This window comes from Ochotona curzoniae, unplaced genomic scaffold (genome assembly GCF_017591425.1).
Source record: "Ochotona curzoniae isolate NIBS_2020 unplaced genomic scaffold, NIBS_Ocur_1.0 contig_2321, whole genome shotgun sequence".
In the NCBI taxonomy this organism is placed as follows: domain Eukaryota; kingdom Metazoa; phylum Chordata; class Mammalia; order Lagomorpha; family Ochotonidae; genus Ochotona; species Ochotona curzoniae.
In genome coordinates this window covers 23,310,520-23,375,437 of record NW_024465421.1, presented here as the reverse complement: position 1 = coordinate 23,375,437, position 64,918 = coordinate 23,310,520, and the positions used below count along the sequence as shown (strand labels likewise).

The 64,918-nt window shown below is 58.7% G+C and overlaps 6 protein-coding genes across 18 annotated transcripts; 2 read left to right on the top strand and 4 right to left on the bottom strand.

Moving 5' to 3' along the window:
• Positions 1 to 7,567: 7,567 nt before the first annotated feature.
• On the bottom strand, positions 7,568 to 11,041 carry LOC121151894 (serine protease 41-like). Its single transcript, XM_040973747.1, has 7 exons — positions 10,972 to 11,041; positions 10,848 to 10,877; positions 10,728 to 10,754; positions 10,375 to 10,540; positions 9,528 to 9,808; positions 8,069 to 8,226; positions 7,568 to 7,807 (listed from the first exon to the last, which is right to left on the bottom strand). The coding sequence occupies exons 1-7, from the start codon at positions 11,039 to 11,041 to the stop codon at positions 7,568 to 7,570; spliced, it is 972 nt and encodes a 323-aa protein (XP_040829681.1).
• A 1,396-nt stretch (positions 11,042 to 12,437) lies between these two features.
• LOC121151893 (testisin-like) lies at positions 12,438 to 15,676 on the bottom strand. The gene is made up of 6 exons (XM_040973746.1): positions 15,601 to 15,676; positions 15,478 to 15,504; positions 15,144 to 15,309; positions 14,352 to 14,635; positions 12,926 to 13,080; positions 12,438 to 12,662 (listed from the first exon to the last, which is right to left on the bottom strand). The coding sequence occupies exons 1-6, from the start codon at positions 15,674 to 15,676 to the stop codon at positions 12,438 to 12,440; spliced, it is 933 nt and encodes a 310-aa protein (XP_040829680.1).
• Positions 15,677 to 21,826: 6,150 nt separating this feature from the next.
• On the top strand, positions 21,827 to 39,519 carry LOC121151740 (serine/arginine repetitive matrix protein 2-like). Of its 13 annotated transcripts, none has more exons than XM_040973502.1 (15): positions 21,827 to 21,913; positions 25,383 to 25,653; positions 26,426 to 26,533; positions 26,616 to 26,777; positions 26,942 to 27,019; positions 27,341 to 27,403; positions 27,487 to 27,519; positions 27,639 to 27,689; positions 27,847 to 27,939; positions 28,560 to 28,752; positions 30,004 to 36,527; positions 37,276 to 37,560; positions 38,633 to 38,746; positions 38,842 to 38,949; positions 39,046 to 39,519. In XM_040973502.1, exons 2-15 carry the CDS (start codon positions 25,412 to 25,414, stop codon positions 39,053 to 39,055), a joined length of 8,064 nt encoding a protein of 2,687 aa, XP_040829436.1. In that variant the 5' UTR covers positions 21,827 to 21,913; positions 25,383 to 25,411; the 3' UTR covers positions 39,056 to 39,519. The 13 variants fall into 13 exon arrangements, 11 of the variants coding, with proteins under 11 accessions (XP_040829436.1, XP_040829435.1, XP_040829432.1 ...); XM_040973501.1 differs by having other exon boundaries at positions 38,839 to 38,949; XR_005883205.1 differs by lacking the exons at positions 38,842 to 38,949; positions 39,046 to 39,519 and adding an exon at positions 37,666 to 38,508 and having other exon boundaries at positions 38,633 to 38,724.
• Positions 39,520 to 39,822: 303 nt separating this feature from the next.
• On the bottom strand, positions 39,823 to 42,100 carry LOC121151763 (elongin-B). Its single transcript, XM_040973555.1, has 4 exons — positions 41,864 to 42,100; positions 41,611 to 41,745; positions 41,256 to 41,361; positions 39,823 to 39,988 (listed from the first exon to the last, which is right to left on the bottom strand). The coding sequence occupies exons 1-4, from the start codon at positions 42,083 to 42,085 to the stop codon at positions 39,876 to 39,878; spliced, it is 576 nt and encodes a 191-aa protein (XP_040829489.1). The 5' UTR covers positions 42,086 to 42,100; the 3' UTR covers positions 39,823 to 39,875.
• A 2,391-nt stretch (positions 42,101 to 44,491) lies between these two features.
• Positions 44,492 to 46,212, bottom strand: LOC121151892 (serine protease 33-like). The gene is made up of 6 exons (XM_040973745.1): positions 46,167 to 46,212; positions 45,802 to 45,846; positions 45,565 to 45,727; positions 45,209 to 45,480; positions 44,826 to 44,995; positions 44,492 to 44,650 (listed from the first exon to the last, which is right to left on the bottom strand). The coding sequence occupies exons 1-6, from the start codon at positions 46,210 to 46,212 to the stop codon at positions 44,492 to 44,494; spliced, it is 855 nt and encodes a 284-aa protein (XP_040829679.1).
• A 3,340-nt stretch (positions 46,213 to 49,552) lies between these two features.
• Positions 49,553 to 56,756, top strand: LOC121151765 (FLYWCH family member 2-like). The gene is made up of 3 exons (XM_040973557.1): positions 49,553 to 49,676; positions 54,446 to 54,858; positions 56,484 to 56,756. The coding sequence occupies exons 2-3, from the start codon at positions 54,537 to 54,539 to the stop codon at positions 56,612 to 56,614; spliced, it is 453 nt and encodes a 150-aa protein (XP_040829491.1). The 5' UTR covers positions 49,553 to 49,676; positions 54,446 to 54,536; the 3' UTR covers positions 56,615 to 56,756.
• The last annotated feature ends 8,162 nt before the right edge of the window (positions 56,757 to 64,918 follow it).

Sequence of the window (64,918 nt, the reverse complement as noted above, 5' to 3'; positions counted from 1 at the left end):
GGCCATTGCAGTCACTTGGAGAGTGAATCATCAGACAGAAGATCTTCTCTGTCTCTCCTCCTCTCTGTATGTCTAACTTTGTAATAAAAAATAAATAAATCTTTAAAAAAAAAAAAGATGACAGACACATCTGTCGGAAGGTAGCGAGAAGCCTCATGGCAGCCCTGCTGTAGGCACTGGTGGGGTCTCTACATGAGCAGGAGTTGGGAGCGGCCTTGCGTGTGCAAGTCACGCACCCCGAAAAGCTGGCCTCACTGGGGTAGCTGGAAGCTCGAGTGCTCACCACCTCTTAACATCGGTGGGAAGAATTTGTTTTGTGTGGCACATTCCATGAAATCCCCATGCTGCTGTGCTCCCAAAAAAAGTGCCACTGACCCACAACCACACCGATCCACGTACGTGTCCCTGTAGTGGCCCCGCTCAAACCTGACGTTAGCCAGGTGCCCCTCACCTCACCCCTCAGCAAACACAGCCCTGTCCATGGTGCTGGCGGAAGGTTCTGGTGGCAGGGAGGGGCACCAGAGGTGCTTCCAGAGGCCTTGGGCCAGGCCTGGCTGGCGCAGGCTTGGGTGCCCCCTGCAGCTGTCCTCCCAGCTCTCCTCCCCTTCCTGACCCCACTTTCCTAGGGGCACAAGAGGAAGCTCCTTCCCGGAGGTGGAACCTGAGTCCTTGGCCCAGCCCAGCGGCCAACAAAGGGGACTTGTGTTCCCATCCCTGCTCAGCCTGAGGGCCCTGTCCTGGACATCTTTCTAACTCCAGGCTGGCAAAGTTCAGGGCCCATGAAGAGGAGAGTCTATTTAAGCCGGGACTCCAGGAAGCAGCATCGCCAGCCTGGCTGGGGGAGGCATACACAAAGTGCCCAATAACAGGGCACATGTGTACGCTGCCAATGCCCCCACGCACATGTGAACAGGCACATCAAATACATACACGCATGTCCCCACACATGCTGGCTAGCCGCTTCAACACACAGGAGCACCCACACACTGGGCACAGCTGCTTGGCACCAGCTGTACACCTGGGGCAGTCCTGCATGCTGGCCCCAATCCCATGGCCCAGGAAGCTCAACACAGGCCCTTTGTCCCTTGAGAACCCACCTCCCCAGAGCCTACCGCAACCCTTGCTCCCGTCCCTGCCCCAGGTGCCAGAGCCCTGGCTCTGCCAGGATGCTGAACAATGCTGCCCTTTCCTCCCAGCTTTGGGGCCTGGCATGGCTGCCAGGGTGTTGGGCTCTGGTCTCCTTGCCCTTCAGACGCGAGGCTCAGGGACTTCATACTGGCACAGGCACTAGGCCATCCTCTTGCCGGAGCCCCCAGCCTCACTCAGGCAGTGCTGGGACAGAGTCATACAGGCAGGAATTAGCTCAGTGGTCCCCATCCTGTAAGAGCTGTTTCTCTGTTTCCCCAGAAATATTCACCGCTCTCCTGGGAAAAAGTGTCTTTGGGGCGGCTGCTGTGCTGTGGGTTAAGCCAGCACCCTTCGAGCACCATTTGGGTCCTGGTCCTGCATTCCAACCCAGCTCCCTGCTGCAGCCCTGGCAATGCAGCACCAGTGCTGGGGCCCTGGCCACCCGTATGGGGCACCAGCAGGGGCCCCCTAGCTTTGGCTGGACCCAGCCCCAGTCTTTGCAGCCATGGGGGAAAGTGGAAATCTGTCTCTACAGTCAGCCTTGAAACCAAATACATAAAATAGAAAAGAAAACCAGGGCATTTAACTCCACATCTTGCCTAACCTTTTGTGTAATTAAAATTTCCTTTAGTGCAAGTGTCAAAAATAAATGGTAACCAGAAGAAAAAATTGCTTTGGTTGTTGTTAGAACAGCTCATCAGTATGAAATTCTGCTCTGTTGTTGAACAGTTGAACACATACATCAAACAGGCCAGCAACAATAACGATAATTAAACTGCAACTTCATAGGCAAAACAAGAGAGGGAAATCGTTTTGTCTTTGGCCTTTTTAACCACAGCAGTCAGGCACGCGCGGCTAAGCGCAGGCGGAGCTTTCTCAGGGCAGGCAAGCCTGAGCGCGTGCGCGTGGCCTGCAGGCGACGCCCACCGGGCCTGGAGGCCAGAGGTCACAGGTCATGGTGGCCCTTCGAATTTGAATTTTATTGTCTTTAAAATTTAATCTTGCCCTTTTTTGCCTCCTCATAACCCTCTGCTGCCTTCCTCTTCGGGGCATCTGTCCCGTCAGCCTCACCGTCTTCAGCTGCCGGCTAGCCTGCAGCTGCCTCAGGGGTGGCCGCCTGCTCCCCATTTTCCTTCCCGGGGCCCCCCGTCCTCCCTCCACCTCCCCCCATCTCATCGTGCTTCTCTTCTCGGCCCTGGATGTTGGTCGCAGGCCGGTGTCCAGGCAGACACCGTGGACTTGGGAGCAGCGAGGTTGGCGGCGGTGAGTGGGGCCCCGGGCTCCCGTGCCTGTGTCCGGTGGCTCCATGCGTTTCCGCCGCTGAGTCTCACCAGCCACTCCGGCCTGGTGGCCATGAGCCACAGGCGGCCATTGCCAGGGGCCTGGCGGCGCCCAGCAAGGCCCATTCCCTGCGCAGGAGCAGCCTCCCTGGGGTCCTGTGTGAGAGTGCCCGGCTTAAGTGCTGGCTCCAAGCCCTGTCCCACTTGTGCAAGGCAGCAGGTGGTGGCTCCAGCAGGGGAGCTCCTGCGGGCAGTCCTGCGGGCAGTCCTGGGGGCAGTCCTGGGCTGAGTTCTGGCTCCTGGCCCTGCCCAGCCCCGACTGTTGCAGGCGTTTGGGGAGTAGACCAGCAGGCGAGAGTGGGCTCTTTCTGCCTGTCTCTGTCTCCCGTGGATGAATGAATGAAGAAGTAATTTTCAAAGGCCGACATGGGAATGGGGTGTGGCTGTGGAGGCACGGGCTCTCTGAAGGTGGCGGCCTGCTATGACCCGCTCTCCTGGCCTCCGGCTCTCCTGGCCTCCCCGCTCTCCTGGCCTACGGCTCTCCTGGCCTCCCCGCTCTCCTGGCCTCCCCGCTCTCCTGGCCTCCCCGCTCTCCTGGCCTCCCCGTCCCGGCACAGGGCTGTGCCTCCCCTCCCGTCCCCCGCACAGGGCTGTGCCTCCCCTCCCCTCTCCCCTCAGGGCTGTGCCTTCCCTTCCAGACCCCAGCCCTGCTGGATGGAATGGAACTAGGAAAAGCACAGCCTGAGGCTCTACTCATGAACCTCCTTTCTTCTGTTTTTTTTTTTTTTTTTATGAATTTCAAAAAATATTTGAAAGGCAGAGAGAGAGAGAGAGAGCCAGCCCTTCCATAAATGCCCCGCAACAGCCAGGAACCCGGAACTCTATCCTGGCTTTCTGTGTGGGCACAGAGACCCGTGGACTTGGGCCATCTTCCAGTGCCCTCCAGGTGACTGGGCAGGGAGCTGGGTCAGGAGGGGGCAGCCAGGACTCAAAGCAGGCCCTCAGATGCCGGCGCCATTCTAGTTTGACTCACTGCCGCACCAGGCCACAGACTGGCATTGCTGCCCTGGCTTAGCTCAGCATGCTTGCATGTTGGCAGCTGGAAGTTTGCTCCTTACGGATCTGGGCACTCTTGTGACGCACAGGGTCTCTGCTTTGTAATCTAGCACTGTGCTTATCTATGCAGAACTGCGCCTGTGCTAGCTCGGGTCAGTGTGTGATCAGGGGTCTCCAGGCATGAATGTTGTCAGGTGCCCCCACCCCACACTGCTGTCCCCCCAAATCCCTGCGCCCTGTGAAATGGAGCATGTCCCGGTGCGTGGGGCGCACCAGCTAGCTCACGCAGTCATCAGTCGAGGAGGCTTGCAGGGTTCCCCACCAATATGTGGTATTCTCTGTTTTGGTTTTATCTTTGAATGATGTGAGGTCGAGTCGTGTCGTGTGGCTCGTGGCTCACCGTCCCGTGGCTCGCCGTCCCGTGGCTCAACGTCATGTTGTTTGCCGTCCGTGGCTCGTGGTCCTGTGGCTCGCCATCCCGTGGCTCGCGGTCCCATGGCTCGCCTTCCCGTGGCTCACTGTCCCGTGGCTCGCCGTCCCGTGGCTCGCCGTTCCGTGGCTCACTGTCCCGTGGCTCACCGTCCCGTGGCTCACTGTCGTGTTGTTCACTGTCCTGTGGCTCGCGGTCCTGTAGTTGGGCCAGTTCCTGAATTTATTGCCATGATGTTGCGCTACCTTGGAGATGTGAGCGTGTGACTGAACTGGCTCTGAATCTGGTTCCTGTTAGCACATGGCTGCCTAGGAGTTCCTTCCATTCTGCAGGTGGTCATTTTATTCTATGAAGTGTCTTTTATTAGACAAAATTTCACATTTGTAGTGAAGTCCAATTTTTTGCGGCCTGTGCTCTCTGGTGTTGGAGTCACGGAGGGTGTTGGGCTTGGCAGGAGGCTTGCAGCCACAGCAGGAGCCTGGATGCGCAGCTCGGCTCCGGGCGCTGCTTCCTGCTGAGCAGCATGCCATGTTTCGGGTGACTGGGTTCCTGTGACCCACGTGAGAGACTGTGACTTAGTTGCCAGCTCCTGCCTCTACCCAGCCCAGCCCTGGCATTCCGAGTGTTTGTGAAGGGAGTTAGCTTGCCCTTGTCTCCTCTCTCTGCCTTTCTAGTCAATCAATAAATTTTAAAGAAAAATCATTGTGGGGTCAGCATAGCTCAACTGCCTCATACTCTGCCTGCAATTACCAGCATCCCATATGGGCGCCAGTTCTTGTCCCGGCGGCCCCACTTCCCATCCAGCTCCCTGCCTGTGCCCTGGGAAAGCAGTGGAGGACGGCCCAAAGCCTTGGGACCCTGCACCCACATGGGAGACCCAGAAGAGGCTCCTGGCTCATGTCTTTGAACTGGATCAGCCCCATCCATTGTGAACCATCGGAGTGTGAATCAGCAGATGGAAGATCTTTTTCTCTGTCTCTCCTTCTCCGTATAAACCTTTCTTTTAAATGCAAACAATTTTTTAAAATCCTTATTTAAAAAAAATCACTGCTAAGCTATCATTGTGAAGTTTTTTATATATTCTAACAGTTTTAAACTTCTAGGTCTTACATTTATATCTGAACCATTTTAAATTTTATTTGAGAGGAAGTGAGTGTGAGGACAAGCATCCCATCCACTGATTCATTCTCCAAATGATCACGCTGGACAACCAAAGCAGGAAGTGGGAACTCCACCCAGGTCTCCCATGGGAGTGGAGGGACCCACCACTTGAGCCACCACCTGCTGCCTCCGGGGTGCATATTACTAGGAAGCTGGAATCCAAATGGAGCTGGGTCCTAAAGCCACACCCTTTCTGTGGGATCTGGGCATCCCACACCAGCGTCGTAAGACCAGACCAGATGCCTGTCCACTCTGATCTATTTTGAGTTAATGTTTGTGCATGGTGATTGGTATGCTCCAGTTTCATTATTTCACATGTAGATCTCCAACGTCCTCAGCACCACAGTTTGAAAACACTCTCCTTCCCACTGCAGGGCCTTGGTCTGTGGGGATATGTTTTGTTCTGTCAGACTGCCAATTCCACACTGTGTGAATGACTGTGGCATTTTAGTAAGTTTTGAAACCAGGAATTATTGGTCCTCCAGATTTTCTTTTTTCAAGATGGTTTTGGATATTCGGGTGCCCCTGAAGACCCCAAACGAAGTTTGAGTCAGTTTTTTTTCACTCTTGGTGTTTGGTAGGGAAGGCATGGAATCCAGACCCTGTGAACAGTACTGGTACTATGAGCATACCATGTCTTCTCGTGTTGTAATTTCACTCAGCAGCAAATTGTGCTTACCCTGTCCAAGCCTTTCTTGTCCTTGGTGAGTAATTCTGAGTCACCTGTTATGCTGTTATCAGTGGAGCTGTGGCAGGATTCCTCACTGTCATTCAGAGAATCCCAGGGATCTTGGCAGGCAGACTGCTGGGCGGGATACAGGTGTCAGTCCTAATTAATTGTTTTATAAAAATATATTTATTTACTTGAAAGAGTTAGAAACAGAGACAGAGCCCTTCCATATGCTGGTTTGCTCCTCAGATGGCCGTACATCCAGGGTTGGGCTAAAGCTGCAAGCCAGGAGCTTCATTGGGGTGTCACACATAGGTACAGGGACTCAAATCTTAGGGAACCACCTGCTGTTGTTCCTGGGCATAGTAGCAGGGAGCTGGATTGGAAGTGGAGCAGCCAGGACTCTGCTACCCTTATGGAATGTGGTGGCATAGGTGGCAGCTTTCCTGACTGTGCTCCATCATTGTATCTGTAATTTCTCATACATGTTGACCAGAAGCCCACAAAGCAAGCCCCCTGGGTGTTCACAGGGGGACTGGTGCCTGCCTGCCCATGTGTCCCTGACCTCTTTTATAACAGACATAGGACTTGCAGCTGGCGCCTGCCCAATCCCCAGCGCCAACCTCCAGCTGCCTGAATCTTCACTCTGCCAAGGGACCACAGTTAACTGCAAACCCTTACAGGAGGAAAAGGGGAACAAAATTAATTCCACAAGAGAGGAGTCCAAACTCAGCCCCTGTGCACTGGCGCTTGTCTGAATGCCCAGCTCTGTGTGCAGGAGGGGCTGGCCTTGTGGCATTGCAGGTTAAAGTGACCCCTGCTACAGGCATCCTCCTACGAGCCCCGGGTTGAGCTTCAGCCACTCCACTTCCAGTGCTGCATCCCGCTAGGGACCTGGAGGAGCCGCAGAAGGAGGCTTGAGCATGTGGCCCTCTGCTCCGTACACGGGAGACCCAGATGGAGCCTCAGCTTCCTGTTGTGGCCCGGCATGGCTCAGGCGTTTATGGCCATTGCAGACACCCTGGTGGCTGGGAGCTTTGTGTCTCTCCTCTCTCTGTGACTTCAATTTAAATGAGTAAATAAATAAATGTCTGTTTTTAAAAAGCAAATAAGACTGTCCAGTCCTAGTTCTGGAAGCCAGAAGTCTGGAGTTGGGGTCAGAGCTGTGCTCCCTTGACCCCAGAAATCCCCTAACAGGCTCTGCCCCTCCCGTTGCAACTGCTGCTGGCTCCTGGGGTTCCCCAACTAAAACTGTTGATGGCACCCACAGCAACTCGGCATTGCCTGAGTGACAGGTCATGCAGGGAAAGAAGACAGGGTTGGGGTTCCAGAGAGAGCTGCCCCCTCCCGAGTGTCCTGCCCTTGCTGAGCCAAGGCTAAGGCCCAGCAGGATGGAGTGACAGTCATCTGCATCGGTGACTCCTGGTTCCTGCAAACACACTTGCCCTCTCCCTTCCCTGCCCCGGTTTCCCCTTCCTCCTGGCAGCCCAGCCCTGGCCTCCCCGACCCCAGAGCCCTGGAGCCATTGCTGTACTCCCAGCACTTGTCTTGGCGCCCACACACCCTGCAGAGGCTCCTGCTGTTTGTAACCAAAGCCTGGGGCATCAGACGGGAGGCCTGGGAGTGTGGGCGGTGTTGTGGGCTGGACTGCACAGGGCTGACCGAGGGATGTGCCCATGAAACCACTGGCTTATCAGCGACAGCTGGGCCTCGACCACAGGTTTATTAACAAATGAGACACGGGGAATGGAAGGCCGGTGCACAGCCCCCAGCCCTGCATGCCACCCCACGGGACAGACTGGCATGCTGGCCCCTGCCACACCCTCATTGGCGGGCGGGAGCTCAAGCTGCCCACAGGCCTGGGGCGGCAGCAGGCAGAGCGAGCAGCAGCAGCAACACAGGGGAGAGGTCTGGCGAAGGTGCACCACGGGCTGTCAGCAATCTTATCCAGCTGAAGTAGAAACTGACGTTGGTGTAGATACCAGGTCGGGTGCGCAGCCCGCAGCCCACACCCCAGCTCACAACTCCAACCTGGTACCAGATACCATCGATGTCGCAGACCAAGGGTCCACCAGAGTCGCCCTGGGGAGCAGCAGGGGTGAGCACGGCCTGGGCAGGGCCGGAGGAGCCAGAGGGCCCAGGGAACAGAGGGTGCAGGGCTCGTAACTGTGCCCACTCCCCCAGCCCACTATGTGAACAGGCCTCAGGGTGGGCCTGCCCAGTGGGGCAGCAGCACCCCCAGCGGGCGTGAGGATGAGGCCCAGGTGTGGGAAGGAGCAGTTCATGGTGAAGGCTGAGGCACCTGTGGCGGGATTGGGCCCCGCAGGACGGTGGTTTACTCACACTGCAGGCGTCTATACCGCCTTCCTCTCGGCCGGCACAGATCATGTTCTCTCGAACTGACCGGCGTTCGGCGGGCAGCGTGAAGAGGGAGTTACACAGGGAGGCGTTCAGGACGCTGAGCTGCACTTCGCGCAGGCCGAAGGGAGTGGGCCTTTTGCCTAGGGGGAAAAGAGCAGGATGGAAACCTTAGTCCACACAGCAGGACCACAGGGCTGAGCTTGTCAACCAGCTGGCCCCACGCTGAACAACTTCAAGTCAGCACTCACAGCGGGGGCCACAGCATTTTACAGAGGTAAGCCGTAAGGGACGGAGCAGACAGACACGAGTGTTCCTCCCAGGACAGCCTCACAGATCCACAGCAACATACAGGAACAGGTAGAAGGCAGAGCGAGAATGTTCAGTAAGGTTCATTTAAGAAATGATCTATTTATTGGAAAGGCACAGAAATAGGGAGAGAGAGCAAGATCTACCATCCACCATTTAATTCCACACATGGTCACAATGGAGGTAGCTGAACTGGTCCAAAGCAAGAATTCAGGAGTTTCTTCTGGGTTTCCCACGTGGATGCAGGCACCCAAGCACTTGGGCCACCCTGTGAGGCCTTACAAGGCACATTGGCAGGGAAGGGATGGGAAGTGGAGCACTTGGGACTTGAACCGGCATCCACATAGGATACCGGACCACAGATGGTAGCTCTACCTGGTACACCAGGGCACCGACTCAAGATTTATTCATTGTTTGAAAGGTAGTGATGCAGCGAGAGAGACAAAGATCTTCCATCTCCTGCCGCAGACGCCAGAGCTGCAGCCGCGAGCTCGGATCAGCAGGTGGAGAGTAGATCTCTCATATAGATGCAGGGGAGTGCGGCAGCAGAGGCCACCACCACAGACCCCACGTTCCCCTGGGAGTGCTGCCTCACCTCAGGGTGGTCCTCAGATGGGAGACGCTCTGCCTGTGTCCTCTCCTGTGCCTTTAAGTCATGACTCCACAAATGTGTCAAAGTGTGCATACTCCTTCAGATAGAAGGGCCGAGCCCACATAGGGAGCCGTAGCGGCCACCGTGCTCACACTGGAGCCTGAGCCGCTCTGCCAGGCATCGGGAGGCGGGGTGGGAGGCGGGTGTTCTGCCCTGCCCCTTCTGCCCACACAGAACTGAGGTACAGGCCCAGGCAGACAGAGAAGACACACACACGAGTCCAGTACTTCTGTTGGCAGATGGCATGGTCATATTTGATGGGAACCCTGAGATACCACCAAACCTGCTAGGAAGTTTTCTGTGCTGCCCACCTAGGCTGCTGGCCCGCATAGTGCCTGCACTGCGGGTGGGAACAGTGGGGAGTGGCAGTGGTGAGAGCAAGCGGGAAGGAGAGGGCTCCCCAGGATGCGGTGCCAGCTGTGGCTAGTACAGGGCATCTGCGACACAGCCCGCCCCTCCCCAGCCCACTCATCCCTGGCTCACTCTCATTGACTAAGATCTTGCCCCAGCCAGTGGTCCAGCAGTCAGGCCTGTGCTGGAACATGGCGGTGGAGGACAGGACGCAGACGGGCTGCACGTAGCTGCTGTAGGTCACCAGGGAGGCCAGCTGCAGCAGGGCGATGTCGTTGGCCTTGCCCTTGAACTCAGGGTACAGAGCAATCCTCCGCACACTGTACCGGGTGAACCAGGCGCGGAGGTTGTAGAAAGGCGCCTTGTTGATCAGCTCACCCAGCTGCACGTGCCACCTGTGTACATCCCGGGCCCTGGCAGCAAAGGAGAGAGAAGGCAGGGCGCTGGGCAGGAGGGCCACCCAGGGAGGTGACACTGAGGGCTCACAGCAGCAGGCCTGTCCAGAGCCTGGGGGCAGAGGGGAGTCTGAGCGGCGATTCCTCCCCTCACCCTGGTCCTGCCCCCTCCCACAGCTGTCCTCCCACAGGGACACAGCCCAGCCCTCCAGGAGCATCTGTGCAGCCCAGCAAGGACTGAGCTGCAGCAGATACCAGGATCGGCGCTGCGCAGGAGGCAGAGGCGTGACCATTTACCGGCAGCCCCCTGAGCTTATGCCACCCACTCCTGCTCCTGGGTCCACCCCTGCTCAGAGGGAATCAGAATGGAAGCCCCTGTGTGTTTGAAAGGCAAGACAAACAGTGGCCCCAAGGTGTATGGGATTGTTCTGGAAGAACATTCTGGAAAAATATGCACAGGGCTTCCTGCAGGAGCACCTAGGGGTCCTAACGTCTGTGGGAACCACAGTCCAGGAGAAGCATTGGGGCATTGCATGGAGAGGGCAAGTTCATGGCCTGCCCTCTCCCCAGCGCTGCCAACTCACTTTGCCACGCAGTGCCCAGCTGTCAGCACCCAGCGGTTGTTAAGCAGGGTTCCCCCACAGACCGGCACACCATCCCTGAGCAGGCTGGCCATCCACGGCCAGCGCCCCCGGACCGACTCCACCCCGCCCACGATCAGCGACTTCATATTCCGATGGCCACAAGGTTCTGGATGAACGGAGCGAGATGCAGTGAGGCACAGAGGCGCACCGGGCCTCCCCTAGAGATTGGGGGTGGTGGGGGTGGGGGGGAGGAGAAACGGCTTCCAACCTGGACCCCCGCAGCGGGACCAGGTGGAGCCGGGACCCTCCCTCGGTGCCCACCGCTCGCTCCGCCCCCAGGGCCCAAGGGTTACTTGAGAGCAGCATGGTGTTCAGGGGACCTGGAACAGAGAAGAAAAGTGAGGCGTCCTGCCTGCTCCCCCTCCCCGCACCGCGGCACTGCGCGCGCGGCAAGCGCTCCCTGGGCACCTTACCTGACAGCGGCTCCTCTCCCGGCGGCACTTCTGGGTGGAGACTGCAAGGTCAGTTCCCTGGACGTGCACGCGCCCGGCCTCCCCCCTCCCCTCGGGAGCGGCCAGCAGCCACCCCTGAGCTCACCCGGCCCCTCGGGGGCCACCCGCGCCAGCAGCAGCAGCGCCAGCAGCAGCGTCCCAGCCCCCGCACCCATGGCCGCTTCCTCTGCACCCTGGCGCCCCCTCTGCTGCCTCAGACTCCGAGCATGGAGGGCGCCGCCTGCAGGACAGAGCCGGAGTGGGCACTCAGGAGACCAGGTCCTCATTGGACCTCTCCAGGGCTGCCAGGGACCCTCAGGCCTCACAGACCCTGTTGTCCCCAGCCACACTCGCAGCTGTAGCCCAGCAGCTCCTGGGCCCGAAGCAGCCCTCTCTCACCTGTACCCTGGGCTGCTGGTGGCCCCGCTCTCCCCACTCCGTGCTTGGCTCCTGGTCTAGCTCCCTGAGAGGAGCCTCAGCAAACCCTCCAGATGGGCTGTGTGGCCCAGCAGGATGTCCCCTGCTGTAGCTCTGGGAGCTTTCCAGGAGCCACAGCAGGAGGCTGGCTGTGTCCTGTCAGCCTGGAGGGCTCTTGGCCTCCTCCATAGCTGCCTGAAAGAGCTTTGGACCCTGGGACTTGGGGATGTGCCAGTGGCCTTGCCCAGCCACCCTCACTTTGTTCCTGGATTGACAGGTGAGAAGAATTCCCTGCAGGCAGTGCCCTTTTATGGAGTTGCACTGTGCCTGGGTACAGCGAGAGACTCCGACCACAGCATCTCCCAGTTTTCTGTCACCACATTTGGGCTTATGATCAGATGCCTTTGTGCCTCTTCTGGTCAGCACATCACCTGGACACGTCCCTGCCCTCCAGGGAACCTCATGGGTCAGGCAGTGGATGCAGGCCCACTGGTCCCATGTCCCATTGAGTGACCCCCAGGCACCAACAGCCTCACCTGGAGCACCCTGGCCCTGGGACACCCTCAGATCAAGTGGGTGGGGTTCGGGAAAGAGTTGACCCCCCTCCTCAGTGTCCTGTCCTCGCTAAGCCAAGGCTGAGGCCCAGCAGGATGATGTCTGTTGCCACGTCGGTGACTCTTGGTCCCTCCAAATGCATTTGCGCCTCTCCCTTCCTTGTCTCAGTTTCCCCTTCCTGTCCTGAGCTTCCTGGGATTCCCCCACCCCCAGGTAAACACCTGTACCCATGTCCCGCAGCCAATCAGCCTCAGGGGGATGTGTGGGCTGCAGAGTCCGGAGTTGTTGTGATAGGAACCATGGTGTGGGCCTCCAGGAGCGCGTCCCCTTGGCAGCACAGCCCAGGGCCTCGCCGTGCCCAGAGCCCTGGAGCCATTGCTGTTCTCCCAGCATTTGTCTCGCCCTGTAGAGAGCGTACAGATAGGTGGGGGAAAGTGGTCCCGAGGTTTGGAGGTCCGTGTGTGTGGAGCCCCCCCCGCCCCGGCTGGATGTTGAGTTGTCAGGGAGGCTGGCAACTGTAGGACTGTTTTAATGTTTATTGGGAAATTGGACAGACAGGACCAGCTCATGGCCCTGCTGTTGGCCTTGGGGTCAGGTGAGCTACAGGGTTCGCAGCACACACAGCAGGGTCAGCAGCGGCAGCGAGGGGCCCAGCGTGGGCCCTGGGTTGTTGATCATCACGTGCCGAATCCAACGGAAGTGATGGCTGATGTTGGTGTAGACGCCAGGCCGGTTGGGCCGGCCGCAGCCTATGCCCCAGCTTACAACACCAATCTGATACCAGAGGCCGTCTGTGTCACAGACGAGTGGTCCACCAGAGTCCCCCTGCAGAGCACCATGGGTGAGCCCAGCCTGGCACCAGCAGGGACTGGGGCGTGGGCAGGGGCAGAGTGGGCCAGTGAGAGAAATTTCCTCCCCTCCCCACAGTGACCACACTTGGACTCATACATGCACAAAGGCGGGGAGGGGGTAGGGGCACAGCCTGTTTCCAGGTGCTTATGTGAGGCTTGGATGACACCCAGGGACACAGCTGGCTGCAGGTTCAGGGCCCGGGGGCCGTGGTAGAGCAAGGAGTGAGCAGCACTTACAAAACAGGCATCCTTGCCTCCTTGGGGTTCGCCTGCACACACCATGTCTCCCCAGATGTTCCAGCGGAAGTCTGTTCTATGATAGAGGTGATTACAGATGGAGGTGTTGATGATGGCGACCTGCACTTCCTGGAGAGTATAGGGATACGGCAGAACTGTTGGGACAGGAGACAGTGGAAGATATGGTGTGGCCCTTCTCTGAGCAACAGTGCCATTGGGGCTGGCATGTGCCTGGGCACCTGCAGGGCCTAGGATGTAGCTGCTCTGGCTCCATAGCTCTACTGCGGCCCCCAAACATCACAGGAACCTCGGTTTGTCCCTATGCCCCAGTGAGCAGGCAAGCTACTGGGCTCCCTGACTCGGTGTCCCTGAATGGAGCCGCAGCCCAGGGGGGCACCTACTGGGCTGTCTCCTCAGTAGCACCTGGGGTCTCAGAGCTGCAGCCAGGAGCTGTGCTGTCCTCTGGGGCTCTGGATGGAGTCAGCATCCAGGGTCCCCAGAAGCCTAAGCCTGGTCACATGCAGCAGCTTCGCCCTGCATGGCAGGACACCGAGAGCTGCCCTGGGAGGGTGTGCCCAGCCCACGCCAGAACCTTGGGCACCCTGAGCCCTTTGCAGCAAGGGCTTTCCCTACCCTGAACCCAGGCACAGTGAGACCAAGACCTCCTGCTAGCACACTCGGGGAGGGCAGCAGCCAGTGTGCATCCTTGGCTCACACCACGAGCCTGTGGCCAAGCCCTCCAGGGAGGGGCAGGGACCCATGCCCTAGGGAAAGCCCCGTGCTCTCCATCCTCCCGACCCTGACCCCTTGCCCCGTCTGAGCCTGCCAGTCTTATCTCCCTACCAGTTCTGGGGCACTGGACAATTTCCCTAACTCCATTCATTGTTCATTGCTTCAACTGTGCAACACCCTCAATTTCATTTGTAGGAAAACTCCAGAAAGACCCTTTATAGCTCCTGAGCCTGTGGCCATGAGCAGTGCTGCCATGCTGCCTGCCCATGCAGGAGCAGCGCCTGTCCATCTTTCCCTGACTGCAGGCTGACGTGGCCAGGACAGAACATGCCCAGCCCAATCACTGGCATCCCAGTGGACTGATGCTGAGAGAGGCAGCTGCTGAGCCGTGTAGCCAGGCACCACAGAGGGGGTCCCTGGGAGGTGAGGCAGGGGAGGGTGGCTGAGCGGGCTGGGGCTCCAGAAGCACCGGTCAGCGCTGGAGCAGTGCAGAGGGCGAGGGGGTCCTGGAGGGGGTGTAGGGCCGGGGGCTGGGGCAGGAAGATTAGGAGAGCAGCCCTTCCTTCTCATACCACAGCTTGGGGCCACTCGGGGCTGGGGGCTCAGTGCGTGGTTCCTGCCAGGCAGGCAAGGCTCCAGGGAGCTCGGAGGCTGGGACAGGGCTGTTCCCTGGCCACCCTGCCCCCAGCCTCACCCTCGTTCTCCTCCACATTGCCCCAGCCGGTCACCCAGCAGTCTGTGCGATTCTCAAACCGCACTGTGGAGGGCAGGAGGCAGACCGGCTGGATGTTGTCAGTGTATCTGACCGCAGAGGACAGCTTCAGCAGGGCGATGTCGTACGGCGAGTCGCCCTTGAAGCCGGGACTCATGAAGATGTGGTCCACCCCGTAGCGATTGTAGTAGGCCTGCAGGTTCCAGAAGGATGGTCTGGCAGTCAGCTCGCCAAACTGAACTGTAAACTCGAAAGGGTCGCTGGACCTGGCAGGCAGGAGGGGCGGGACAAGGGGGGCATCTGAGCACACGTGGGCCTCTCCTGGAGGCCAACCCTGCTGAGGGGCAACTACTTGCCCCTCACAGCAAGTCCATCCGACAGCAGAGTGAGAACAGATTCCCTGCACCAGTGCCGGGGACCCTGTGGGGTGGGGGGCACAGCAGAAGTGGGCTGTACCCCCCTGTGGTCTTATCACCTCTCAGAGCTCTCCTCAGGACACAGGCACTGAGCCCTCTACTCCAGAAAGGTGTGGGCGCGCGTGAGGAACACTGGGCAGGGCTGGCTGCCCACCAGGTGCAATGCCCTCCCCCCACACCAGTGAGCCACACCTGCTGAGAGTAGAACGAGGGTGGGAGCCAGTGATGCCATTTGTAATTGAAAAACAAAAAGGACAACCCACCCAAAGGGGTATGACAAAGTTCTGGAAAAATATTCTGTAAGGACTTGAGTAGAGTTCCCTCCCCGCCCCCTTCCCGCCCTGGGCGCTACACTCACGACTCGAAGCAGTGGGCAGCGGTGAGCGCCCAGCGGCGGCTGAGCAGGCTGGCTCCGCAGATGTGGCTGCCCCACTGGCGCAGGCTTCCCTGCCAGGGCCAGCGACCCAGCTCTGTGTCTTCTCCACCCACCACGCGCGACGGGATGGCCTGGCGGCCGCATGGTCCTGAAGCGAGCAGAAACCTGTGGAAGGCTCACCCCGTCGGGTCTCATCCCGGAGCCCGCCTGGGGTCCTGCCACGGGTTCCTGCCCCTTCCCCCTCAGGACCCCGCTGCTTGGGACGAATCCTCAGTGTGGGGCGGGGAGGGGACGGCGCCAAGTGCGGAGCGCCTACCTGACAACAGGTTCGCTTCCGGAGGCTCTGGATGGAGAAAGGAAGAGTTGCCATGGCGTCTACGCCCCTAATCCCCTCGCCCACTCGCACTTAGGGGCCCATCAGCCGCCGCCCCAAGCTCACCCGGCTGCTTGGGGCCAGCCCGGGCCAGCAGCAGCGCCAGCAGCAGCAGCAGTACCGTCCCGTGTCGCTCTCCCATGGCCGCCTCCTCTGCACCCTGGCGCCCCCTCTGCCTCCTCAGGCCCCGGGCGCGGAGGACGCCCCCTGCAGGACAGAGCCCGGGGTGTGCACAGCCTGGGTACCCAAGAGACGGGGACCTCTTGGACCCCTTGAGACCCAGGGCTGACAGGGGCCTGTCAGGCCTCACAGCTCCCCCTGCGTCCCCTGTACTGCCGCTGCAGCCCAGCAGCCCGTGGGCCGAAGGGGCCTGCTCCCACCCACACCCCAGGGTGCTGGTCGCGAGCTCTGCAGGGGGCAGCTGGGAGGCCGCCTCGTCCTAGGAGCTGGCCTGGCAGCCTGGGTCCCTGCCGGCCTAGGCTGCCCCCTGGAGGCAGCGCAGTTCTGTTTCTTCAGCGAGTATTTCGATGAATTGAATGATTGATTTAGTGTCAAGAGCGTGTGTATCAGGCACTCCCAATAGATTGTTTTTTGCTTAATAAATAATAGTTGTACATGTTTATGGAATACAGTATTTCAGTGCATATGTGCAATGACTGGGTCAGATATTGGATATCTGTCTCCTCAAACATTTGCTATTACATTGGGAATATTCAAAACACTCTTTATTGCCTGTTTTGTTTTTATTTAAGAATTTTCTTTTTAACATTGTTTACATGGGCCTGGCCTGATAGCGTAGTGGTTAAAGTCCTTGCCTTGCATGCACCGGGATCCCATATAGGCGCTGGTTCTAATCCCGGCGGTCCCACTTCCCTTCCAGGTCCCTGCTTGTGCCCCAGGAAGGTGTGGAGGCACTGGGCCCTACACAGGTCTGAGCGGCCCAGAGGAGCTCTGACCCTTGTGGCCATTTGGGGAGCGAACTAGCGGACAGAAGAGCTTTCCCTCTGTCTCTCTTCTCTCAGTAAATCGGAAATGCCTTTCCAATAAAAAATAAATATTAAAATACTGAAGTGTTTACATATCAATATTAGAGTTAATCATAACAAATATATAATTAACATACTATAATAGGAATGATTACATAAATGTGCAAATATTTATAAATATAAAATATTAAAAAATAACCTCAGATGTATGCCCATGTAGACCATTTATTAGAGTGGGAAAGGTCAAGGAACAGGGGACGTGGGTGAGACAATATGTGTCCAATTTTCTTTTTCTTCTTTCTGAATCTGAGGGAAGGAGGACAAGAAGGGGAGAAGCTGCACCCAGCGGGGACACGGAACGACCACTTGACGTCATCCCAGGGTCCCAATGTGGAACATGTTCCAAGGGTATTGCCTAAGTGGTTTTGATAGTTCCGAGATGCTATTGATTCTGTTGCTCCAACGTTGAGGAAATCTTTCCAAAGTCTGTTGGCTGACATAGTTCACCTTAGAGTCTCCATTCATCCAGATACTTGCTGTTAAAGCTTGGTCAATTTGGTCCAATTTGTCCTGCACTCTACCCTCTGCTATAATACTAGATGCCCTCTGCAGGTCTCAGTGAGCTGGCATGTCCCCCATGTGCACCTGGGCATGCCACCTGCTGCAGAGGCTTCAGCAACCCAAGAAATCCAGGTCTTACATGTGTACTCACGGTCAGACCAGAGACCCTGTGATTCTCCCTGTGGTTGGAGTTGTGAGTCCAGTAGAGGAGGGCCCCGAGGAAACCTCACCTGACCTAGACCTAATGGGGCCCAAGTCAGTCTGTCACGCATAACAGCCTACATGCACACTGGTGGCTGCAGCCACCAGCTCCATTTCATATGCAAACCAACGGATGCTGTGACCCAGCCCAACCCTGTCCACCAAACACTCAGCCCCTGCATACCAGCAGGAACTGCAGATAACTCCCACCAGGCTCGCCCTCAGCTTTGGCTCCTGTGCATGCTGGTATGTGCAGCTGACTGGACCAGCCTATCCTGCATCCCATTTGGCTTTCGTACACATCAGTGGGTACCAGCCCGATTGATTACACTCTGTAGCCCACACTTATGCCAAGTGCCACCGGCTGTCCAGCCAGGCCTGCCCCAGCCCTGGTTTTCATGCTCATAGGTGGGAGCTGCAGCCCATCAAAGGGATGCCCACAGTTCCCCTACTAGGCCCCCTCCCAGCCTGAATCTTGCAGTTTCCAGGTGGTTCTGCAGTCTAGCCTGATAACACTTGTGCCCATTCCCAGGATTTGCCAGCTGCTGCTGCTAGGCCTCAGCAGCTGCACTTAGTCTGGCTCATGCATGTATAGTGCATGTGGTCACTTAGCCCAGTCTGGCTCTCCCCCAACGAAGCTTACATATAAGACAATGGGTTCTGTAACCCTGCCCAGCCTGGTCTGTCCCACGTCTCAGCTCTCAACTGACAAGCACGAGCCAAACCATAGCATGCCGGCATGCACAGGAGCCAGGATGGGGAGCAAGCCTTGCTGCAGTAGGCTATTGTACCCACTGGGTTCACATGACAGCCAGGGATGGGGGCAGGCTGGACAGAATGTAGGCTGCAGCACCCACCAGTGAGAATTGGGACTGGGGGCAGCCCAGGGCAGGCCAGGCCAGGCTGCAGTTTCCAATGGAAAAGGCCAAGATGGGAGCTAGACTGTGCTGGGCTGGGCTGGAGCAACCACCAACATGTACAAGAACTGTGGATGAGAACGGGCCTGGTCAGGGAGCTATGGGGATGCCCAAGCTGGGCTGTGGTTCTCACTGGTAAATGTAAGAGCCAGAATGGGGCAGCCAACAGGGTTGGACAAGACTGCAACATCCCTCAGCATTGGTGTGGACTAGGTCTGGAGTGTTAGACTGGGCTAGGCTCCAGCAACCACTGGAGCTCAGAAGAGCCAGGGTGGGGCCCGGCGCGATAGTGTAGTGGCTAAAGTCCTCACCTTGCATGGCTGGGATCCCATATGGGCACTGGTTCTAATCCCGGGGGCCCTGCTTCCCATCCAGCTCCCTGCTTGTGGCTTGGGAAAGCAGTCGAGGACAGCCCAAAGCCTTGGGACCCTGCACCTGCATGTTAGACTCAGAAGAACTTCTAGCTTCAGATTGGCACAGCACCAGCCGTTGTGGTCACTTGGAGAGTGAATCATCAGATGAAAAATATTTCTCTCTGTCTCTCCTCCCCTATATATGTACCTGACTTTGCAATAAAAATAAGTAAATCCTTTAAAAAATGCTATAAAGTACAGCATTCCTCACAGAACAGATTTAAAAAAACCCCAACAACCTCAAGTTTGGTGTTATGCACAGTGAGTAAAGCCATTGCCTGCAGGCGGCGATATCACATCAAAACCAGCTCATGTCCAGATCCTTGTTAATAAGCCTTGAGAAACCACAAAAGGTAGCCCTCATATGTGGGTGCTTGTGCCACCCATTTTGGAGACCTACAGGTAACTCCTGGCTTTGGCCTGGCCCAGCCCTAGCTACCATGGTCATTTGGGGACCAGTAGATGGTAGATCTCTGACTTTCCCGCTCTGAGAATCTGCCTTTTAAATAAATATCAGCTTTTTAAAAGGATTTATTTTTTATTGGAAAGTCACATATACGGAAAGGAAGATCTTCCGGCTACGGTTAGAACCAGTGCCTATATGGGATCCTATGATGTTCATGGTGAGCAATTCAGCCGCTAGGCTACTGTGCCAGGCCCCGTCAGCTTTGTTTTGAGAAAAATTTTGGGGCCCAGTACTACAGTTCAGTGGATAAACCCTCATCTTGCCAATGATGGGCTCTCATATGGGTGCTGATTCGTGTCCTGGCTGCTCCACTTCTCTTTCCCTCGGAAAGCAGTAGAAAATGGCCCAAAGCCTTAGGACCCGCACCCACATGGGGGACCTGGAAGAAGCTCCTGGCTTCGGATCAGCTTAGCTCCAGCTGTTACAAACTCTTGGGGAGTGATGCAGAGGACAAAAAAATCTTTGTCTCTCCTCTCTGTAGATCTTAACTTGCCAATAAAAATAAATCTTAAAGATGATAAAATTCCTCACATGCCGGAGTCCAGCTCCAGCTGAGTTCGGAACTCGCGAAGGGTGCGTGGATGAGGTGCAAAGAAAGAAAGAGAAGGACCACTAGGAACTCTTGACCATCGTGGACCACGCACAAAAGCTGTCCGCTTTATTTATACAAAATTTATTTAGTCAAACTCTGGCTCAGGCTTTTTTAAGTCACGCTCAAGCGGGGGTTTCTAAAGATAACTCTGCCATTTGTTTCACCTAAGGCTAGAATGTTAACCACCTGGTGCCTGGCACCTGGCGCCTGGCTAGGAAAAGGTTCTCAATAGATGATGCATATCAGTCAGTAGCACATTCCTACCACAATTACTTTACAGCTGGGTCTTGAGACAGTCAAGGAAAGAAGGGGCCTAAAAGATCAAAGAAAGAGGGAAAGAATAGATTCCCACTACACCTGAAGACAGAACACCTTTGATTAGCATAGGATCAAAAAAGGGGGGTTAGCACCCTTGATTAGCATAGGATCAAAAGGGGGATTTAACACTCTTGATTAACATATTGCCACAGGATGCAGCCCTAACAGCAACAACAGCTCTTTGGCTAAAAACGGCACCAGCAGCATTAGCTTCTAAGTTCCTATTGATATTAAACAGTAACTCCGCAGAGGCAGACAATGCCTAAATAGATTACAGAATACTCAGCGGGGTTGTCCGGTGTCCATGCAAAGGGAGGCAGAGCTGCATTCAGGTGTTGTAGAGACATCCGCCGGGCCTTGCCACACAGCGGGAAGTTCCTTGCGACCTTGCCTGCAATAGAACGATACTCTTCACACCTTCCTGTCTTCCACTCCCATCACACGGACCCCAGCACTCACGCACGAAAGGGCAGATAGGTACTGGTACTATATCCTGTTCAAGGCTGGATGACAGGAGATGAGCTGTTGTCCTGGCCAGATGTAAACTGGACCCTGAACAGCCCAGCTCATTGTAATTCTATTCTGAGGGAGGTTCCTCATGTTCTCAAGCTCACAACAGTATTTTTTAAAAAAGATTTTATTTATTTGGGGGCCAACACAGTGGCTTAATTGGCTAATCCTCTTCCTGCAAGCACCAGCATCCAATATGGGTGTCAGTTCATGTCCTGGCTGCTCTGCTGCCCATCCATCTGACCAGTGGAGGATGGCAAAGTCCTGGGACCCCTGCACCCACTTGGGAGACCCCTAAGAGACCTCTGGCTGCAGGTCAGAACAGCCTGATTGTTGTGGGTATTGGTTTCTCTGCCTCTACTTCGTTCTGTAAATCTGCACATCTTGTTTCACTCCCTAAATGTCCCAAACTGCTGGGTCTGGGCAGGACAATCCCAGGAGCTTCTGGTCTCCTATGTGGGTGCAGGGCCGCAAACATTTAGCCATCTGCTGCTCTCCTAGGCCACCACCAGGGAGCTGCGTCGGCATCCAGGGGTCCAACAGCGTCCATGGGAGATGCCGGCGCCACAGCACCTGCGGGAAGGGCAACTTAGAGCACCCCGAAATAACCCAGCAGAAGGCATTTCCACACATTCACACCCAATACATAAGGGATCTCAGGTTCTGTACAAAAAGATTGCATTCCTGCCTGGGAATCTGTGCGAAGGCTACAGAAAACCTTTCCCAGGGGATGAGCCGTTCACAGCGGGTGAGAGCTGCCAGCATGGCTGGTTTGTTCTGCTGCAGGGCTTGGGCCTAGGGCAGGCTGGGGGTGCCAGAAGCACCCGGTATCTGGGTTCTGGGGCGACTTCGACTGCGGATACAAGGGTAGTGCTGGGCAGCCGCAGGCTCGTCCGGCAGTCAGGGGGTACCTGGAGGGAGCAAGCCTCCCTGGACTCGGGGCATCACCGCCCAGCATGGGGAGACAAAATGGCTACCGCGTTCCTGGGCGAAAGCACAAACGGGTCCCCTCCAGGCCTTGAACTACAGCTTCCAGAATGCTCGGCCCGAGGCGACGTGTGACGTCGCCAGGTTCGTGCCCCTCCCCCCGCCGCCGAGAAGTGCGGACAGGCTGTCACTTAGGCCCGCTCCCGCCCCCTCGTTCGCGCAGGCCGACGGGAGTTGTAGTCCTTCAGCAATGAGACGGCCCCATTCCCACTCTACAAGAAACTCTACTTCCCGACGGGCGTTCAGCGCTTGCGCACAGGCCGCAGAGCGTACTACGGTTCCCAGCGGGCCCCGCGCTGCGCGCGTTTGCGGGCTGACGCCTTCACTCGGTCGTGCTGACGTGCAGCGCGGCCCAGGCGGGGTGCGAGTGGCGCAGTCGGAGCCCGCTGCGGCCCCTGAGGAAGCGAGGAGCGGCAGCGTCGGGTGAGGTGGGCACTCCGGCGAGGCGAGGCGGCGGCCACTAGGCCCCCAGGGACTCGGGGGCTCGGGCGGCGCCGGCGGAAGGCTCCCTGCCCCGTCGAGCCGGCGGCGGGTGAGCGGGAGCGCGCCGGGCGGGTGGGGGAGGGGCGGCACGGCGCGAGGCCCAGCGCGCCCAGGGTGGCCGGTCGGCGCTGCCCGCTGCCCGCTGCCCGCTGCCCGCGGCGGGCCCGTCCCTCCCCACCCGCCCGGCGCGCTCCCGCTCGCCCCGGCGCACCGGGCGCAGCTCCCCTCCCCCACGGCGCGGGGCGCAGCTCCCCTCCCCCCACGGCCCCTTCCCCCGCGGCGCCGGGCAGCTCCCCTCCCCCACGGCCCCCTCCCCCGCCGCGCCGGGCAGCTCCCCTCCCCCACGGCCCCCTCCCCCGCGCCTTGCCGCGCTCCCCTCCCCCACCTCGCAAGGCCGAAAATAGGTGCGGGCCGGGCCTCGAGCGGGGCCGGGAACCGTTTGGACTCGGTAGTTTCAGCCCTGAGGTGATTGGGGGAGGGAAAAAACCGTAAACGTTAAAGGAAAAAAAAAAATTCGGGCTTCGTAAGTACAATAGACGGTGTGTGTGCTTTTTTCAATTTCCTTGTACTTTGCTGACCGCCCCGAAGCTGGAGGCTCGCGAGGGCCGCTCGCCCGGCGCCGTCGGGGTCCGCCCGGTCCAGCGGGCGCTCCGGGCACGGGGCCGGCGTGGGGTCGGGCCCCGGCCGCCCCGCTCCCTGGTGCTGCTCGCGGGCGCTGCTTGCCGTTATTTCTGTCCGCTTTTCTTGGTAAACCCCTTCTCTCCAATTTGGTGGTTTTTTAAAAATTGAATGCCTTAATTGTGTTGTGAGATAGCTTCTTCATTATTTTTTTGGCATTTTAACTCCAACACAGGTAGTTCTCTGCCTTCCTCTGCAGCTTGAAATAGCTTAGGGAGCCCTGTGGGCTTGGAGGGTCGTGGCGGGACGTGTTCCTGGCGCTGCCGGGGGCGCCGCTCTAGAACTCCCCTGTGACTTAGTGCCTCTGACGCAGCAGCCGCTGGTTTTCCTTAAGGAGTGGGAGGATTTTGGTGTCAGCGGTGCGGGAGCGTCCCTCACGCTGACGAATTAATTGTAGACCAGAAGCACTCTGTAAAGGAAGCAAAAGTTGGGTGGGGGTGGGGTTGGGAAAGAGCTACTTTTGGAATGGAAGCATTAGTGTTAGAATCACACCTGCTGGCTGGAAGCTACTGACCGGAAGAGGAGTTACTCATTTGGTAAGATGGAGCCCCATCTGCCCTCCTGTGGCTGGCACTTCCCCCGGAGCGCAGTGGCCTAGTGTAAGGCTGGGCGGTGGCAAACTCGGCAGTTGTCTAGGCTTTCTTTTGAATTAACATCTGGTAATTTTTGCATGCATTTGTGCACTTAAGTTTTATTGTTTTTAATTGAAAAGTCAGATTTACTGAGAGACCAGCAGAGAGAGAGAGAGAAAGATCTTTACTATGCTTCACTCCCCAAGTGGCTGCAACAGCCGGAGCTGAGCGAGTCTGAAGCCAGGAGCTCTTCCAGCTCCCCCACAGGGGTGCAGGGTCCCAAGGCTTTGGGCCATGCTCTTTCCCAGGCCATGAACAGGGAGCTTTGGGACACAGACCAGTGCCCAGCTCTATTCTGGAACTTTGTAAATGTAGCCTTCTATCCATGCCATCTCATTTCCATCTGCTTTGACCTCTCCTCTTTGCCTTTTTCCCCCCACTTTGCCTTTTGTGGGATTTTTTTTCCCCTTAAGTTAGCTTTTCCTCCCACGTTTACGCTCTGGAACTGTCTTGGAGAGGATGGATGTGGGAAAAACTGTCCTTGAGAGGAAAAAATACATGGATGTCAACTCGTGCATTTTCCAGAAAGCTGATTGGGAGGCAAAGGTTCCCGGCCGACCTGATTTCCATTTGTGTTTGACTCCCCAAATGCCTGTAACAGGGCCAGGTCAAAGCTGGGGGCCTGGAACTCAGTCTGGGTCTGTAATAGGTGTCAGGACCCAGCTGCCAGAGCAGTCACCTGCTGCCTGTGAGGGCGCACTGCACCTGGGACCTGGGATTGAAACGAGGAACTGAGGCTGGAACCAGGCATGCCAGTTTGAGATGCAATTGTCCCGGGTTCTGGTGTGCTAGCCTAATGACTAAATCCTCACCTTGCAAGTACTGGGATCCTGTATGAGTTTGGTTTGTGTTCTGGCTGCTCCACTTCCCATTCCGCTCCGTGGGAAAGCAGATGACAGCTCAGGTCTTTGGGACTCTGTACCTGTTTGGGAGACTTGGAAAAAGCTCTTGTCTCCATGGGCTCAGCTCTGGACATTTTAGCCATTTGGGGAGTGAACCAACAGATGGAAGATCTTTCTGTCTCCTCTACATAAATATGGTTTGCTTCTCCAGTAAAAATAAACAGGTGTTTTATTTTTCTGAATTTCTTCAAGTATCCTTGCATTGCAGGAAAAAGGATCAGAGTATGTATAGTTGAGTAAAACTGGGACTTGGGGGATTATTGGGTCATGCTGGGATTTAAATAAGAGCACAGAGCCTTGGGGAGGGGGAAGTTGTGAAACTACGGATTAGGTAGGGAGAGCGAGGAGTGGGCAGCCTTAGAAAAAGGAAAGTATGGAGAGTGAAGATTGTCTTGTTCAGGGCAAAGAATCTAGAGAACTCTTGAGGACGTTTGGAGTAGCGAAGGCTGGTCTGTGTGCACATGTTTCAGTGGAGCTTTGTGTTAAAAGCACTTCACAGGAGTTAGTGGGACTTAAACCTGCAAAACCTTTGGTGAGTCTCACTGGGAAAGGTTGATGAGAGCTGTCAGTACTTGGAATCAAGGGTATGGCTCTTTCCCTGGGTGATGAAATAACCATACGATCACCCAAAATCCAGGTGTGTTTAGTGTGTGCATGCTGTAATTTAGTCCTTGTTGAGGCAGTGTTGGACACTGCGACTTAAAGTGCCCACCTAGAAATTGGTCACTCCATTGTTTTCCTGCAGTGTAGTTTGAAATCCTTAGATAGGTTGGTTAAAGTCTTTGGACGGGAAATGGATGCCCTTTAGTGGCGTGGATCTGTCTGGTGGTGTTGTGGCTTGTCTAGAGGCCCATTGACCAGAGTTTGGATGTTAAGGTAGTTGAAGGCACCATTTGCATCAAAATGAGACCAAAAGACAATGTGGAGCGATTTTGGAGACATTGAATCCCAATCTGCCTTAGGTGGAAGAGACGTGTAGGTGCAAGGAAGAACGATTTAGTGTTTTGTGCCAGAGCATTCGGGGAAAGGCTTTGATTTTTCTGGATAGGAAGCCAGTTCCTTAGGAGATGGGGAGGGTGAAGTGGCAGCATGCAGTAACTGCTGCATTGGGAGACGGTAGGTGTTGAACTAGGGCTGTGGGTGGCGGTAGGTGGTTAGTTTGGGGCCAGGGGCCTGACCCGTATCTCCCCGCTCCCCCCCAGGAGCGGTGGTGCCCCCCGGGCACAGGGCCATGTACAACGGGATCGGGCTGCCGACGCCCCGGGGCAGCGGCACCAACGGCTACGTCCAGCGCAACCTGTCCCTGGTGCGGGGCCGCCGGGGTGAGCGGCCTGACTACAAGGGAGAGGAGGAGCTGCGGCGCCTGGAGGCTGCCCTGGTGAAGCGGCCTAACCCTGACATCCTGGACCACGAGCGCAAGCGGCGCGTGGAGCTGCGATGCCTCGAGCTGGAGGAGATGATGGAAGAGCAGGGGTGAGGGGAGGACGGGGGGAGAGCTGAGCACCGAGTGCGTGCAGAGCTGGATGTTAGGTGGGACGCAGGGAGGATAGGCCTGGTTGAGAGGCAACTCTAGGGGAGGAGGTCAGGTAGGAAGTGAGGAAATGGGCACACGTAGGCATCTGGGGAGACGGAGATTGGAATTGTTCAAATGGTGGTACAGGGGAGAGGAGGGGCTGTGGAGGAATAAAGTATACTTAGGAAACTCAAGAAAGCCATGCCCAGGCAGGAGAAGCGCTGGCTAAGCTGCTCGGTCTTGTCGTTGGTAGAGAAGTGGGAGGAAGGTAAATGGATTTAAGGGTTGAGGCCTCAGAAAGTAACCAAGCCATAGGCCAGGTAGGGAAGTGAAACTTTGGAAAGGAAACTCATTTAAGCAGAAAACCTTTCAGAGCAGTGGTTTTCAAACTGAAGCAGCGGCACTTGTTTTTTATATTCAGTTTTGGAATCCCAGGAATTAGAAGTCCTTTTTCAACCTTGTTGAAGTTGGGGTGAGCATTTGGAACTCTGCCTGCTTAATTTGAATCTTGACCCTGAAGCACAGTATGTTTAAAATCCACTGTTCTAGAGGGAATAGTAAGGAACGGGGCAAAGATGAGAGGACTTGAGAGAAGGGGCCTTAGGGTGGCGGTGAGTGAGCAGCTCTGTGTGCGTGGAGAAGGAAGGGATCCTGTTGGGAATGCAGTGAATGTCAGCCCGGACTGGGGAGTTTGTCCCGTCAGGCTCTAACACCGCAGCGTTTGTCCTTCAGGTACGAGGAACAACAAATTCAGGAAAAAGTGGCGACCTTTCGACTCATGTTGCTGGAGAAGGATGTGAACCCTGGGGGCAAGGAGGAGACCCCAGGGCAGAGGCCAACGTGAGTGTCGCCCCACCATCGCTGTCCTCTCTCCCTGTGCCTTCTTATGTTTCCTTCACAATTTGGCCCTTTTCCTCACCAGGGTAACTGAGACTCACCAGTTGGCAGAATTGAATGAGAAGAAGAATGAGCGACTCCGTGCTGCCTTTGGCATCAGTGACTCTTACGTGGATGGCAGCTCTTTCGATCCTCAGCGTCGAGCCCGGGAGGCTAAACAGGCTGCTGAGCCTCCCAAGCCTTACAGGTACACAGCCCGAGCGCGGCCTCCGCCCTCCTCCTGGTGCCTGCACATCTTCTGTGTTTCCTGGGGGACTGAGCTCTTCCCAAACTTGTCAGACTGTGGTCCTCTGGGGTACAATGTCTAAGCAGAGTGTGTGTGACATCCAACTTTCCTTCCCGCCTTCTCAGCCTTGTCCGGGAGTCCAGCAGTTCTCGCTCCCCGACTCCAAAGCAGAAGAAGAAGAAGAAGAAGAAAGATCGAGGACGGTAAGTTGGTTGGGGAGTAAGTCCAATAAGGAGATGTTTTTTCTGAGTTGAGTTTCCAAGAGGAGAGAAGAAAGCAGAGTGCTAGTCGGGAGAAGTGCGGGTCATTTTTTGAGGGGATGGATTGAATCTACAACTTTGCCGATTGCTGATTTAAGCAGTTACCCATACTTCTTAGAGCAAAGAAAGAAGTGCTGGGCTTGAGGCCTGGGGCATAAGTGTTGGAGTTGTTCAGATGCTTTTGAAATCTTTGGGGGGATGAATTGTAAATGAGAATGCAAAGAAAGAAGCCAGGCAGAATGACTTTGCCTCTGAACCCTTCAGCAGGTCAGAGAGCAGCTCTCCTCGTCGGGAGCGAAAGAAGAGCTCCAAGAAGAAGAAGCACAGGTATGCGGGGCGCTCCTTGACTTGCAGAAGGCTTGATGCGCGCAGCCTAGGGGTTGCTTCATGTGCCTTTTTTCCCCCACCAGATCAGAATCTGAGTCAAAGAAACGGAAGCATAGGTAAGAGTTTGTGGGGTGCTGAGGCCAAGGGGAGCGGTAGGCATCACTTGAGGCTTGTGCCTGCTCTTTGCTTGATGTTTGGGAGGTTTCTTTTTAGACAACCGTGTCTTATTTCACAGATCTCCTACTCCGAAGAGCAAACGTAAATCTAAGGACAAGAAGCGCAAGCGGTGAGTGAAGTGGCCTTGAGGAGATTTGCTTAGTGAGTGGATGAATGTTCCTGTAGGGGAGAGAGCAGAGGGGGATGTGTTGAAGGGCTGAGGGGGAGCCCAGGTGCTCCGATGTGGGTGGCACGGCCTCCTGAGCTGGGTGCTGGTCTCCCTTCAGGTCTAGAAGTACAACACCTGCTCCTAAGAGCCGCCGGACCCACCGATCAACCTCTGCCGATTCTGCTTCTTCCTCCGACACTTCTCGCAGCCGGTAAGGGGTGGTCCAGGAGGAGGGCTGGGGAGAGGGAACTGGCAGGTTAATCAATTTAATATTTATTGAGCGCCCACGGTGTGCTAGGCGCTGCACAGACCATTCGGAAGACACGGTCCCTGCCCTCTAGGAGCTGACAGGCTAAAGCAACAGGATGGACAGACATATACATTCCCCTTCTCTTTTTTTTTTGTTTGTTTTTTGTTTTGTTGTTGTTCTTGTTGTTTCTTTCTGATGTACAAGGACTGCCAGGCTAGGGTGGGGGGGTTGTTCGTGGTCTCTGGGGGAGGAAGGAGTCCTTACCCTGGCCTCCTTAATCGGGGAAGGCTTCCTGCAGGAGGTGGGCTCAGGTGAGTTGGGAATGGGCTGGGTGGAGGGATGGGGGGTATCTGGGGGAGGTGCATAAAGGGTAGAGGGAGAATATCCTTTGGGAAGAAAGACTCGGGCAAACTGAACTTGGATTTCAGTGAGTTGAGCCACGTGGTATGAAGGAGCTTTTTGAGGAGTTTTTTTTTTTTTTTTTTTTTTTTTAGGAAATGGTGGGAGCTAGGGAGGGGGTTTTATGGTCTCCCTTGAGCTGATTTCCCTCCCCTCCCCCAATCCTCAATTAACTCCTTCAGGTCTCGGAGTGGTGCAGCTAAAACCCATGCAACTGCCATGACTGGGCGAAGTCCTTCCCCTGCTTCAGGGCGTCAAGGGGAGGGAGACGCTCCTCCCGGTGAGCCAGGTGCCACCAGCGTGCAGCAGCCTGGCAGCCCGGAGCCCTCCACCAAGCAGCCCAGCAGCCCTTCGGAGGACAAAGACAAGGAGGAGGTATGTTCCTGAGCTTATTGACATTGGTTGGCTTGCTAGGGTAAAGACTGAGAGGACTGTGAGAGGAGCACGGTGATAGCCTACTTAGAGAAATGAGTTCTGTTCTCTCCATATTCCCCTTACAGTTAACACATTTTGTTATCCATGTGCATATCCATTAGCGTTGTGGCTGAATCGTGGGTTCTTTAGACTCGGATCTCACTGGATATTACTGGTCCTGCGTCACTGTGAGGCTGTGGTGTAGGCAGCCAGTCCGTGCACTGCTGCATTTCAACACTGATCCCACTACCGGAAGTGTTGGGGTTCTAGGAGTTCCCCTGGTGTTTACTTCCTGCTTGAACTGTAACATGCTGTCTCAGCCTTCTGACTGCTTCATCTCAGTTAACCTTCTCATTCTGATTTTAATCTGCTTTCTGTTGTCCTTTTCTGTACTCTACACCATGTTAATCTGCTTTTTTCCCCACACAAGCCATATTCTCAAACCTTCGTCTTTTCTCATGCTGTTTTTTTTTTTTTCAAATAAACGGATCTTTTTTTATTTAAAAAAATATGATGAGCTCGCATGCCACTTACCTAGCCTCCCCCAGGGTAACATCTTGCGGAACTGTAGTGCAGTGCCACAGTGAGGATGCTGCTGTTGCTGCAGTTGGGAATTATGGCATTTTTACAAAGTTGCCATTTTTAAATTTTCACACTTTTTTCCCCTCTTATCTCCATCTCTGCAATTATGTTACCTGGCTGAAGTTACGCAGTGTGTAACCGTTTCAGGTTAGGCCACAAGCAGATTCAACCCAGGGTAGTACTAGTATTATGTCCCAGTAGTTTGTTATTACTGAGTGGTATTCCATGGTATGGATATAATGCAGATGCTGTTTAATTTTGCTGTAGCCTGTTTTTTAAGGATCAAGTCAGTTGACACTTTGGAAAATTGCTTTAGCATTTGAAATCACTCCTTTTTTCATGTTCTCATACACGGTAATGACATTTGTTGAGTGTAGGTTTTTATTTCCCTTTTGCTTTGGCCTAGAGTGTGAGATGTGAGGCCACAGATAGCCACTTTTATGTGCTTTCTTTAGGCTTTGTGTATGACCTCTTATTATTCAATACATACGATTTGCCTTTTGGGAGGAAGACAGTTAATATAATGGGATGTGTGAAAGAGCAGTCTCATTGGGAAGTTTATTGCGATCTATGGGAAGCAGGAAGTTTGGGTGTTTAATGTATTCCTATCCTACTCTTTTCCACTCTCAGAAATCTGCAGCGCAACCTAGCCCTTCTCCGGAAAGGAGCAGTGCAGGCCCAGCACCACCTGAGCCCCCTCCACTCCTTGCTATGCAGCATGGCAGCTCCCCACAGCCTCTTGCAACAACCCCTTTAAGTCAGGAGCCAGTGAATCCTCCATCTGAGGCCTCCCCAACCCGGGGCCGTTCACCACCTAAGTCTCCTGAGAAGCCTGCCCCATCTTCCTCAGAGAGCTCACCACCATCCCCTCAAGCTACCAAAGTGTCTCGGCATGCCAGCTCATCCCCTGACAGTCCTAAGCCCACTCCAGCTCCTGGGGCCCGCCGGGGGGCTTCTTCTTCTCCCACATCCAAGAATCGCTCACATGGCAGAGCAAAGCGGGAGAAGTCACGTTCCCCTACGCCTTCACGTAGAGGGGGGAGGTCCCGTAGCCCAGCTACTGCCAAAAGGGGGCGATCTCGGTCCCGGTCCCCTCAGTGGCGCAGGTCCCGATCAGCACAGAGGTGGGGAAGGTCACGAAGTCCCCAGCGGCGTGGCCGCTCTAGGTCTCCTCAGAGGCCAGGCTGGTCCAGGAGCAGAAATACCCAGAGGAGAGGCAGGTCTAGGTCCACGAGGCGAGGCAGGTCACATTCTAGATCCCCAGCCACTAGAGGCAGATCTCGCTCTAGAACACCAGCCAGGCGGGGCAGGTCTCGCTCTAGAACACCCGCCAGGCGTCGGTCCAGGTCCAGAACACCCGCCAGGCGTCGGTCCAGGTCCAGAACACCCGTCCGCAGGGGCAGGTCTCGCTCTAGAACGCCTGCCAGGCGTCGATCTAGAACCCGGTCTCCTGTGCGGCGGAGATCTCGTAGTAGATCTCCAGCACGGAGAAGTGCCCGGTCACGCTCTAGAACCCCAGCCAGGCGTGCCCGGTCACGCTCTAGAACCCCAGCCAGGCGTGGTGGGCGATCACGTTCCAGAAGCCCAGCTAGGCGCGGCCGCTCACGTTCTAGAACCCCAGCCAGGAGAGGGCGGTCTCGATCTAGAACACCAGCAAGGCGAGGAAGGTCCCGGAGCAGAAGTGTAGCTAGACGTGGGAGATCCCACTCTCGAACACCCCAAAGAAGGGGACGGTCTGGCTCATCCTCAGAGAGGAAGAACAAATCCAGAACATCTCAGAGGAGCAGATCCAACTCAAGCTCAGAAATGAAGAAATCTCACATTTCCTCAAGGCGTAGCAGGTCTGTCTCTTCACCTCGATCCAAAGCCAAATCTCGCTTGTCTTTGAGGCGAAGCCTTTCAGGGTCTTCTTTGTGCCCTAAGCAAAAGTCGCAGACACCACCCAGGCGCAGCCGCTCTGGATCATCCCAACCTAAAGCAAAATCTAAAACACCAACAAGACGAAGTCGCTCTGGTTCTTCACCACCACCTAAGCAGAAGTCTAAGACTCCGTCGCGACAGAGTCAGTCTAGCTTATCTCCTCGGCCTAAGGGGAAGTCAGGAACACCACAAGGGTCTGGAGCAAGTCCCCAGGGCAGCGAACAGTCTACCACACCACCAAGACGGAGCCAGTCCGAGTCATCGCCTGATGCTGAGGGGAAATCTGGGACCCCACCGAGACTGAGCTGCTCTGGGGCTTCTCCTCAGCTCAAGTCTAGCACACCTCCAAGGCAGACTCCATCTAGGTCTGCATCTCCTCAGCCACGAGGAAAGGCTGTGTCAGCTGTGTCCTCACCACGGCAGAGAAGCCTCTCTGGCTCCTCCTCTCCAAGTCCTAGTAGGGTGTCATCTAGAACGCCTCCAAGGCAAGGCAGATCCGTGTCTCCGTGCACCAAGGGGGGGTTGAGGTTGTTGCCAGGACACAGCCGTTCTAGGTCCACCTCACCGGATGCCAAAGCAAAACCTGGAACTCCAAGACATACTCGCTCAAGGTCTACTTCTCCATGCCTCCAGGTCAAGTCCGAAACTCCATCAGGGCAGCGTCTTGTTGGGTCAGAGTCACCAGAACCCCAGGAGAAGCCTGAGGACACAGCAGCAGCAGCACAGAGTCGCTCTGTGAAATCTAGCTCCCCACCAGCAGAGAGCGATTTGGACTCCTCTCTGCAACAGAAAGTTCAGTCTCCCAGATCCGACACTTCAAGTCCGGAAGTCCAGAGGCACTTGCAGTCTTCGTCTCTGCTGGGCAAATCTCAAACACCACCTAAAGGTTGCCGATCGAGGTCGTCATCTCCAGTCGGTGAGGTGGCCTCAAGATCTCCAGTGAGTGATGGAGGTGAATTGTTAAGTCCTAGGCTGAAATCAGGGATGCCTCCTGAACAGGGCGGGTCCCAGTCTAACTCCTGCTCCTATCCTGCGAGCCAAAAGTCTTTTCTGGGACACAGTAGATCAGAACCTTTTTCTGAATCGAAAGAGACATCAGCCTTCCCCATTCAAGAGGATATGACTGCGTCATCTCCTAGGTCAAGAGGCAGATTTAGTCCTCTGGTGCCAGAGAAATTGGAGGCCTCACCTATACTAAAAGAGACACCAAGGAGTGGCACTGGGTCACCTGCAGATACAAAAGACCAAACTAGCATATCAGTGAAGGTAAACCAAGATGAGTTCATGGAAGTGACAGAGAAATCTGAACAGCCCACTAGCCAGGTTCTGCCCCGGGTGTCTCCGGAGCGGAATGAAGTGGCTGCAGGTAGCTTGGGATTGTCTCCCAAGGTAGAAGAAAGGCCTGTGTCCTTTGACCACAGCCAGTCACAAGCTTCTTTGGAAACAGTAGAAATTCCTGCAGTGGCCGCGTCCTGGGGTGGAGCACAGTTTTCTCCAGAACATAAAGAAGTGTCTAGCTCACCTGGCAGGGAAAATAGCTTTGGATCACCTTTAGAATTTAGAAATTCAGGCCCGGTTACAGAAGTAAGCAGTGGATTTTCTCCTGATGTTAAGGAAGATTTGAGTGGACCTTTCATTCCTCAGCACGAGACAGACACGACTCTAGATGTGAAGGAACAGTCAACAAGGTCCTCCAGACGCAGCAGCTCTGAGCTATCCCCAGACGTCCTGGAGAAGGCAGGAATGTCTCCTAACCGCAGTGTCTCTTCACCTGTTCATGATGCTGTAGCTAGAACACCCTCGAGAGAAAGGGGCAGTTCAGCGTCCTCTCCTGAGCCAAAGGAGGGCTTGCCCAGGACTCCATCACGGAGAAGCAGGTCTGGGTCTTCTCCGGGGCTCAGAGAAGGGTCAGGGACGCCTTCGAGACACAGCCTGTCTGGCTCCTCCCCTGGCACAAAGGAAGCACCTAGGACACCATCCAGGGGGAGGAGTGAATGCGACTCTTCACCAGAACCGAAAGTTTTGCCTCAGACTCCAACAGCAAGGAGTCGTTCTCCATCATCTCCAGAGCTCAACAACAAGTGTCGAACCCCGCAGAGGGAGCGAAGTGGATCGGAGTCCTCCACTGAACAGAAAGCAGTGGCCAGAACTCCCCTTGGACAGAGAAGTCGGTCTGGATCTTCTCAAGAACTTGATGGGAAGCCCAGCACATCCCCACAGGAAAGAAGTGAGTCAGAATCTTCCCCGGATTCGAAGGCCGAACCCAGAGCCCCACTGAGGCAGAGGAGTCGCTCGGGGTCCTCTCCAGAGGTTGAGGAGAAGGCCCGGCCTTCACGGCGCAGTAGATCAGCTTCCTCCCCTGAGGTGAAGGATGTGGCTAGAGTGGCAGCCAGAGCACAGAGTGCTTCTGATTCTTCTCCGGAACCCCAGGCTCCCGTCCCCCGGGCTCTTCCCAGACGGAGCAGATCGGCCTCCTCGGGCAAGGACAGAGGCCCTTCCCCTGAAGGCAGCAGCAGTTCCGAGTCTTCTCCAGAGCACCCCCCCAAGACAAGAGCCACTCGAAGAGGCTCCAGGTCCTCGCCGGAACCGACCAAGACCAAATCGCGCACACCACCCCGGCGGCGTGGTTCCCGGTCACCTGAGCTCACTAGGAAGGCCCGACCCTCCCGCAGGAGCCGCTCTGCCTCTTCCTCGCCAGAAACCCGATCCAGAACACCAAGGCGCCGGCGAAGCCCCTCAGTGTCTTCCCCAGAGCCAACTGAGAAATCGAGATCACGCCGGCGGCGTTCGGCCTCATCTCCCCGTACCAAGACAACGTCAAGGAGAGGCCGTTCTCCCTCTCCCAAGCCTCGCGGGCTGCAGAGGTCCCGCTCTCGCTCCAGGAGGGAGAAAACGAGAACAGCCCGACGTCGGGAGCGCTCTGGATCTTCCCAGTCAACCTCTCGGAGAAGACAGCGGAGCCGGTCAAGGTCTCGGGTTACTCGGCGGCGGCGGGGAGGCTCTGGTTACCACTCAAGGTCACCTGCCAGGCAAGAGAGTTCCCGAACCTCCTCTCGACGCCGAAGGGGTCGTTCTCGGACACCCCCAACTAGCCGGAAGCGTTCTCGCTCACGCACGTCGCCAGCCTTGTGGAAGCGCTCCCGATCACGGGCCTCTCCAGCTGCTCACCGCCGGTCCCGGTCCAGAACACCCCTGATCAGCCGCCGGAGGTCCAGGTCTCGGACCTCGCCAGTTAGTCGGAGACGGTCAAGGTCCAGAACATCGGTGACGCGACGGAGGTCTCGGTCAAGAGCGTCCCCAGTGAGTCGAAGGCGGTCAAGATCCAGAACGCCACCTGTTACTCGCCGCCGTTCCAGGTCCAGGACCCCAACAACTCGCCGTCGCTCCAGGTCCAGAACTCCACCTGTGACTCGCAGGAGATCCAGATCAAGAACTCCGCCAGTGACCAGGAGGCGATCTCGCAGCAGAGCTTCGCCTGTTACTCGCAGAAGATCAAGATCCAGAACCTCTCCGGTGGCTCGAAGGAGGTCTCGCTCTCGGACCTCTCCAGTGACCCGCCGCCGCTCGAGGTCTCGTTCACCTCCAGCCATTCGACGCCGCTCTAGATCTCGCACGCCACTGTTGCCACGCAAACGCTCCCGCAGTCGCTCACCACTTGCCATCCGTCGCCGCTCCAGATCCCGTACTCCAAGAACAACTCGAGGCAAGCGGTCCTTAACAAGATCTCCTCCTGCTATTCGCAGGCGGTCTGCCTCTGGAAGCAGTTCTGACCGCTCACGTTCTGCTACTCCTCCGGCAACGCGAAATCACTCTGGGTCTCGGACACCTCCAGTAGCGCTCAGTGGTTCCAGAATGAGCTGCTTCAGTCGCCCTAGCATGTCACCAACACCTCTTGACCGATGCAGATCACCTGGAATGCTTGAACCCCTCGGCAGTTCTCGGACGCCCATGTCTGTCCTGCAACAGGCTGGCGGCTCCATGATGGACGGTCCAGGACCACGGATACCTGATCACCCAAGAGCTTCTGTCCCAGAAAATCATGCCCAGTCCAGAATCGCGCTTGCCCTGACGGCCATCAGTCTTGGCACTGCCCGACCTCCTCCGTCCATGTCTGCTGCTGGCCTTGCTGCAAGAATGTCTCAGGTTCCAGCTCCGGTGCCTCTCATGAGTCTCAGAACGGCCCCAGCTGCCAGCCTTGCTAGCAGGATTCCTGCAGCCTCTGCAGCAGCCATGAACCTGGCCAGTGCCCGGACACCGGCCATGTCAGCAGCAGTGAACATGGCTGACGCACGGACCCCCGCCGCAGCAGCAGCCATGAACTTAGCCAGCCCTAGAACAGCAGTGGCACCTCCTGCTGGGAACCTTGCCGACCCTCGCAGCCCTGCAGCCTCAGCTGTGAACCTAGCAGGAGCCAGAACTGCCGCTGCCTTGGCAGCTTTGAGTCTCACAGGCTCTGGCACACCCCCAACTGCTGCAAATTATCCCTCCAGCTCCAGGACACCCCAGGCTCCAGCCCCTGCAAATTTGGTGGGTGCCCGGTCTGCGCATGGCGCAGCGCCTGTGAATATTGCCAGCTCCAGAAGCCCTGCAGCCTTAGCCCCGGCAAGTCTCGGTGGCGCTCGGCTGACACCAGCGTTGTCCGGTGCAAACCTCACCAGCCCCAGGGGGCACCTCTCTGCCTATGAGCGTGTCAGTGGCCGCTCCTCGCCACAGCTCCTTGACAGAGCTAGGTCCAGAACACCACCACCTGTCCCTAGCCAGTCTAGAATGACCTCAGAGCGGGCTCCCTCTCCTGGCTCGAGAATGGTCCAGGCTCCTGCTCAGCCTCTTCTCCCTCCAGCACAGGATAGGCCTAGGTCCCCTGTGCCCTCAGCTTTCTCAGATCAGTCTCGTGTGGTCTCCCAGACCAGCACTGTAGTCAGCTCTCAGGCCCTTTCCTCGGGGACAGGGCTGAAAACCATGTCTGCTGCTGACCACAATGGCATGCTCTCTGGCCCTGCCCCTGGGGTAGCACACCCCGAGGGTGGGGAGTCACCTGTCCCTACCGTGGCCCAGCAGTCTGCTCTGGCTGCCCTGCAGCCAGCCAAGGAGCGCAGGAGCTCGTCCTCGTCATCCTCCTCCAGCTCCTCCTCGTCGTCCTCCTCTTCGTCGTCGTCCTCATCATCATCTGGCTCCAGTTCTAGCGACTCGGAGGGCTCCAGCCTTCCTCCTCAGCCTGAGGTGGCACTAAAGAGGTGCGGCACTTGACTTAGAGAAAGTTTCTAAGGGAAGGTGTTACAGGGGGAGGCGGATGGGGAGGGAGGCTCATGTCATGGAGGTTGTTAGCTCTCAGAGCAGGTACGGGGGACCTGGATGTTTAAGCTTGGGGTAGAAGAGGATGTTGGGGTGGGGGTTGAGGTGGGGGGAATGGGACAGATATAAGTCTCCAAAGGTTGATTCTCTAGAGGATAATGATGAGTTTTCCGTCTCTACAGAGGACAGAACTAGAGGAAATGGACTTAATTTTACAGCAGGAGGGATGGCAGTTAGACCTCAAGAGGAACTCCCTGGGCTGGAAGGATCTTCAGAGGTCATCCCATCCCTCTCCCTGCCTCCAGGCAGGACGGCCCCTCCCCCAGCCAACCTGCCCTCGCAGGGGCCTCCCCAAGCTGCGGCTCTCCTAGGAAGGAGACCACCTGGCTTCGGCTTCCACACCTGAACCCAGGGTCTTACTCCTCCATCAGGGACTTTGTTGAGGTTTAGCCTTGCATCCCTTGCGCTGTGGGCCCCAGCCTGTTGCTTGTGTTAGCAGAGGCTGGGAGAGCTCTGGCCACTGCTCTCCAGAGAATGCGCTCAGCTGCTGCGGTCCTCAAGGCTGGGAGAGCTCCCAGGGCCTTTCTCAGGCAGGCACCCCTCCCCCACTGCCGTTCCTCCGCACCAAGGAAGGTAGGGTTGGGGGCTGGGGCAGCTTGTCTCCTTTGTCACACTGCTCTTCTCCCACAGGGTCCCAAGCCCTGCCCCAGCCCCCAAGGAGGCTGTGCGAGAGGGACGGCCCCCGGAGCCCACCCCAGCCAAACGGAAGAGGCGTTCCAGCAGCTCCAGTTCTAGCTCCTCTTCCTCCTCCTCCTCCTCCTCCTCCTCCTCGTCTTCCTCCTCCTCCTCCTCCTCGTCTTCCTCCTCTTCCTCTTCCTCTTCCTCCTCCTCCTCCTCTTCCTCCCCTGCTAAGCCTGGCCCTCAGGCCTTGCCCAAACCTGCAAGCCCCAAGAAGCCACCCCCTGGCGAGCGCAGGTGAGTGCTGCCTGGCCTGAAATGGCAGGGATGGGAGGTGGAACCCTGGGGTGAGATCCTTGTTGGGGTGTCTAACGTGGACGTTGGCATTTGGTTTTATCCAAGGATTTGGGGCACTTGTCTCCCCTACCTGCTTTGCTGTACCCTGATCTGGCACATGGCTGCAGGATCAGAGTACATCCTCCAGCCAGAACAAGGGGCCTCTGAAGTCTCTTCCCTGCCCTCACCATGCAGCCTGCTCCCAGGGATTGTAGTTTTAAGTCTCCCCATTGCTACTGCCAGGGCTCTGGTCTGGCCACCGTCATCTTCTCCCGACTCTGTCCACAGCCTCCTCCCTGTCTCCCTGCCTCCACGCCATTCTCTTCCACATGTAGCCAGAGGGATGTTTCTAAAACGCACATCTGGTTACTTCCCTCCACGCCACAAATCCTTCCGGGACGCCCTGTGGCCTGCAGGACAAAGCCCCGTCTCTGCAGGAATGGCGTGTGAGGCTCTTCACCACCTGGCCTTGCCCGCGCACTGCGCTCCTCCTGCCCGCCCCCACACATGCCCTGGGCTCCAGCCACACTCAGCGCCTTGCAGTCTAAGGAGAGCCCCATACCTTTGGACATGCTGTTCCTTCTGCCTGGAATTTCCTTGTCCGCCTGGTGAACTCCTCGTTCTGCAAGACTCCGCTCAAACAGCACCTCCAAGAAGACTGCCCCGCCCTGCCCCGCCCACGTCTCCCTCCCCTGGGCCCCCAGACCTGTGTACATCCATGACCCTGGGGCTGCCTCCCACACATGGGGCCATGTGGGCCTTACCTGTTGGCCTCCTTCCACCATCAGACTGAGTTCCTCCAAGTACAGGGACTGTCTTTATCTTTGCATCCCCCGCTGTCCCCTGTGGCCTGCCCACTGGGGACACTCAGTGGATGGTGTGCGGGCGGATGGGTGAGTGCGGACAAAGGTGGGTCTGAGGCTGGCCCTGTGTGGTGTGAGGTTTGGTGGTCAGGACCTGGGTGGGTGGTCCTGCGTGCTGGCTGGCGGGTTGGGAGGGGTGTGGCGCTAAGGAGGCCACCTCTGCTCCTCAGGTCTCGCAGCCCCCGGAAGCCGATAGACTCTCTGCGGGACTCACGGTCCCTCAGCTACTCCCCTGTGGAGCGTCACTGTCCCTCACCCCAGCCCCCGCCACGGGACCAGCAGAGGTGAGGCTCTCGCCAGTCCAGCTGCCCCGACTGACTGCTAACGGGGTAAAGGCCCAGTCGCCCGGGGCCTGACATCATGGCTTGTGTTGCAGCGGTGGTGAGCGGGCTTCCCGGAGAGGCCAGCATGGGGACGGCCGCTCCCCTAGCCACAAGCGTAGAAGGGAGACACCCAGCCCCGTGCCTGTGCGACACCGCTCCTCCAGGTATGTCCTCCCCAAAGGTGGAGAACGTTGACCCAGCAGCGGCTCTGGAAGCTGAGCCCAGGCCCCATGTTGATCCCAGCTTGTCCTCTCTTGCAGGTCTCCGTAAATCGCCTTGGGGGGGAAATTCCAGCACATTCCTGTGCCAGGGAGCCACAGGGAGTGTTCTTTGCCCCAACAGAGCCGCAGGAGGGGGTTGTCTGCCCCCCCTTGAGCCCTGGCAACATCTTGAAGAAGAGACCCCTCTTTAAACCGCCCCCTTTTTTCCCTTTTCCTTTTGTTCCTGTGAAATGTTATTAATCTCTGTGAGTTTTTCCTGGTTCATGTGTTTTGGGGGCTGGGCTGGGGTGGGAGGGAAAACAGGTGGGAATTAGGGAGGGATGGATTTGAGGACTCGGGGAGGCGCCCCTGGGCACACTCCAGTCCCTGTGGGGGTGGGGAGATGATTTGAGAGGCATTCTTGGAAGGGGCCCTAGAAATTAGCCGGCCCTTACTGCGCCCCCCCCCTTGGGTTGTTGCCCCCTCCCATCTCTTCATGTTTCTTAAAAGGCATTTGGTTTTTTTAAATCTGTACAGCAGGAGCAACCTTTTCTGTCAAATAAAAATGAGAAATGCAGGAACCAAGTCTGGCTTGTTTGACTAAGTGATGCAGGAGCAGCCCCGTGCACCCTTGTCTTCAGGGTGTGTCGCCGTCGGACACACCTTCATTCCCGGTCTGTCTTGCTCTGGGAAGAGGGGGCGTTTCCGGGAGGTATCAGGAACACAGGGCTCCCTCCCCGGCCAGTCTTATGCTTTCAGGGGTCAGCAGGTTGCCAGCTGTCAAGCTGAAGGGGGGTGGCAGAAATGGGAGGAGCAAGAGGCAGCAACAGGTAGATAACCCAAATCTCTTTTATTGGGGGGCAGTACACTTCGGTGACAGGCCCAGGCCCTCACTGCACTACTTGTTCATTGGCGCTGCTCCCCGAGTCTTGTGGCTTCATGACATCTGGCAGTTCTGGGGGGCTGGAGAAGGGCTCGATCCGCAGAGCTTCAAATGCGTCATCTGCATCAGGAGAAACAGACCCTTACCCTACAGTTAGTTCCAACCGAGCCACCACTTGGGGTCCTGGCACTCGGGTGCCAACCACAGCACCAGCCTGGCCCCTTCCTTGAGCATCCCTTGACCATCAGGACTGGACCCTGCTGCACTCGCCCCTCTGGCCTGGGTGCTTGTTGCCACCACAAAGCTAACCCAGCCTCGCATCAGTTACTTCCCTGTGTGATTCTCCTCTGGGCTCAAGGTTTGCAACTGATAAGCCCCCCACACCCAATGCCCTTGGCAAAGTAGGCCTGTCTGGGGGGACACTGGTTGTCTTGTAACTGGAGAGGCATGGCAGGACAGCCCCGACCCGAAGGCCAGCGCGCCCTTCCAGGGATGTTCACCTGCGCTGCTTCTCGCATCAGCTTGGCCATCTGACACAGTGAGCTGTGCTGCAGGGACACTGAGAACCAGAAGCTGACTGACCTAGTCTGGGGCAAGCCAGAGGCCCACAGCCTCCACAGGACGCTGTGTCCAGTCCCTCAGCCCTGCCATCTTCTGCGGGCAGCCGTGCTAGGCTTCCAGAGGGGATGCTGCTCCTAAAACGAAGCCCAGCGAGGACACCACGCTGCCTAGCCTCGGCTTTTGTGCCACAGTACAGCAAAACAGTCCCTTGGCACACCACTCCTACACTGCCCCTGCATGCTCAACTGGCTACTTCTGTTTTATGTTCTCCGATGAAAACAACTTAGAATTTCCCTGCCTTTTTCGGGGGCGGGCCCTCCCAGTTAGGCTGGGCCACAGTGGGGTGTGGCTGCTGAGCTGACACCGTCCGGCCTTGGGCACAGCCGCCCGGCCTCGGAGGGGGCCAGGGAGCAGCTGCACGCAGGGCGGGCACGCAGCAGATGTGGAGACCCCGGTGTGCCGCTCTGCTGCTGGGCCTGTCCCTGCCGTCCCCAAGCCGTCCCTGCGGTCCCCGCTGTCCCCAAGCCGTCCCCGCTGTCCCCAAGCCGTCCCCGCTGTCCCTGCCGTCCCCAAGCCGTCCCTGCCGTCCCCAAGCCGTCCCCGCTGTCCCCAAGCCGTCCCTGCTGTCCCCAAGCCGTCCCTGCTGTCCCCATGCTGTCCCCAAGCTGTCCCTGCCGTCCCCAAGCCGTCCCTGCTGTCCCCATGCTGTCCCCAAGCTGTCCCTGCCGTCCCCAAGCCGTCCCTGCTGTCCCCATGCCGTCCCTGCTGTCCCCAAGCCGTCCCATGCTGTCCCCAAGCCGTCCCTGCTGTCCCCAAGCCCGCTCACCTGCCCGGAAGGCCAGTCCCACCGTGGCGGGGGCCTGCGGTCTTGCCGTCTGGCTGGTGAAGCCACACTCGCCCAGTGTCTTGCCATCATCCAGAAGCTGGTCATCCTGGGGAGAGAAGGACCCGCTCAGAACCTCCGCTTTGGACCCGCGCCCACGTGGGTCCGGCAGGGTGACCGCGTCCTCGGAGCCGGGGACCGGGGAGACGGCGCCTGCGGCGGAGCCCGGGCGGGGCCGGAGCTCGTCCCCCCGGGCGATGCCCTTGAGCGCGGGCGCACGGCCCCCGGGCAGACCCCGGCCCCGAGCCCTCGCCCGGCGGCCGCCCTCGAGCCCGCACAACGGCCGCCCGGCCCGCACCTTGTACAGCCGCTGCTCGTCGGGCGGCCGCTTGAGGATGCCCTCGACGATGCGCTTGAGCTCGAACACGGTGCTCGACTCCTTGGCGTCCGTGAAGATGGTGGTTTTGTGACGCCGGATCATGAGGAACACGTCCTGGGGGGCGGCGGGCCGGCGTGAGCGCAGGGCCCGGCTCCCCGGCCGCCCGGCCCCCGGCCCCACGCGCGGCCCGCCGCCCCGCCGCCCCCGCCGCCCCCGGCCCGGGCCCGCTCACCATCGCGGCGGCTGCTGCTTCCCCTCGACGCGCCGGCGCGGCCGCGCTCCGCCCCGCTCCCGACTGCGCGTGCGAGGCCGGCAGGCCCCGCGCGAGCCCCGCCCCGCCCCGCCCGCCGCCATTTTGAGCGAGCCGGAAGCGGGTAGGTGCTGGTGGCGCGCGGCCGCCATCTCGGTGCGGCGGGCGGGACGCGGGCGGAGGGTGGCGCCGGCGAGGCGCCATCTTGGTGGAGTCGGGCCCAGAGCTCTCATCCCCGGGCGTGTGGTGTGGGCTGCGTCTGCGGCGTGAGCCTCGGCTCTCCCGGCGGGGAAGGGGCGCGCCTCGGAGAGGCCTGTGGGCTTGTTCCCGGCGCCGGGCACCGCTTCCGCCGGCCCGCTGCGCCGAGGCCTCGGGCGGAGCGACGCGCAGCCCCGCAGCCCCGCAACGGCGCCCGGGGCGCGGGCAGGGCTCCAGGCGGCCTCCGGGGAGCGCGGGGGAGGCGGCCCGGGGGAGCGCGCCTGCCTGGCTCTTCCTCCGGCTCGGGGGCGCGCAGGCCCCGGCTCCCGCGCCCCGGCTCCCGCGCCCCGGCTCCCGGCCGCCCGCCGTGCTCGCCAGGCGCACGTCGGCAGCGGGAAGGGCCTCTGAGGAAGGCCGTGAGGTTGGACGAGGCGGGCCGGCCTGTAGATAAAAGGCCCCGGCGCTCCCCTCGCGACGCCCCTGCGTCTGTCAGCTGTTGGCTCCAGTGAGACCCTCCACACACCCAGGGGTTTAACACGTGCCGCCTGGTGAAGCCCTCTGGCCAGACACGTCCTAGAGTAAGGAGAGGAGAAGTAGCCGAGTACAGTCCGAATGTTCCGTTTGTTTTAATAATTCGGTTTTTTAAAATGATGTTTACACGGTCGAGGCGCATGTGTCCCCATGTGGGCCACCAGCTGGGGCGAGAAGGATCGAGGAATGAGGGAATGGATGAGACGGCTGCCTCCCCTTTCCTTCCTGTATCTGCTGGAAAACAAACTTTTCTCTCCACTTCTGCTGTGTCCCACATATTTTGACGTTCTTTTGTTTCCAGGATTTCCTGATCTCCCTGTTGGCCCACCATCCATTCAGAAGTGGGCGCCTAGGTGTCTCCCTGGCTGTCACCACAGGGATTCCCCTCCTGCGTGGGCTGGCAGCTTGTCCGCCAGCTGATCAGGCCCGGGTAAGGGGGTAGCAGCTGTGGCAAAGCCAGTGGACAGAATACCCTTCCGCCTCCCGACTCAGGGCTTGACAAGGAGTGTTCCTTCCCTGCTTCCAGGGAGCTCTCAGCTGCCTCGTGAGGCCCCAGGAGTTGGACTCCCCGGCTTGACACCTGAGGCCCTGCTCATGCGCAAGTCCCTGTGGCCTGATGCACTGGCTCCTGGTGGAGCGTGTAGGGCGCTCTCACCAGAGGAGCTGACGTGTGGCTGGCGTCCCCCTGCAGAGGCCCCCAGGACCTACCCAAGCCCTGCCTTCCTGGTCCCACAGTCAGCCAGACTGCACAACATGGACTGATTGGGATTGGAAGGGCAGGAGCCAGCCCCTCCACGGCCTAGCCTTGGCCATCTCACAGTCTTCTTCCCTGGCTCTCTGCTGCTTCACTCCCCAAATGACCACGATGCTCAGCCTGGAGCAGGCTGAAACCAAGAGCTTCATCGGGGTCTGCCATATGGGTCTGAGTCTGGATTGAAACTAGAGAAGCTGAGATTTGAACCAGCACCCATAGGGGATGCTGGCAACACAGGCAGCAGACCAACCCATGACATCATGATGCCGGGCCCCTATATGTTTATTTTTGTGTCAGTTAAGGAATGGTTGGGGCCCAGCTCAGTGGCTTGATGGCTGAATCCTCGCAAGTGCCAGGATCCCATATGGGCGCTAGTTCGGGTCCTGGCTGCTCCACTTCCCGTCCAGCTCCCTGCTTGTGGCCTGGGGAAGCAGCACAGGGTGCCGAGTGCTTGGGCCCCTGCACCTGCTTGGGAGACCCAGACGAAGCTCTTGTCTCTTGTCTGCTACAGCCATTTGAACAGTAAACCAGTGGATGGAAGATCTCTGTCTCTCCCTCTGTAATTCAGCCTTTCAAATAGATGAGCCTTCAGATGCAGAAAACAGAAGCTGACACAAAGGGAACAACTTAGCACGGGTTTATTAATCCCCAGCTGGAGGGTCCAAAGAGCAGGCAGTGCTTCAAGCTCAGCTGCCACTCCACCAGGCTGAGGTCCAGGCGTTGGCCAGGCTGGGCTTCTACCTGAAGATCAGGAAAGAAGAGCATGCCCCCAGCACCACTCAGGGTGTCGGCAGAATCCAGCTGCTGCCAGTCCCTGGTCTCAGGTTCTTGTGCCCGCTGGCTGCTGCAGGGGCCGCTCCCAGCTCCAGCAGAGCCAGCAGAGGAGATGCTGGGGCTTCCCACTTGCCTGCCCACCTCCAGCAAAACATGGGTGGGGGGAGTGCATCCTGGCCCTTCCCTGTGTGTCCTACAAGGCAGGAGGCCCGGGAGGGATGAGGGCTGGCAGGGTCTGTTAGCCCAGAGGAGCAAGTAGGGGTGGCAGAACTGGAAGGGCTATGGGCAGGTCCCCGTTGGGCCAGCCGACTGAAGGAGCCCGGTGTTGGCTCCAGGCCAGTGTCACCCACCGGTCAGAGGCTGATGTGATCCAGGATCCAGGGGCTATAGGCAGCCACATTGGTGTAGACACCGGGACGGTTGGGCAGGGCACAGCCCTTTCCCCAGCTCACCACGCCGGCCAGCACCCAACGCCCAGACTGCACGCAGGTCAGGGGCCCTCCGGAGTCCCCCTGCAGGAGGAAGGGCCACTTAGCCGCAGCCTGCCCAAGAGTTGGGTGCAGCTCTCTCAGCTCCAGGCCTGGCAGGTAGCGCCAAGTGGGTGCTGAGACGCTGGGCAAACTGGGGATATCTTCTGGGACCTGCGAAGTGGGGTGCTGAGCACAAGGAGTAGAGGTGTGTGCGCACCTGGCAGGCGTCCTTGTGGCCCCCCAGGTAGCCGGCGCACAGGTTCCCAGGCAACACAATGCGCTCGGCCTGGGGCACCCTGGCCCCTAGGTGGTAGAGGCGGTCACAGGCTCTGGAGTCCAGCAGCGGCACCCTCACTCCCTGCAGGGGGCGCCACTCCGGGAGCGGAACTAGAGGCAGAGCAGAGATCTCAGACCCCGAGGCCAGGGCAGCAGGTTAGGGTCCCAGGGAGAAACCGAACCTGCGAGGCCGACCTGCCAGGCTCGTCATCGCAATCAGGCTGGAACATCTGAGTTCCTAGAAGCTGCGTTGGGTCCTCGATTGGGACTGGGGTTTCCAGTCTGATGAAGGAAGGGCAGTCTCTCCCATACCCCCGGTCTTACCTCCCGGGCGGAGGCTGCCCCAGCCGGTGACCCAGCACAGGGAACCTGGAGGCGGGCGGGCGCCGGGCTCGGGCAGGCAGACGGGCTGGACGCGGGCGCTCAGAGGTATGGTGTGCCGCAGCTGCAACAGCGCAAGATCGCCTCGGGCCGCGTCCTCGGAGTAGTCGGGGGACAGCAACACCCGCCGCAGCGGCGCGGAGAGCGCGCGAGGCGAGGCCGGGTCCAGGCGCAGCGCCCCTAGACGCACGCGGTATTCGGACAGCAAGGCCCGCCTGCGGGACAGGAGCAGCAGGAGTCCCGCCGCTGCCCACCCACCTGCTGGGGTCCCCCCGCGGGGGCCTGGGGAGGACACGGACCTGGGGAAGCAGTGCGCCGCCGTCAGCACCCACTGGGGAGCGATGAGCGACCCGCCGCACACATGCGCCCCAGCGCGCTGGATGCTCGCCTGCCACGGCCACTCTCCCTCCCGGGCGTCGCGGCCCCCTACGATCCGACTGGATACACGGGGCTGCCCGCAGGCTGCGAGGGGACAAGGGGCCGTGAGGACGGCGGAGGACTGGGCGCTGCACACAAGGCCCTCGGAGGCCACTTACCTGCCCGCGCCGGGGACGCCGGGGACGCCGGGGACGCGGCAGCTCCTGGGTGGGAAGCAGGGAGGGGGCCGGATTATGGATTTGGTGCCGGATAATGGTCTTGGAGGAGGGGAGAGATTACCGGGGAGGAGCTGCGTGGAAGCCACTAGTCACACTGATCCCCTGCTAGGCTTTGTGCAATCGGTTGCCGGAGAGCACTGTGGGGGTGAGGGGCCTATTACACACTCGTGGGAGATGGCCCAGGTCTGTAGGATGCCCAAGGGTGCTCTCACGGAAGGACCCAGAAGGATGGGCTGGAGCCAGGGTCCCTGCATCCAGCGTGGGAAGAGACACCCCCCCTCCCCTCCCACGCCCAACGTGCTCACCTAGCACCAGCAGCAGCAGGACCCCGGCACAGAAAGCCCCCTCCATTCTGCCTACAGACCTGGGTAAGGTACCAGTGGCTGTGGCTCAGGACTCTGTTTCGGAGCCCCTGGGAGAAGAAAGGAGTCTTTTGCTCTGGGCACAAGCCCACCACCCCCTACCTGATCCTCTCCCCCACCCCAGCTGGTCCTGGACAATGCCCATGGCCCAGGTTCAGACCCTCCAGCTATGCAGCTTGCCCACCCCCAGCTCCATAGGAGGCTCTGCAGAAGCTGGCAGCCTCCTTCACCTGCTCCCGTTAACTTCCTCCACCCTACTTGCCCTCACCCTCACAGCCTGGTGCCCTCACTGTTGACTGGGCCAGGAGAAGGCTTCGGGGCTTAAAGGGCAGGAGGGTGGAGGACCAGCCAGGGGGTCATTACCAGGTGGGGCGGGGCTGCGGCTACACCTGACTGGCCTCAGACAAAGAGGCTTTGAGTGGTGCTCTGTGGGGACACCTGGGCTGTCCCCCAAGGAAGCCTCAGGGGCTGGGGTGGACCTGCAGGCTGGCTGGGCTCTGTGGGATCCTTGCCCATCCCACCAAAGCTGTGTGGGGCTCAGCCCAGTCAGCCAGCCCCACACAGGGCCCCCAGCTGCGCAGTCCCCTCCCAGAGACCAGGGCAGGGTGGGCTCAGGCTGGCTCACAGCAGACCTGACCAGGAGAAGCAGTCCACCCGCTGGCTGTCTGAGGGTGGTCAGGACAGAGTGGCTGACCAACAGGGCCACCAGGAGTCAGTCCCTTCCCCCTTCCTTCCTGCCTTTCCTTCTATTGGGCAGATTTACAGAAAGGAGAGACAAAAAGATTTCCCTTTGCTGGTTCACTCCCCAAGTGACCGCAACACCCAGAGCTGAACCGGTCCGAAGCCAGGAGCCGGGAGCTTATTCTGTATCAACCATGCAAGTGCAGGGTCCTAAGGCTTTGGGCCGTCCTCCACTGCTTTCCCAGGCCACAGGCAGGGAGCTGGGTGGGAAGTGGAGCAGCTAGGATACAAACCATATGGGATCGTGGCAGATGCAAGCTGAGGATTTAGCTGCTAGGCTATTGCACTAGGCCCACATATGGTCCCTCTTAAGGACCGCCCTGGAGCTGCAGCCAGGATGGTGCCCAGGGCTCCTAGCCATCCCCAGTTTGTCCCTCAGCCCACTGTTGTGTCATTCACTCTCCAGTCCTGCCGAGGCCATGTGCTTAACTTGTATTGCAGGGGATTTTTATTAGCTTGATGACCCTCCATGCAGCTGGGCCAGGTCCGTGAGCCTGCATCCATGCTGGAGGTGCAAGAAGCAGAGATTCAATTCTTGTGGTTCTGTCAGGGACCTCAGAGATCCAGGCTCTGGTCTCCAACCCCCAAAGGAATTTGAGAATCTGAGGCTGAGGCATCGATGCAGGTTGGTGGAGGAAGGGGGTGAGATTGCAACACAGGAGGGAGTGTGGACCACCCCAGAGTGAGGACCCCACATGGGCACGAGCCCCCTGTTCAGTGATCTGGAGCCCCGGGGGCTCTGCAAGGGAGACAGGCACTTCCAGGAATTTGGGGGCTGCCCAATTCCCTGATTTTTTTTTTTTTTATTGCAAAGTCAGATATACAGAGAGGAGGAGAGACAGAGAGGAAGATTTTCCATCCAATGATTCACTCCCCAAGTGAGTGCAACTGCCAGTGCTGCACCAATCCGGAGCCAGGAGCCAGGAACTTCTTTCCAGGGTCCCAAAGCTTTGGGCCATCCTCGACTGCTTTCCCAGGCCACAAACAGGGAGCTGGATGGGAAGTGGAGCTGCCGGGATTAGAACTGGCGCCCATGTGGGATCCTGGTGTGTTCAAGGCGAGGACTTTAGCCGCTAGGCCACGCCGCCGGGCCCCCTTTGATTTCTGACTCCTGGTGATTCATTTGGGTACACCCGGAATAGCGGTAGTGGCTGCTGCTGCTGGCTATGGAGCTGTGCTGGCCCCGGCTGCAGCACTGCCTGTGACCACAGGACACCTGCGGAGCTGTGACGCTTACCGGCCCGGTGACTTGCCAGTGCCCTCTGCGCTTTAACACTGACCAGGTGCCATGACCAACCGCAACCTGCCTACTTGCTGCCCGCCTACAGTGTAACAACCACTCGTTGGCTGTACTACAGTCGGGGGGACCGAGAACTGACCCGCTACCTTAGTGCCCGTTCTGGTTCAACAGAACACACCAGGGCTGGGGACACTGACAGCTCCTGGGATGTGCAGCTGCACCGTTGGGATCCGCACCAGCCCTTCCCTGCAACCAGGTGGGTTCCCTGAGGCGGCTTTTCCTGCTGCCAGGGAGTGCAGACTGTCCCTGCAGTGGGCAGTGGGTGACCATGGGCCCCAGCAGCCTCACCCCTTTGTGGCGTAAGTGTGTGTGGGGGGGTACGACATTAAGGCCCTGCTGGAGATGCCCACACCCCCCTCAGAGCACTGGTGCCTACCCAGCCGGCTCTGCCATGTGCAGACCAGGACAGAGCACTGCCGCCAGGGAGCCAGGGGACAAAGAGCCACCGTGGCCCTCCCTGGAGATGGCTCAACCTTCTGAGATGAGGAGTCCCAGGACTTGGGGCGGCATGCCTTGTTCCTCCTGCCCCAGACGTGAGGGTGCTCAGCTGCGGGCACATGAGGCCAGGGTAGCTGAGACTCGGTGCGTGAGACCTGGCACGTGAGCTGTGGTCCCTGCCCCAGTGCACAGGCCAGTTACACTGCCATCTCTCCCCAGAAGCCCCAGGGTTGAGGGCTCCCCGGTTCCCGGAATGGGGTCCCAGGGACCTCAGCCCCTCTGCGTGCCGTCCCTTGCCAGAGGTGATTGAAGACAGGTGGGGTGGGGGAAGTGTGCCAAGTGGCAGCCCCCAACCCCGCACTCCGCCATGCATTTGATGACAACAAATTTCGCGAGAGGAGAGGGAGCCGGATGAGGCAGAGGCCATGGTTCACAAGCCCCTCAGAGGGAGGGAGCCTCCTGGCTCCGGTTTGGACCTGCGCCCAGCCCGGGTCATCACGGCCACGTGGGGGTTTTCAGCCCGGATGGTGGCCGTCCCCGGCGGGGGGCGGGCAGGAAGAGCTTCCAGAATGTTCGCCTTCTATGTTAAGAAACCCTAGACGTCGAGGCCCCTCGCTGCAGGAGGCTGCGGACCCTGCGAACACCGGACACCGGGCGAGACCCCGAGAGCCGATTCCCCGGCGCGCGGACCCGGCGGCCGTGGGACGCTCCCCGCGCCGGACATCCGGCCCCGGCAGGCCCCGCCCCATCAGTGCGGCCCCGCCCCGCCGCGAGGCGTGGCCCCAGCTCCCAGCGCCGATTGGCTGGGCGCGTAGCTCGCCGCGGCTCGGGGAAACCAGGAGCGGCGGGCGCCTCGGCTCTGCTGCGCATGCTCGCTCCGTGACCCCGGCCTGAGGTGACGGCCCGACCCCAGGCGGGCGCCCGTCGTCCAGCACTGAGGCCGAGGGACCGGCCACGGCTCTGGCGCCGCACGGGTGAGGACGGGCCCCTCGGCGTGAGGGGAGGGTCGGCGTCGCGGGGAGTGGACACACCCCCGGCCGGGTGCCCGGGGGCTGCGGGAGGGCGAGCCGCGGCTCCGCGGTCGCCTCTCGGTGCCCGCGCCCTCCTCGCTGCTTCCCCTTGGGTTTTCAGCCCCGGCGTCCCTGCTCCCAGGTGGCGCGCCTTGTCCTGGCCGTGCTGGCCGTCTGGGTGCTGTCCCCTCCTGCTGCCCTCGGAGGGTGCCCAGGGAGGCCGGGGCCTCGGGCTGGAGGGCCGTGCGCAGCAGGTGGCAGCGGTGACCGGGCAGGGCGCGGGCTCTGGGGTCGCTCGCTGTCTGAGCAAAGCGAGCAGCGAGAGGAAGGAGGCGCAGCGGCTGCCATGGCCACGGCGCAGGGTCCAGCGGGCCGGAGGGTGAAGGCCAGCGAGGGGCAGAGGGCAGGCGGGCATCTCTGCCCAGCAGGTGCAGGAGGGTGATTCTGTGCTGCCAACAGGCAGCGCTGCTCCTTGCCGCGGGCCTGCTGCAGAAGAGACGCATCGGAGCTAGGTGTGACGGGGCCTCTGGTGGGGGGCGCCTGGGGGCGCGGGGACACAGCCTGCTCCTTGCCGCGGGCAGCCTGCAGGACCCAGCTGCTGGACCCTGCCCCGTCGTTGCTTCTCTCCACTCCTGCTCCTTTGAAGGACCCCCATGGAGCGGGGGGGCTCCTGGCAGAGCCACAGGCTCCGGGGTTTGGCCCGGGGTCTGCCTGGGCATGAGTGACTGCCCCACGTGCCGATCTTGTGCGATCCTGAGTTGGGGGCTTGTGGCTTCGAGTGTGTGGGTCACCTCGGTCTGATCCACATTGGTGATTCAACCATGGCCGGCTGTGGGCACCACGCTTGGGGGGCAGGTGGACACAGGAGATCTGGCTGGGAATGTGTGTGCAGTTCAGCAGTGCTGCCTCCTGAGGGATGCCGAGTCTGCCTACCAGGGACTGGGATGCCTTCCCACTGCCTCAGTCTCCTGTCCTTCCAACGGCATTTCCACAGCGTCCGGATGATCCTGGAGGGCAGGTGGCCCAAGGTGCGCCCCATGGAGGGGGTGGGGCTGCAGTTCTGTTTCCCTGTGATGGAGTAGACGTCAGGGCTTTGAAGGGCAGTTGCCACTGTTAAATTTGTCAGGTCCGGTGCGGTAGCCTAGTGGATGAAGTTCTTGCCTAGTATGTGCCAGGATCTCATATGGGCACTGGTTTGTGTCTCAGTGGCCCCACTTCCCATCCAGCTCCCTGCCTGTGTCCTGGGAAAATAGTCAAGGACGGCCCAAAGCCTTGGGACCTGCACCCGCGTGGGAGACCTGGCTCCTACTTTTGATTGGCTCTGCTCCAGCCGTTGTGCTCACTTGGGAAGTGAACCATCGGATGGAAGATCTTCCTCTCTGTCTCTTCTCCTCTCTGTATTTCTGCCTTTCCGATAAAAATAAAATAAGTCTTAAAAAAAGTGGGTTATGCTTATTTCCTTTGCGATAAAATAACCAGTTGACTGGATCAATTTTAAAACAACTGACTTTGTATTTGAATATTTTTAGCTTTATGGAGAAAAACCAGGGTCCCGTCATTGACACTCAAGCCTGGGTCCTGGCACTGGTGGCCTGCGCGACCGTGTTCTGCCTGCTGCTGGCCAAGGCCCCGGCCGTGCTGGAGGGACTTTGCTTGGTTTCCTCCGGAGGCTCCCCGGGCAGGGCTGGCTGTGGGGTCCCGCGGAGGGGAGGGGCACCCTGCTCTGATGTGCCTCTTCATGGATGACCTGGCCTTGGTCACCTGCTTGAGGTGGCGTCTGGCCGCTGTGTCCGCTGCCCAGGCCGCTGTGCCTGTTCCCCTCCTGGCTCGTTTCCTGGTGGGTTGTTGTCCTGCCGGGCCCTGGGGAGAGTGTTCCTGGGAACTGACATGTCTTCCAAGGCAGGGGAGGGTGTGGAGCCGCCCAGTGCCCTGGCCGCTCTCTGAAGACCCCAGAGGGGCATCTCAGGTCGAGAACCCGCAGGTGGCTAGGCAGGGGAGGGGGGTGTGTCTTCTGCAGCGCCATCCCCCTGCAGGTTTGTGGGTCACACTTTCTCCACCAGCTCCTGGGCGTCTTCCTAGTTGCTGGATCAGCCTTTATTTGTTCCTTTGACGCCAACTAGCACAGGGAGGGAGGGGCCCTCTCCCCGAGAAATGGACTAATAAAACATTACCTTGTGAGCGACCATATCAGCTTCATTTTTAAAAAATGTCTTTATTTGGAAGGTAGAATGACAGGCAGGGAGAGGCGTGGGTGGGGGAAGGACCTTCCATCTGTGGGTTCACTCCCCAAGTGGCTGCAACAGCTGGTGCTGGGCCAGGCTGAAGGCGGCAGCGGGTACTCAGTCCAGGGCAGCCAGGGCCCAACATCTGCTGCCCTGCTAAGCACGTGAGCAGGGACTGGATGGGAAGTGGAGCAGCTGAGCCACAAACCAGCGCCCTTAGGGGATCTGGGTGCTTGCAAGGCGAAGATTTGGCCATTGAGCTATTCTGCTGGATACACTAATGCTTTATTTATTTATTGTAAATAAAACATAAACATTTAAAATTTTTAAATTTTATTTTCTCTCTGAGAAAGGACAGTCAGCCTGAACGATGGCTGATGGGGCCTACACAATGGCTCAACTGGCTGACCATGTGTCCTGTGGCACCAGAGTCCCTTGGAGGCACCGGTTCCTGTCCTGGTGGCCCTGCTTCCCATCCAGCTCCCTGCCTGTGGCCTGGGAAAGCAGCAGACGGCCCAAAGCCTTGGGACCCTGCACCCACGTGGGAGACCCGGAAGAGGCTCCAGACTCCTGGCTTCAGATCGACTCAACTCTGACCATTACTGCTGTTTGGGGAGTGAACCAGCGGATGGAAGATCTTCCTCCTCTCCGTGTATCTGATTTTCAAAAAAACCCCCACCTGTTTCTGAGGAATAACACCGCCATCTGGTGGCGCCCAGGAGCACTGCAGCGTCACTGTGAACTGTGGTCAGCACCTGGGCGAGGTGATGCCTTTCACGTGGGCCTCTCCTTGCTGACACCCTGGGAGGGGAAGGACATGGGGAAACACAGCGGTGGAAAAGGCGTGCTCACTGCTTGCTGTGAGGTGACACATGTGACTCACTCTACCCAGTTCACAACCAGACTCAGTTTGCCCCTCGGTGCCCCCTGGCCCCAGTGGGTCCTTGAAGCCATCCGCCATGCAGGACCCTGCTTCCCGGGGCTCCAGGAGGGTGCTTCAGTTTTTGAAGTGTGGTTTAGCTGATGCCCCACAGGAGGAGCACAGTGTCCCAGCTGGCGTGGGCGCAGGGCCTGCCCTCCTTGGGGCCTAGTTCCTGGGTGTGACCCATCAATCAGTGCTGGCAGTTCAAGCCATTTCCATGTCATTAAGCACCTGCTGTTAAGTCCCCATTGTGCAGAGCTGCCAATGTTGCAGGCCAGCGCTGACCAGGAGAATGCATTAGGGTCTTCCCAAAGCTCATGGAACATTTTTCCTTGAGAGAGTTCTGTTTTGTTTATTGGACAGGTAAAGTTGCAGAGAGATCTTCCATCCATTGGTTCACTCCCCAGATGGTTGCAGCGGCTGGACTAGGCCAGGCCTGAAGCTAGGAACTCCACCTGGGGGTCCTGAGAAGGTGCAGGGAGAGCCTGAGCAGGAGGCTGGGCCCCAGCTGGGAGCAGGTGCTCGGCTGTGGGCCTCCCACAGCGCCTACCCCCTCCTCTTTTTTTTTTTTTTTTAGTTCAATTGAAAATAAAGATCCCAAGGAAGCGTTAGCCAGAATCTTCCACCCACTGGCTCTAGTCCACACTGACGCCTGGTCCAGGACTCCCACGTGGGGCAGGGGCCGAGCGCTTGCGTCATCTCCCACTGCCCGGTCAGGTGCGTCAGCAGGGATCTGGACAGCAGGCGAGGCGGCTTGACCGGGCCCCGCACACCTATGCATGGTGCAGCTTGCAGCTGACCCTGTTGCAACCCACAGTGTCCTGCCAGGTTTTTGTCGTTGTTGTTGTTTAAAGGTTTATTTATTTTTTTTATTGGAAAGTCAGATATACAGAGCAGAATAGGCGAGACAGAGAGGAAGATCTTCCATCCGATGGTTCACTTCCCAAGTGACCACAACGGCTGGAGCAGAGCCAATCAGAAGCAGGAGCCAGGAGCTTCTTCCAGGTCTCCCACGTGGGTGCAGGGTCCCGAGGCTTTGGGCCGTCCTCTGCTGCTTTCCCAGGCCACAAGCAGGAAGCTGGATGGGAAGCAGGGCTGCTGGGATTAGAACCAGCACCCATATGGGATCCCGGGTATGCAAGGTGAGGTCTTTAACCACTATGCTATTATGCCGGGCCCGCCAGATTTTTTTCTTGACAGATAACTTTCCAAACATAGGATTCTCTTCTCTGTGTGACATGTCCATGTATTGAATGGCCACAGGTGTAGCCTGCAGTCCAGGATGTGGCTGGATCTTTGCATGCCCGGGAAGGGGCGATGAGCCCTGGCTGTCTGGGACGCCAGCTTCTATGATGTGGGTGAGGTGCATGGGTCACCCCCTCAGCTGCTCTGTGGCTCTGTCTGACTCCCTGGCCTCAGCCACAGCCACAACAAGTGCTGGGAGACACCAGCGTGGAACGTGCTAGAAGCATTTTGTGGGTGCTTGGCATGTCCCAGTGAGATGGTGGGACTCTCCCTGGCTGCCGTGTGTGGGTCACCTCGCAGTCCCCAGGAGGGCGTGCACTGACTGACTGCTGCCTCTCCCTCAGGCTGGCCCACGGACTCAGCAGTTTCCTGGCTGGAGAGGACAAGGAGCAGCCCGCCCGCCAGGGGCCCGAGGGACGGGTGCTCGGAGCCGGCATGCCCCTCCCCGAGGCCTGCGAGCAGGAGGCTGCGGCCGTGACTGCTGGCCGGGAGCTGTCCACAAGGCCGGGCACGGACATGGTCTCTGCTGGCCCTCGGAAGCCCCGGAAGTTCTCCAAACTGGTCCTGCTGACGGCCTCCAAGGACAGTGCCAAAGTGGCAGGGGCCAAGCGCCGAGGCGTGCACTGCATCATGTCGCTGGGGGTGCCAGGCTCAGCCACCCTGGCCAAAGCTCTCCTCATGACCCACCCCGAGGCCCAGCGTGCCCTCGAGGGGCCCCCCGAGGAGCCCGAGCAGAAACGCTGCAAGCCTGCTCTGGGTGAGGCTCCTGTGAGGCCGCCTGTCTGCTGCTCCCGGCCTGTCCTCGCTCCTGCACTTCCCGTGACCAGCGTGGGAGGCAGGGGCACAGGGTCCAGGCTGGGCGTCCCCCGGAGTGAATGTGACCCTGACTGGCCTGTCTCAGCCCCAGCTGCCTCGCTCCTTGCAGGGGTCTTTGGGGGGCTGGAAGAGAGGGCCCGGACCACCCAGACATTGTCTGCTGGGGGCTCTGCTGGGCAAACCTCTGTCCTGCCCCATCTCTAGGCTCCTTCCCAAGTGTTTTAAGAGGGTATGTGGCCAGAATAGAAAGCCCCCTCCCCCACTGCTGCCAGTCACAGAGGAGAACTGTGGGTGCCCTGCCCTGGGCCTCAGGGAGCTGCAGGACAATCCCCCAGCATGCTGGCCCCTCCCCACCGCTGCTGCCCGAGCCTTGGCACGCTGGTGCCCTGCAGCTGTTGGCCCAGGGAAGGCTGGGAGCAGCCAGGCAGGTTCACGGCCCTGCTGCCCTACCCTCGCCACCAGCCTTTGCCCCACATCGGGCCACCTTGTCCTTATGGTTCCTAAGCCACCCTGGCAGACAGTGCAGCCAGCTGGGGCGAGCAGGGACTGCCTTTTCTGTACCCCACTCAGGCTTGTCCATGGTTCTCGGGACTCCCAAGGGTAGTGAGACAGGGTCAGTTGGGGGACAAGCTGGAAGGAGCTGGCTGGGGTCCTCGAGGCTCCGGGGAACAGAGCAGGCTGGGGCAGCGGGGGCTAGAGGAGGTACTTGCAGAGGCCTAGGTTCTGGGGGTTGGGCAAAGACCATGGCAGTTGCTGTGGCCCCTGGTGTCCAAAGGCTGTGAGGACCCCTGGAATGGCAAGTTCCCTGACACCTGCGCCTGGGTCAGGTGTGGCCAGCCCTGGCGTGCCATAGGCTGCGGGGCCCCGAGGTGACCCCAGGCCCCACAAGGCTTGGCACAGGTGTTGGCACCTGCGTGTACCCTTCAGGTAGGAAGTTCTAGGGGGGCTGGGTGGCTAGAGGGGTCCAGTGGGAGAACGGAGATGATGTTGCTTGCCCCGCACTGCCCTGAGCTTGTGGCGCCAGAAAGAGCTGTGCGTTTAGATGAGGTGGGCCCGTGGCTCCCTCCAGGTGGTTGGACAGGCAGATCCCCCACAGAGGTGAGGGCTTGGGGGTGAGTGGTCAGGTGAGAGGCCATGGTAGCCCCAAGACTGCCCCTGGGACCCCCAGCCAAGGATGCCTCAGGATATCGAAACAGGGGAGACCCCAGGCCTGGAAAGGAAGTGCCAGGGATGTCAGTGGGGAGCCCCACTCCCCAGCCGCTGCTGTTTGAAGCTCCCACCTGGCTCCTGTCCGTGGGACCTCAGGGAAGCAGAGCCTGGGGCAGCCCGTTCCCCACCCCAAGGCCACCGGTGGTCCTGTAGTGAGGAGGGTCAGGCTGCTCTTGGGACCCTCAGGGCAACGGCTCAAAGCCCCCGGCTCCGGGATGAAGAGCATGCAGGCTCTGGCCAGCCAGTCAGCTGCCCACCTGTCCCCCAGCCCCAGACTGGGGGTTCCTGGAAGCGACGTGCTCAGGGGCCCCCTACATTTCCTGTGACTCCAGACTGACTCAGCCTCTTCTCTTCCAGACGCAGATGCCCAGGAAGCTGTCCAGCTCTCTCTGGACCCTCCCACGGGGGATGGGGAGGGGGCCACGCCGCACCCCGCTGCCCGGGACCTGGACCCAGTGCCTGAGCAGGAGGCGGCCGCGTGCCCCTGAACCCCTGAGCCCCTGAGCCCCTGAGCACTCACCCACAGCACAGCCTTTGCTTTCAGTGTCCTGTCATTTCTTTGTTTAGATGCAGCCCATTACTTTTGTAAGCAGAAAGTCTCAGAGAATAAAGGAACTGTGCGAGATGGCATCCTGGTGGTTTTAAACACTCAGGACGTGCGGTCGCCTGAGCCCTCACCCAGCCTTTACCAGCCCACCCGGCCCCGCTGGCCAGGCAGTCTGCCCCACGCACCCGCCCTCCCCTGTAGGGGCCTGACCCCACGGTGCCGCACTCGGCTCAAAGATTGTGCTGGCCAAGAAGAGGGCCTGTGAGTGGGTGGGCTGCAGAGGGTCCTGACAAGGGCCTGCCTGCAGGAGCTGGAATTAGAACTGGTGCCCAGGGCCCGGCACAATAGTGCAGTGGTTAAAGTCCTCTCCTTGCACGTGCTGGGATCCCATGAGGATACCGGTTCTATCCCAGCTGCCTCACTTCTCATCCAGCTCCCTGCCTGTGGCCTGGGAAAGCAGCAGAGGACGGCCCAAAGCCTCGGGACCTGCACCCGCGTGGGAGACCCAGGAGAGGCTCCTGGCTTCGGATGGGCTCAGCTCTGGCCGTTGGGGCCACTTGGGGAGTGAACCATCGGATGGAGGATCTTCCTCTCTGTCTCTCCTCTCTGTAAATCTGCCTTTCCAATATAAATAAATAAATAAATAAAAAACAACTGGCACCCATATGGATCTCAGTGCATGCAAGGTAAGGACTTTGGCTGCTAGGCCACCACGCCAGACCAGACCCACACCATTTCTTTCCTTTTTTTTTAAGATTGATTTATTTATTGGAAAGTCAGATATACCGAGAGGAGGAGAGACAGGAAGATCTTCCATCCCCAAGTGAGCGCAACGGCTGATGCTGTGCCGATCCGAAGCCAGGACCCAGGAAGTTCTTCCAGGTCTCCCACACGGGTGCAGGGTCCCAAGGCAAGGACTTCAGCTGCTAAGCCACCGTGCTGGGCCCACACCATTTATTTTCAAAAGGCAGAAAGTTAACAGGTGTTGAGGGAAAGCTTCCCTGTGCTGTCTCTTCCCCACTCCCCCAATGCCCGGGGAAGCAGAGGGCAGGGGACTCAAGCCAGGGCCCCAACGCGAGGGGCAGGACCCCAACCCTGGGGCCGAGCAGGTGCTCCGCGGGGGGGGGGGCGGAGCTGGTCCTGGCTGCGCGTCAAGCCCCGCCCCGCGGCCCGGCGCCCCGCCCCCTCCAACTGCGCCCAATCCCCGCGCTGCGCCCGCCCTCTGCGCCCGCCCCGGCCCCGCCCCCGAGAGCCGATTGGCCGAGGTGCCCGGACCGCCGCAGGGATGACCCGGCGTGGGGGCTCGGGCCGGGAATGGCCGCGCTGCGCATGCCCGGGGCGCGGGGCCCGAGGGGCCGGGGCGGGCGACGCCTGCCGAGCAGTGACCGGCCGTGCTGCCCGACCGGGGGCCCTGCTGCCCGACGGGGAGGCCGTGCTGCCGGCGCCGAGCGGTGAGCACGGGCCCCGGCGGCGGGGTGTGGGGTGCCGAGGGCCCGGGCGGAGGGCAGGGGAGGCCGCGCCCGGCATGCCGAGGTCCGTGCGCCCGGGAGACCCCGCTCTCCGCTCGGCGTCCGCTTCAAACTTTGCCGGGTGGGCCCGCGGCGGTGACGCAGCCGGGCTGCAGGGAAAGGCCGCGTTTGCGTCGGTGTGTGGCCTCCGCTGGGCGTGCGTGGCGGCCGGAGGGCCGGGGTAAGGGGGCCGGGTAAGGGGCCGGAGGACCGTGGTAAAGGGGCCGGGGCGGCTGGCCCGTGATAAAGGGGCCGGGGGCCGGAGGGCCGGGTAAGGGGGCCGGGGTAAGGGGGCCGGAGGGCCGGGTAAGGGGGCCGGGGTAAGGGGGCCGGGGTAAGGGGGCCGGAGGGCCGGGTAAGGGGGCCGGGGGCCGGAGGGCCGGGTAAGGGGGCCGGGGTAAGGGGCAGGGGCGGCAGGCCCGGGGCCGGCGCGCCGAGTTGCGCTCTGCTTGGGCCGCTCCTGTGCAGCCGCGGCGAGGCCCCTGGCGCGTGGCGGGGCCGTGGTCAGCCGGGAGGCCCTCGGGGCCGGTGCGTGAGGAAGGGGACAGGAGGGTGTGCGGTCGAGGCAGAAGGAGCCCGGAGGCCGCATTTCGGGCGCGAGGGGAGGCCTGGGCGACGGGCTGGCTCGCTTTCTCAGTCGTCTCGGCGTGGGGAGAGTCTGCGTTCGGCCCCAGGTGTTGGCCATCTCGCCGCGGGCCCGGTGTTGAGGCCTGGCCTGAAAGCTCCTGCCTGCGCGCACTCCCTGGGGGATGCAGCCCGGGCTTCCCCCGCCCTTGCTGATCTGGGGGGCTGTCAGGCCTGGGGAGAGAGCCCCTTGTTCTGGAGTGATTGCCAGTCCCCATGGTTCACCGCTGGTGAGGGCAGCGCAGTCCCGCCCAGCAGGCCAGCGCCAAGGCCCGGTGTCCAGGGCCGAGCTGGTTCGGCCTGTCCGCCCTGGCTGCTCAGAGGGGCCCCTGGCTGGGAGGCCCTTGCCAGCCAAGGTTGGCACCCCGGCGTGTGCATGAGGTCCCTGGCGGCAAGTTGCTGAGGGGCGGGAGCCAGGATGGGAGAGTGACCCCTACCTTTGCTTCTCCCTGCATCTGCCCTAGGGCTCAGCAGCGCCTCCCGTCGGCCACGCCGCAGCTGCACGCCCTTGGAAGGTGCTACTTTTTTCTCCCTTTCAAAGACTTTTTTATTTGAAAGGCAGATTTTACAGAGAACAGGAAAGGCAGAAACAGAAGCCTTCCACCCGCAGGTTCACTCCCCAAATGGCCACAGCGATCGGAGCTGAGCTGACCCAAGGCCAGGAGCTCCTCCGGGTCTCCCACGTGGGTGCAGGGTCCCAAGGCTTTGGGCCGTCCTCTGCTGCTTTCCCAGGCCACAGGCAGGGAGCTGGACGGGAAGTGGAGCAGCCGGGATTAGAACTGGCGCCGTGTGGGATGCTGGTGTCTGGAGGTGGAGGGCTGGCCTGTTGAGCCATGCTGCTAGCTGGCACTCGCTTTACAGGCAGTGCACATTGTTGACCTGACTGCTTATTTGAAAGGCGGAGGGTTACAGCGACGGGGAAGGCGAGGTGGCCGTTGTTCACCCACTGGTTCACTCCCCGGCTGACCACAACTGTCCGAGCTGGGCCAGGCCTGAGCCTGGAATTTTCGGGCCTCCCACGTGTCACGTGCCCCACGTTGTGGGTGTGTCAGCAGGGAGCCAGCTGGCAGGGAAAGCCAGCCTGGCAGGGCCTTAGCCAGTCGTGTTACAGTGTCTGTATTTGCTGTGTAGTTACAGAAGTTGCTGCTTGGAGCCTAATGTTGACAATGACCAGAAGGACAGCACAAAATGTATTGCAAAATCAGATAGGTCTCTCATGCAGTGCCTTACACTGCTGGGGCAGCCACAGCCAGGAGCCCAGGACTGGGTCCCGGGGCGACGCAGGAGCCACCCCACTGCCTGCGAGGGTGTGCCTTGGTCACGATAGGACAGGCAGCTCATGAGACACTCCAAAGAGGGTTTAGAGTGGAGTCAGGCTCCACGATGCGCCCGTGTCCCAGGAAAGGGTTTTACTGTCTGTAACTGGAACTGTATCTCAGCACCCTCCGGTTCATGGAGCCGTGAAAGCAGCCGAGCCCGGTGCGAGGCGAGGACGGGCAGTGTGGGAGGGCGTGTCGTGCCCGGGGCCGGCGTCCTGGACGAGTGTTGAGTGCACTGCCCCTGCAGGGGCCGGCCTGCCGTGACGGAGAGCTGTGGCAGCCAGCGCGCAGAGGCTGCAGGGGCCGGCCTGCTGTGACGGAGAGCTGTGGCAGCCAGCGAGCAGAGGCTGCAGGGGCCGGCCGTGCCGAGGTTTCGGTGAGGACCTTCGTGCCCTGCAGTCTGTCATGAGAACTGCGCCTTGCAGGCCCCATAAGCCCTGTCTGCGAATGAAAAACAGATGTCCCAGCCACTAGCTCATTCCCCACCGGGCCCAAGCCAGGAGCCGGGAGCCTCCTCCGGGCCCTCCCTGTGGTGCAGGACCCCAGCACAGGGACCCTGTTTTTCCCAGGCGACATTCCTGCATGATGCCAGCGGTGAGTCGCCTTACCTGCTATGCACATTTTTTAAAATAAGCAATCTTTTTTAAAGATTTATTTATTTTTATTGGAAAGTCAGATATACAGAGAGGAGGAGAGACAGAGAGGAAGATCTTCCATCCGATGATTCACTCCCCAAGTGACCACAACGGCCGGTGCTGCGCTGATCTGAAGCCAGGAGCCAGGAACTTTCTTCAGGTCTCCCACGCGGGTGCAGGGTCCCAAGGCTTTGGCTTTCCCAGGCCACAAGCAGGGAGCTGGATAGGAGCAGGCCTGCCGGGACTAGAACCGGCGCCCATATGGGAACCTGGTGCGTTCAAGGCAAGGACTTTAGCTGCTAGGCCACCACACCACACTGGGCCCAAAATAAGCAAATTGTTTAAAAAATTGTGATGTGCTGCTTGTACTGTGGAGTAGGTAGTGCCTAAGGACCAGCTTAAGTTCCAGCTGCCAGTCACAGCTGTGAGTAGAGACGGCACAGTCGCTGAACACTCCCCCAGAGCGGGGACAGTCGGGATTTAGTTCCTGGAGTGCCACCAGTCAGGAAGGGTCACAGTCACTAATGCTGTGTCGTGTGAGCTCTGAAAGGACACAGTTACTCCAGATGACGGTCAGCGCGCACGGCTCCCGTGTCCGCTAAGCCGTGGCCATCGGCGCGCACGGCTCCCGTGTCCGCTAAGCCGTGGCCGTCGGCGCGCACGGCTCCCGTGTCCGCTAAGCCGTGGCACTGTGTAGGCTTCCTCTGCAATAGGTTAGCGCAGTCTGTAACAGCAGCCTTGTTAGTGGGGAGTCTGAAGCCTCTCTCTCTCTTTCCCTCCCTCTTTCTCAAGTTTATTTACTTGAATAGGCACAGTGACTGAGACCGGGAGAACCAGAGAGCATCCTCTCAGAGACTGACTCTCCGGTTCCTGCAGGTGGCGTGGGCCAGGCGGCCAACAGGGGCCCCAGTCTGGACCCTCTGCTGCCTCCAGGCACTTGCAGGGAACAGAGAGGAGCATCTTGCAGACAGTGGCTTCAGCAGCTGAGCCACAATAGCCACTCTGATTCCATCTTTAAAAAAAAAATTATTAGGGCCCAGCAGCGTGGCCTACAGGCTAAAGTCCTCGCCTTGAATGCATCGGGATCCCATATGGACGCCGGTTCTAATCCCAGAAGCTTCACTTCCCATCCAGCTCCCTATTGTGCCCGGGGAAAGCAGTCAAGGACGGCCCAAAGCCTTGGGACCCTGCACCCGCGTGGGAGACCCGGGAGAAGCTCCTGGTTCCGGACTTCGGATCGGCATAGCATCGGCCATTGCGCTCACTTGGGGAGTGAATCATCGGATGGAAGATCTTCCTCTCTGTCTCTCCTCCTCTCCGTATATCTGACTTTCCAATAAATAAATAAATCTTATTATTTTTTTTAATTGGAAAGTCAAATTTACAGAGAGAAGGAGAGACAGAGAGGAAGATCTTTCGTCCGATGAAAGATTTGACTTTCCAATAAATTTGACTTTCCAATTAAAAAAAATAATAAGATTTATTTATTTATTGGAAAGTCAGATATACGGAGAGGAGGAGAGACAGAGAGGAAGATCTTCCATCCGATGATTCACTCCCCAAGTGAATGCAACGGGCCAATACTATGCCGATCCGAAGCCAGGAGCCTCTTCGGGGTCTCCCACGTGGGTGCAGGGTCCCAAAGCTTTGGGCCGTCCTCGACTGCCTTCCCGGGCCACAGGCAGAGAGCTGGAAGGGAAGCGGGGCTGCCGGGATTAGAGCCGGCACCCATATGGGATCCTGGGCGTGCAAGGCGAGGACCCCAACCACTTGCGCCACCGCGCCGGGCCCAATAAATCTTTAAAAAAAAAATTCTTGGGCCCGGCGCGGTGGCGCAAGTGGTTAAAGGTCCTCACCTTGCCGCCCGGGATCCCATATGGGCGCCGGTTCTAATCCCGGCAGCCCCGCTTCCCTTCCAGCTCCCTGCCTGTGGCCTGGGAAAGCAGCAGAGGACGGCCCAAAGCTTTGGGAACCTGCACCCGCGTGGGAGACCCGGAAGAGGCTCCTGGCTTCGGATCGGCATAGTATCGGCCCGTTGCGCTCACTTGGGGAGTGAATCATCGGACGGAAGATCTTCCTCTCTGTCTCTCCTCTCTGTATATCTGCCTTTCCAATGAAAAAATAATAATAAAAATAAATCTTTAAAAAAAAAAAAAAAAAAAAAAAAAAAAAAAATTCTTTTCACCCAGCCATTTCACAGTCCCCACCAGCACACACAGGCCTGGTGACCAGGTGTGGACCAGGCCAGGCTGGGCTGAAGACCCACGAGCACGAGTGAGAAATGGACTCTTAGCAGGCAGCCCATATTGGATCCAACCTCAGGTACAGCACATGGATGTGTGTCCTGGCCTCAGAGCACGCGGTGTGTGCTTTAAAAAAAAAAGATTTATTTTTATTGGAAAGTCAAATTTACAGAGAGGAGGAGAGACAGAGAGGAAGATCCTCCGTCCGATGATTCACTCCCCAAGCGGCCACAATGGCTGGAGCTACACCGATCCAAATCCAGGAGCCAGGAACTTCTTCCGGGTCTCCCACGTGGGTGCAGGTTCCCAAAGCTTTGGGCCGTCCTCGACTGCTCTCCCAGGCCACAGGCAGGGAGCTGGAAGGGAAGTGGGGCAGCTGGGATTAGAACCGGTGTCTATATGGGACCCCAGCATGTTCAAGGTGAGAATTTAGCCATTGAAACATTGTGCTGGGCACGTTGGTAAGAGAAACTTGATTCACTGAGTTCAAGAATTGTTAAATACAAAGAGAGAGCTGAGATTGTTGAGTCTGTTCCTGCACTCCAAAGTGGCCTGGTCAGGGTGGGGCCAGGAGCCTTGGACCTAAGGAGGGCTCCCTGGAGGTGTTGGGGTCAAGCACATGGGCCGTAAGCAAGGAGCTGGAGTGGAAGTGGAGCAGCCAGGACTTGAACTGACACAGGTGGCAGTTTAACATGCTGTGCCACTGTGCTAGCCTGTACTCATTATGTCTAAAAAAGGTTGCTGAGGGTCACCTCTGTGGCTCAGTTGGCTAATCCTCTGTCTGCAAGCACTAGCATCCCATATGTGTGTGGGTTCTATGTCCTGGCAGCTCCACTTCCCATCCAGCTCCCTGCCTGGGGGGAAAGCAGTGGAGGACGGCCCAGGGCCTTGGCACTCTGCACCCGCGTGGGAGCCCTCCTGGCTCCTGGCTTTGGATCAGCTCAGCTCCAGCTGTTGCAGCCAGTTGGGGAGTGAATTAGCAAATGAAAGATCCTTCTGACTACTTTTCTCTACAAATCAACCTTTCCAATAAAAATAAACAAGTTTTTTTTTTAAGAAAAATTGGTTGAATTTTAATAGTAATTTACCTGTGAATTAATACTTTGTAAAATGAGAACATTAGAACTTTTAAATTTTTAGTAAAAGGATTATATATTTGAAAGAGTGCCAGAGAGAAAGGGAGAGCTGACTGGCACACCCACTAGACCACAGGCCTCCCCGAGCCTGCCCGGCCAGCGGCCCACAGCCGGTCTCCCGCTGAATGTGTCACGGCGCGGTGTCGCCACCTTGTGGCCATGTGCGGCGTTGCTGCGGCGGACTTCCCGAGGCTGGAGCTGCTGCATGTGCCGGGCCCACGTGGGTTGCCAGCACTGCAGGCAGCAGCTTTACCTACACACCACAATGCGGGACCGTTTCTTTTATTTTTTAAAGATTTATTTATCTTTATTGGAAAGGCAGATATACAGAGAGGAGGAGAGACAGAGAGGAAGACCTTCTGTCCACTGATTCACTCCCCAAGAGGCCGCAACGGCTGAAGCTGAGCTGATCTGAAGCCAGGAACTCTTCCAGGTCTCCCACGCGGGTGCAGGGTCCCAAGGCTTTGGGCCATCCTCGACTGCTTTCCCAGGTCACAGCAGGGAGCTGAATGGGAAGCGGGTCTGCCAGGATTAGAACTGGTGCCCATATGGGATCCTGGTGTGTACAAGGTGAGGACTTTAACTGCTACACCATCGCGCTGGGCCCACAGACAGCGTTTAATTCTCAGGATACAGGTAGGCAAGTGCCCCAGTGGAGACCATGAAGAGCAGGGGCCAGCAGCCGGGGCCTGTGGGCAGGGGCGTGTGGGCATGAGGCTGCAGCCGGGGCCTGTGGGCAGGGGCGTGTGGGCATGAGGCTGCAGCCGGGGCCTGTGGGCA

Excerpts from the sequence above, each read along its gene's own strand:
- LOC121151894 (XM_040973747.1), bottom strand. The coding sequence starts at position 11,041 with ATGGGTGCGGGGGCTGGGACGCTGCTGCTGGCGCTGCTGCTGCTGGCG. Across the intron at positions 10,541-10,727 it reads GAACACCATGCTGCTCTCAA|AACCTTGTGGCCATCGGAAT; the intron begins GTAACCCTTGGG and ends CCGTTCATCCAG. Across the intron at positions 8,227-9,527 it reads CAAGATCTTAGTCAATGAGA|GCAAAAGGCCCACTCCCTTC; the intron begins GTGAGCCAGGGA and ends TTTTCCCCCTAG.
- LOC121151893 (XM_040973746.1), bottom strand. The coding sequence starts at position 15,676 with ATGGGAGAGCGACACGGGACGGTACTGCTGCTGCTGCTGGCGCTGCTG. Across the intron at positions 15,310-15,477 it reads GGAAGCGAACCTGTTGTCAG|GACCATGCGGCCGCCAGGCC; the intron begins GTAGGCGCTCCG and ends TGCTCGCTTCAG. Across the intron at positions 12,663-12,925 it reads GAGGCAAGGATGCCTGTTTT|GGGGACTCTGGTGGACCACT; the intron begins GTAAGTGCTGCT and ends GGTGCTCTGCAG.
- LOC121151740 (XM_040973495.1), top strand. The coding sequence starts at position 25,412 with ATGTACAACGGGATCGGGCTGCCGACGCCCCGGGGCAGCGGCACCAAC. Across the intron at positions 25,654-26,425 it reads GAGATGATGGAAGAGCAGGG|GTACGAGGAACAACAAATTC; the intron begins GTGAGGGGAGGA and ends TTTGTCCTTCAG. Across the intron at positions 26,534-26,615 it reads ACCCCAGGGCAGAGGCCAAC|GGTAACTGAGACTCACCAGT; the intron begins GTGAGTGTCGCC and ends TTTCCTCACCAG.
- LOC121151763 (XM_040973555.1), bottom strand. The coding sequence starts at position 42,085 with ATGGCGCCTCGCCGGCGCCACCCTCCGCCCGCGTCCCGCCCGCCGCAC. Across the intron at positions 41,746-41,863 it reads AAGCAGCAGCCGCCGCGATG|GACGTGTTCCTCATGATCCG; the intron begins GTGAGCGGGCCC and ends GCCGCCCCCCAG. Across the intron at positions 41,362-41,610 it reads ACGAGCAGCGGCTGTACAAG|GATGACCAGCTTCTGGATGA; the intron begins GTGCGGGCCGGG and ends TTCTCTCCCCAG.
- LOC121151892 (XM_040973745.1), bottom strand. The coding sequence starts at position 46,212 with ATGGAGGGGGCTTTCTGTGCCGGGGTCCTGCTGCTGCTGGTGCTAG. Across the intron at positions 45,728-45,801 it reads GGCGTCCCCGGCGCGGGCAG|CCTGCGGGCAGCCCCGTGTA; the intron begins GTAAGTGGCCTC and ends GTCCCCTCGCAG. Across the intron at positions 45,481-45,564 it reads GCGGCGCACTGCTTCCCCAG|GCGGGCCTTGCTGTCCGAAT; the intron begins GTCCGTGTCCTC and ends CCTGTCCCGCAG.
- LOC121151765 (XM_040973557.1), top strand. The coding sequence starts at position 54,537 with ATGCCCCTCCCCGAGGCCTGCGAGCAGGAGGCTGCGGCCGTGACTGCT. Across the intron at positions 54,859-56,483 it reads ACGCTGCAAGCCTGCTCTGG|ACGCAGATGCCCAGGAAGCT; the intron begins GTGAGGCTCCTG and ends CTTCTCTTCCAG.